The sequence below is a fragment of the Nipponia nippon genome, unplaced genomic scaffold (genome assembly GCF_047370975.1).
Source record: "Nipponia nippon isolate SJK-2023a ecotype South Korea unplaced genomic scaffold, ASM4737097v1 scaffold_8, whole genome shotgun sequence".
In the NCBI taxonomy this organism is placed as follows: Eukaryota; Metazoa; Chordata; class Aves; order Pelecaniformes; family Threskiornithidae; genus Nipponia; species Nipponia nippon.
In genome coordinates, this window is record NW_028262402.1 from 37305092 (window position 1) to 37377180 (window position 72089).

Below are 72089 nucleotides of genomic sequence, written 5' to 3' on the forward strand. Positions count from 1 at the left end.
ATGAAAAAAGGCATCCAGAGAAGAATCATAGGGTGAAAGCCTGATCTGGGTTTTGTTTTAACCATCTTGTTAAAAAAAAAAAAAAAAAAAAATTGACAAGCATATATGAATGAACAAAATCTCTTTCCTTTCAATACTGTGCAAATTATCCATACTTGCTGCTTAAAAATTTATGGTGTGCTATGTTCTTACTAACGGGCAGAGCTTGTACGTAAGGTTGTATGTAAGGCTGGCCTTCTGTAACAAGAGACGAATTGCAGCTCTGGGTTCAGTCCAGAGAAAATATGACCCTGTCAGTAGCAGGCTATGTAATTGCTGTACTTGCTGTCTGTAGACCGCTGTCCCAGAGCTTATCCAGTGGCTGCTGATGGTGAGTGGCCGTCAGAGGGTGCTGATAGCTGTGCTGGCAGAGAACTGTGAAACACCAAAGCTGCACAGACTGAGAGACCTTAGAGGTTATGATCAGCTTGGGACACATATGACTGCAGAGGGTCTTTATGAGAATAAACAGCTATATGAAAAAGAGAGGTCATACTTTCATGTGCTACATAGTGCCCAGTGGTAAAGCAGTGTAATAGAAAAGACTAATGAAAGGAACAATATTAGGTTTTGAAGGTGGATTTTAATATTGTTTAATATTATCCAGATTACATTTGTGTAGTATGATGAACAAATTCAGTAGTCTAAGAAATATATCTAGAAGTCTATTATTTTTGAAAGACACAGAAAAGTATCTATATGCAAATTACTTATAAGTGCTTTTGTTAAGGCCACAAAGAAAAGAAAATGCAAAGACACCTTGCCATCTAATATTTAGAAGACCACATAAATTCAAACTGTACCTGTAGAACACATTGAAAAAGGAACATTTTCATAGCACTACAGAGACCTTCCACTGAAAATAAAAAATAGTTCTTTCTTAACATGAATTTCAAAATTAGTTATCTATGTACCATTAAAGTTTCCTTTTCTCAGTTAATCACATTAAAATTTTCTACAGTATTCTTTATATTGTTAATGTAAGCAAGTATCTCTTATACAATCAGAAAGCAAAAAGGTTAGTGAATAATTTGGGATATAAAACTTTTCAGAATTCAAATAGCCCTTTCAGGCTATGTTTCATTTGAAGATGCTAAATTCTGCACCTCAAGCAGCATTATGAGTTCTTCTGTGGGATTTTGATTGTGACTGTCTTAACTTCTGTGTATTCATGAAGGCCATATTCTCCCCTAGATAAAAGAGAATGAAGAGCAATATTTATGCTAATGCTTTTTATATGAGTTATGTCCTGGATGGGATTTTTGGTGGTGCTGTACAATTGGCCAAATGTACAACAAGTATACCGAACATATTCTGTCTGTGCAGCTAGACTGCTGCTGGAAGCCTCTTGAAAAGCTACAGCAACTGCCTCCTGAGCAAATTTGGAGAGAGAGCAGTTTCGTTTCTGTGCAAAAGAATGGTGTTTAATCAATTTACTGCATTTCTAAACTGGGTGCAGCAAATCAGGCACATGTTAGGTCTTCCCAAGCATGGTCAACAAGTTATTTGCAAAGGCCTTCCTCTGATGTCAAGAGTTTTCTCCAGAGTCAATGAATAGATGCTTCTTCTCGAGTAAATGGGGGACATAATTAATCCACTATGAAGTCTCCCAGACAGTGAAAAACACTGAAATCTTACTGACATGTTATTAGCAGGATTCCACCTTTAGGTTTTACATGATGAGATGAAGCTTGCTTGTGTGCCTAGATGTTTGACATCTGACACAGTCAAACTATTTAGACATAATTGATTGTTTTATAGAACAACGGTTTGCTATAGTATAATGTTATCTAGGTATCACTGCCGTCTTACTAGATACATACAAATGCAAAACAGAAATCTCTGCTCAGGACTCTTATGCTGTAGGAAAATATTTACTGACTGTCTTAATTTCTAAAGTGGCATTCTGTTAGGACATGGCATTCCATAGTTTAATTCATAATGGTATTATCATTCCAAGACTTATAAAAGGAATTTTATTTTGGGATTCAAGGAAGTCGATGGCTTGACACACTGACTTCCTGATTATTTCAGTGCAGTTGTTTCACACATATTTCGCCTCTCCTAAAATGGATTGCCACATGTTTATAAAACTTTTTTCTATGGCAGACATCTGTGTGGTGCTAATTCCTTCCTTGCTCTTCAGCAGGAATATTTTTATTGGTCCACTAATTGTGATTTTGAACTAAGCATTAGGAAAAGCTTTATTTGCACAAAAGCTTAACTCCTTCAAAATGAACTGTTATAGAGAATATTAATCTTTATGATAGGCTATTATTGTCTTCCTGTTGTTTCCAGCAAATAAATCCCCAAAATATTTCTGCAAAAGGCTGTAATTAAGAATTGATGATCTCCCAATTTTTGGCACCCAGCAAATGCAAAACAGTCCTTGATAGTAATGGCCTAAATTATTGTGACATTTTCTAAAGCTCTCGACTTTGGCATAACTCTGTTTCCTTTGAAGGCAGTGGGAGCTTTGCCATCAGGAGCAGACTGAGTCCAGCGATGAGCAAGCACAAAACCCTAGCCTTTATCTCTTAAAAAAAATAGAAAAAAGAGAAAAAGAAGCTCTGAAGCACTTCACCTGCACACATGTTTTTTAATTACTTCTATTATTCATTAAAAGTACTATACATTTGGCTTAATAAAAGGGAAAAATTAGATGTTTTGATTTTTATTCATTGCTTTGAAAATAATTTGTTGTTCCCAGATATATGGCATTTTTAACAAAGGACTGCTTGCGATTTACGTTCCAAAAATACCCAGAAGATGTAATTCTACATAATGTAATGAACATGTATGATATCAAATGTTTCATGATGTAAGACATTACATGATTCTCTTGCTAATATGAAGATCGGGATGAATACAGATAAGACAGGACATGATTCAAATTGAAACTGGACTAAACCTTAGAAGTTTGAAAGAATTTGATTAGCTTATCATTTCTGTATAATCCTCCACTTCTCGTTTGGGAAAAGATCAAAGGTCCAAAGACTACAGAGGACTATTTTTGTTATAACTTTTGCCCAAGCTGGAATGTACTGTAAAAACATGGTTGTCACAAGACTTTTAAACTGAAAAATCTTGTTTAATTCAAGGATTATGAAACATCTTGTGTTTTCAAAAACCTAGCATTTAAAGGGGATTCAGAAACTACACACATATATATCTTCATGCAAATGACACTTTCTATATATATGCAAAAACTGTAAACTATAAACAATGATCAGTTTTGTATATTAGTAGACCGCAAGCTAATAAAAATGGTAATTTTGAACAAGTGTGTATCTAAGTAATTTTCTTATTTGTTTTATAGAGGAATTCTTTTCTTGATGTTGTCTCTGACAACATGAAGCTTCTAATCACTATATAGACTAATTTGACAGAATCTCAAATGGGGCATCCTAGTTATGAATGTTTAAAGTTGGGTTTTGGAATTTCATTTTGCAGTTCCTGTGAATCTACATTTTTAAAAGTATTTACTTACATTTCTCGTCCATTTCCTGACATCTTAAATCCTCCAAAAGGACACTGAGCAGACATTGCACTGTAACAATTAACCCTAGAACAAGAGGAAAATTACTTTTGACAGTGTGAAACAACTTTTTTCACTTCTGAAAAATCAGTGGGTTTTTGTTGACTGTAAAAAACCTATGGTGATATTCACACACTATATCTGAGTACTATATTTGCAAAAATATGTGCAATTCAAGGTTCAGAGAAACAAAGCATTACCAGAAACTACACTTATGATCAGGGTTCTAACACTCATCAAAGGTCTTCAAGCAGAGTGACAGTCATATCTTTCTCTGATAGTTATGATAAAATTCCTTACTAACTAGTGCATAAGCTCTCAAACCAAAGACTAGTCACAGTTAAATCTTCTGCAGGTACACTTCCAATAGATAATTCAAGATCGCTTTGGTAAGTATTTAGGAAGGTTTTTTTGGTTCTACTCAATGTTAAACCATATTCTGTATTGTGATTGAGAACAAAAATACAATAATGAGTAAGGAATTTCACAGGGGAATATGCAGTATGAAGTGTTTCGGCAGAAAGTGCATCCTGCTACCTACCTGAGAAGCTCTTTTTGTCTTGCAACATTGTCAAATCAGATATTCTCTATTTTCATATCTCCTGCTGCCAGTCTACTGGTTTCAACAAAAGAGATTTTGCTCATAGTTAAGTATTCCTAGACAGATCCACAATGATGTAAAACACAGTCGTTCCACATTTAATTTAAAATTTCTTCCATTTAAAGAACACCAACTCCTAAGTCAAAACTGTTAACTTATTTTTAGAAAGCGTATGTTTTTAGGTCACAGGACCTTGGCAGGAATTTGTGCTGGTTGCAAGTTCTTTCAGATACAATGTAAATTGGACACAGGTTTTGCATTCAAGTAAAATTGGTTGTTCTCTTTCTGACGCATTAAGATAACTCTAGGGAAATGCAGGTCTCTTATCAGTGATAGTCATTAGACTCAGTCTGCCGTTCGTCCAAGTTTTCACTCTTACATCTCTCAGCCTTTGCCTTTCCAGCTCCACGTAAGTTGCCTCTTTCTTTTCCATCACTGAAAATAGTTGTCCTTGTATTTAGAATCATAGAATCATAGAATCACAGAATCATAGAATTATTAAGGTTGGAAAAGACCCTTAAGACCATCGAGTCCAACCGTTAGCCTATCACTGCCAAGTCCACCACTAAACCATGCCCCTAAGCACCACGTCTACACGTCTTTTAAATACCTCCAGGGATGGAGACTCAACCACTTCCCTGGGCAGCTTGTTCCAGTGCCTGACTACACTCTATGTGAAGAAGTTTTTCCTAATATCCAGCCTAAAGTTCCCCTGGGGCAACTTGAGGCCGTTTCCTCTTGTCCTATCACTTGTTACTTGGGAGAAGAGACCAACACCCACCTCGCTACAACCTCCTTTCAGGTAGTTGTAGAGAGCAATAAGGTCTCCCCTCAGCCTCCTCTTCTCCAGACTAAACAAACCCAGCTCCCTCAGCCGCTCCTCATAAGACTTGTGCTCTAGACCCTTCACCAGCTTCATTGCCCTTCTTTGGATGCACTCTAGCACCTCAATGTCCTTCTTGTAGTGAGGGGCCCAAAACTGAACACAGTATTCAAGGTGCAGCCTCACCAGTGCCGAGTACAGGGGCACTATCACCTCCCTGGTCCTGCTGGCCACACTATTCCTGGTACAAGCCAGGAGGCCATTGGCTCTCTTGGCCACCTGAGCACACTGCTGGCTCATGTTCAGGCGGCTGTCAACCAACACCCCCAGGTCCTTTTCTGCCAGACAGCTCTCCAGCCACTCCTCCCCCAGTCTGTAGCGTTGCATGGGGTTGTTGTGAGCCCAGTGCAGGAGCTGGCACTGAGTCTTGTTGAACCTCATACAGTTGGCCCTGGCCCAACAGTCCAGCCTGTCCAGATCCCTCTGTAGGGCCTTCCTACCCTCCAGCAGATCAACACTTCCACCCAACTTGGTGTCATCTGCAAACTTACTGAGGGTGTACTCAATCCCCTCATCCAGATCATCGATAAAGATATTAAACAGGACTGGCCCCAATACTGAGCCCTGGGGAATACCACTCGTGACCAGTCGCCAACTGGATTTGACTCTATTCACCACCACTCTCTGGGCTTGGCCGTCCAGCCAGTTTTTAACTCAGCACAGAGTGCACTTGTCCAAGCTGTGAGCAGCCAGTTTCTCCAGGAGAATGCTGTGGGAGACAGTGTCAAAGGTCTTCCTAAAGTGCAGGTAGACAACATCCACAGCCTTCCCCTCATCCACTAAGCGGGTCACCTTGTCATAGAAGGAGATCAGGTTGGTCAAGCAGGATTTTCCTTTCATGAACCCATGCTGGCTCAGCCTGATCCCCCAGTTATCCCGCACGTGCTGCGTAATGGCACTCAAGATGATCTGCTCCATGACCTTCCCTGGCACCGAGGTCAGGCTGACAGGCCTGTAGTTCCCTCCTTCTGATCCTTCTTGTAGATGGGTGTCACATTTGCTAAGTTCCAGTCATCTGGAACCTCTCCAGTTGACCAAGACTGTTGGTAAATGATGGAAAGTGGCTTGGCAAGCTCCTCTGCCAGCTCCCTCAGAACGCTTGGGTGGATCCCGTCTGGCCCCATAGACCTGTGGGCATCCAGGTGGAGAACTGGGTCACTGACTGTTACCTCTTCGATTATTGGGGCTTCATTCTGTTTCCTATTTCCATCTCCCAGCTCAGCGGCCTGACTATTAAAGACTGCAGCAAAGAAGGCATTAAGTACCTCAGCCTTCTCCTCGTCCTTTGTGGCGATGTTTCCCTCTGCATCCAGCAAAGGACAGAGATTCTCCTTGGCCCTCCTTTTGTCATTGATATATTTGTAAAAACATTTTTTGTTATCCTTCACTGCAGTGGCCAGTTTAAGTTCTAGCTGGGCCTTTGCCTTTCTAATTTTCTTCCTGCATAACCTAACGATATCCTTGTAGTCTTCCTGAGCCACCTGCCCCTTCTTCCAAAGGTGGTAAGCTCTCCTTTTTTGCTGAATTCCAGCCAAAGCTCTCTGTTCAGCCAGGCCAGTCTTCTCCCCCGCCTGCTTGACTTATGGCACATGGGGACGGCCTGTTCCTGTGCCTTTAAGACTTCCTTCTTGAATACCATCCAGCCTTCCTGGACTCCTTTGCCCTTCAGGATTGCCTCCCAAGGGACTCTCCCAACCAGACTCCTAAACAGGCCAAAGTCTGCCCTTCTGAAGTTCAGGGCAGAGGGTTTGCTGACCCCCTTCCTTACTTCTCCAACAATTGAAAACTCTATCATTTCATGGTCACTGAACCCAAGACAGCCTCTGACCACCACATCGCCCACCAGGCCTTCTCTGTTCATAAACAGCAGGTCCAGCAGGCACCTCCCCTGGTTGGCTCGCTTACCAGCTGCGTCAGTAAGTTATCTTCCACACACTCCACGAACCTCTGAGACTGTTTCTTCTCTGCTGTGTTGCATTTCCAGCAGATATCTGGTAAGTTGAAGTCTCCCACGAGAACAAGGGCTAGAGATTGTGAGACTTCAGCCAGCCACTTGTAGAATACTTCATCTGTTTCTGCATCTTGGTTGAGTGGTCTATAACAGACTCCCACCAGGATATCTGCCTTGTTGGCCTTCCCCCTGATCTTTACTCATAAGCACTCAACCTTATCATTACCTTTGTTGAGCTCTAGACAGTCAAAACACTCTCTAATGTACAAGGCTACCCCACCACCTCTGCTTCCTTGCCTCTCCCTTCTGAAAAGCTTGTAGCCATCCATTGCAGCACTCCAGTTGTGCGAGTCATCCCACCATGTTTCTGTGATGATAGTGACTACGTCATAGTTTTCCTGCCCCATAATGGCTTCCAACTCCTGTTTATTGCCCGTGCTGCGTGCATTGGTGTAAATGCACTTCAGTTGGGCTATTGATCTCTTCTCCAATACAGGCATGCCACCGCTAGGCTCATCCCTAGCAAGCCTGGTTTTATCCCCTTCCCCCTTCAAATCTAGTTTAAAGCTCTTTCAATGAGGCCTTTTAACTCCTGAGCTAGACTTGTAGCAGTTCTGCCCCACTTGTGTTTCCTTCCTTTTCTCAATAACATTTTATCAATTTTTTCCATCACAGGTGGACGTTCTGCCCAAGTTAATGGCTACAGAACTTCAGATAATTAATTTCTTTACACAGTACAGAAAACGATCCCTGCAAATTAAGTATGTATAGGGCTATCCCCAGATCCTGAATGGAAAGGAGAGTGGCACTCTCACTGTATTCCCTTTTGTCTCCTTTCCTTTTTAGCAAGTCAATTCCCTTTTTCAGCCTAAGTTTACAGGTCAATTGTGTGAAGACTTACAAGAAATATTTACTTAATAGCATGTTAAGTATAGAAAGGTGAGGGGAAGAGAGACGCAGGATGATGGCATTAATCTGCCTCTCTAAAGATGACAAGGAATTGAAATATAAAAATATAGCACCCAAAGAAGTGCTAAAATGTCCTACAATTACTGCCATTGGCACCTGCAGTTCTGAAGGAAGAATTAAAAAAGCCATTACTTACCATACTGTTCCAGCTTGAAGAGCAGCTGCAAACGTCAGTGCTTTATCAATGTCTTTGGTAAAAACTGCTGCTGCTAAGCCATAGGTAGTATTATTTGCCCTCTTGATAACTTCATCTATAGTTTTAAACTTCATGATTTGTTGAACAGGTCCAAATATCTGTTTCAGACACATGTAAACATATGAAGCGGACTAGGATAGCTTACTATTTTAAATAATTTATATTTTTAAAATTTCTTTCTGTCAGATAGCCTTATTCCTGAATTCATTCAGTCAAGAGTGTACATCTCAGAACAGAGTTCTAAAAAGGATTATAAATGCACATAAAGGTAAGATTTTTGTAGTATGGAGCAAATCAAGATAGCTTATTGTGAAATGAGTAATAAATAAATAAATAAAACAATAAATTATGAAAGCAAATAAATAAAGATGAAACGATACCCACCATAAAAGTAGTTAGCATGGAGTCACAGTGTGTTACATATCTATATTGGTTACCAATGAAGTGGTATTTTCTTGATAAGCTCCAGTTTTAGAGTTGAGAAAGACATTCAACCTTTCCTTCGACTAAACTTTTTATTAGACTTTTATCTCTGTAGGTAGTTGCACAACTGGGCATGTATGCCAAGTGAAACAACTAATACTGCTTTCCATATGGGTGTTACACGAGATAATAGTCTCTCAGGCTCAGCTTTCCCACTACTGCTGCTTTGTGTTCTCAGCCAGAGGTGCCCATACCCACCACACAGTGCCAAGTCTGTGTAGGGCAAGGGGGCATTACCACATCTAATTACTTCTGTTCCCATAGATCATGAGCTTTCTAATTTAATTACCTGGAAAGTGTTTAGTGCTAGTTTCTAACTAGAGTTGGAGGGATTGATTTACACAGATCAGAAAACCACTGAATGTTCCCCCACTGTTCAAACTGTGAGTTTCAGAACCTGGATATTCTTTAAATTGCCTTGGCTGTCTGGGGTTTCATGATTCAATACACTCAAAATAGTGTGAGAGAAGCACTTTTTGTACTGGTGATGCAAAGGACACTAATAGATCTGTGAAGAAACATACCTCTCTGCAGTTTCCTACCTGCCTCCCAGACCAGCACAAACAATCTAAATTATTTCTCATACAGCTCTCTCCTCTTGTGCAGCTCTCTGCCCATCACAATTAACTCTAGATGCTCTGGTGTTCATTTTAATTCAGCCTGTTGACTCTTGCTGAATGTACTAGGTATGTTCAGCAGACTGCATCAGCAGTATCGCTGGCTATATAAAGCAACAACTAGATTTGTAACAGTTTTGAAGGAGCTTTCTAGTATGAAGAAGTATAATGGACACCAATTGCAGCACAATTGCAGCAGTTATTAATCAAGATGAATGTAAAAAAGCACAGAGAAAAGGTCATGACTGGACTTACAGGCTGTGTTTACAGAACTGTTTTTCTTAATGGCATAGGAGCTCTGCACTCCTAACTCTCTCCTGTTCCTGGCAGATGAACACTGCTGCCCTGGCACTGCCACCTTAGTTGGGTCAGTAAAAGCTCCTTCAATGCTGTGTAGACACATTTGCAAACTGATCTAGGTTAAATAACCCTGCAAAGGCAAAACTCTGCTTTGTTGTAATTGTCACCAACAAAATGCCTGTGGAAGAACAATCTAACTATTTTCTTTTACTGCAAAATAGCTGCTTGGTGCGCATTGTGTCCAAACCCCAACTCAAGTGGCTCCTTAGGCAGTGCAAAGGGTTCACAAGCTGTGCCTTCAAGGTTTGCTTCTCTGTTACAGGTTCCTGTGACTCTGATATGTGAGACATTGGCAGTATGGGGTGATGTAAACGATCCAAAATTCAATGTTTCCTATCTACTGCCATCTTAAGCTAGAGCCTTTGAGGGCAGGCCAGCCTCATACTCCTCTCCCTCACCTCCACTGAGTTGGTGAAATGGGCATCAGAAACCAAGAAAAGCATTTTAAACACCAGCAGGATGGAACGACAGATTTACTGAGTGTTTTTGTGTAGCCACTTGACCTACTAAATGGATATTTTGTACAGACATTTAAACAGAAAATCTTCAGTGAGAATACAGACTGCCAAGGATTTATTTACCTCTTCTTTGGCAATGCGCATATCATCTGTAACATTAGAAAAAACTGTGGGCTGGATGAAGTAACCTTTGTCTCCCCATGGACCTCCTCCACATTCCAGTTTGGCTCCTTCTTTTTTCCCACTCTCAATTAGCTCCAGGATTTTTTGAAACTGCTCCTTATCAATCTAAATGAAAAGATATTACAGGGATGAAAACAGCACACACTGATAACATTTGTTCTTCTAACTCATTAACCAAAACCTAACAATGTTCCAGGTTTGTTCAACTGCATGTGTTGAAGTGCAACAGCTGGAGAGAGCTGCAAATATTCTTGTCACTAACTTCTCAAAACTTTGCAGACTTTTCTCAAATAGACCAGTAATCAGAAATTTGACATATGAGAATCAGCTGTAGAGGGACTGATATCCTGGTTTTCTTTAGCGAAAGAAAGAAAAGAAATCTATAAAATGAATGTGTTTTATACTTCTCCCAGTACTCTTCCCAACTGCAAATGGTTCATCAAAATAAAAATTGCTGAGCTTGTTTCTGCAAAAATAACAGAGGGCTTGGTCTAGCCAGCAAAACTCTTCTCTGCTTCACTAGGTCTGGTAGATTGGCCGTACTCTTTTTCTAAGCTATTACAGGAAGCTAAAAAGCAACAATAAAATACAACTGAAATTCAATGCTGTTTTCAGTTCATTCTGATTTATTAGTGGAATAAAGACACTTACATTTGTGGTTTGAGAAACACAGATGGCAGATTGTTTATGGTATGAAGCCAATCTCTGCCCCTCCACTCACCCAAGCCTACCAACAAATTTAACATATGCCAAGCATGTTGTAGTTTGGCTCTATAGTATAGAAAAATGCATGGTCTTTGGCTGGAAAAGGAGTTTATGGTGACAGTACAATAGGGGCTTATATTTCTCTAACCCTTTCTGGTTTTTAGTGACAAAGTGGATAAAAGGAAATAGTGTAAATGGGGACTAGAAACAGATCACACATCATTTCCTCTCTTCCCCTCTCCAAATCAACCAATCACCACTTCAGGCCTGAAGGGAAATTGTGCACAAGATAACATTTATGTCAAGAAAAACTCAATAGTAAAGCTTGTTTGGTAGAGGCCCCTAACACCCTCTTTTTTTTTTTTTTTTTTTTTTTATTTGTTCTATTTTCAGAGTTCAGCCCTTCAAGCACTGGGTCATTAAAGATACTGACATTACTTCTAGGGGAACTCTTCACAGAAGCTTCTTCTCTGTGATCAGACTCATCAGTCGGCAGAGTAGGTGTGTATCTTATTCTCTTATTTGTGCAATAAAAAGGTTGCATTTCTGTTTAAGCAACAAGTTTTACCATGGTCATAGAACACAATAATATTTTCAAAGGTTCTGGGGAATCCTGGATGTGTATTAGACTAAACAGCTATTTATCTAAAGCTGTGACAAAAGCTTATATTCACAAGGATATGAATTTATAAGGATATTTATAAGGAGGTGATTTTTAGTTTGCTGTGCTCTCTTTGTAATTTTGCTTTCAAACAATTGTCTTACTGCGTGCTGAAGACATAAAATTTATGCCACCCTCGTGGCCAAATATCTTTTGTGGATTAACATCTTGAAGAGAAGACGATGTTTAGATGATACAGCTCACATTGCTGTCAGTCATTCCTTTGATATTATTATCATCATTATTTTCCTTAATAGTGTGTGAATTAGCATATATATGATCCTTTGAATTCCAGTAGGGCCTTTGGCTCTTCTTTGGTACTCACTGTGCAAAGCATTACCCAAACTTGCTGCCTGAGGCAGGTGCTGCCCCAGAGGACCTGTGAACTGGAGGACAAATATGGCTTTCAAGAAGGCTCTATGACAAGAGAGCACAGTGACTATGCCTGATACAGCCTAATGTTTTTTGTTTCTAGAAAGAATTAGTCAATGCACAACAAGAAATTTGAAGACAAAGAGAGATATTTAACATAAATACCACAAAAGAAATGCACCTAAACTGCATGGTTACAATTTTCCATTAAATGGGATCATAACTGTTCTAAAAGGAGAAACTTTGCTAACCAGTGAAAAAGTTAAGATTTCTGTTAAAGCTTGCTAAGAAGAAAAAGAGGCCAAGAAGGGCAAATGATGAGACTGGAGGAGAAAAGAGTCTTCATGTGCTTTCAAATGTTTTCAGTAATGCTTTTTTCCAAATGTTTAACCTTCCTTTTTTTTTTTAGTAAAAGTTTACTTTCATCTCTTATTTAAATTGTTAGCATGAATTTCAAACTTAGTAAAGCCACAATAACATGAGAGGGGATTCCTGTTAATTTTGTATTAGCTGTACAGCAGACACCTGGAGTTTACTTGTTTCAGTCTTCCTGCCCTCTGGCATTTAAATTTATTCAGCTGAACATGTTAGCTTGTTAGCAAGACACATTGCAGGATATCAAAACAGCATCCTTACTATTGTTAAATTCTCCAAAGCTTTTTTGGCTTGGAATGCAGTTTTACAGTTTACTTGGTGTCTTTGATTACATAAAATGACTGTGATAACCAATGAAGAACACATTACTTTATCAAATGTGTGGGAGTTGCTTTGTCTCTAGCTTTTGCTTTGTCTCTAATACAGTTCCTTTATTCTGTGACAACCAAATATGTGCATAATAGCTCTGCCAAGAAAGCGTATATCCTGTAGTACAAGCTGATATGGGAATAAGACTCTAGATGAAAACTAATTTAACAATGCTCTAATGTGATCCACTGAATCCACAGCATTGTGATAGCTATGCTTTTTAATGTTGCATTTTAGCATTCATTTAATGGGGAAGCTGTTGGCATAACTTTTTACCATAAGCAGGAAAAAGTACAAAATGATGCATTTTAATTGTGTAATATTCTAAAACTGAGAATAGCATAATGAAACACTAACACCATAAAAAAGGGGAAAAGACACTATTAAATTTTATTTCCTTAAGCTACTCACTTACAGTGGCACTATTTGAATGTAATGTTAGCAATCTCTGACATTGGAGATTGTATTTGTGCTTTTACAGCTGTTGCGTTGGAGCTTTCTCAAAGCATTTCAGTTCTATATAATTGTTCCCATTCCATAATAAAAGGAACTAGAAAAGAGAAAGAAACCTCACCCTTAGGCCTATGATAGTTGCACAACCAACCATCACTCCAGTTTCTTCCTCCTGGTTCTCCAGAGTAACCACTAGACAACTGTACCTAGCCTTGAAACTAATACAACAATAGGTTTTGAAGTACATTAAACTGTGATATTGTGTCACAATTATATTGAAAACATGTAACATTACTTACTTGAGGGCCTTGCTGCACACCAGGCGACAAAGGATTCCCAAGAGTATACTTCTTTGCTCGTTCAATGCTCCGGCGAACAAACTCATCATAAATAGGCTCTTCAACAAAAATCCTAGATCCTGCTATACAACACTGTCCCTGGTGGTAGAACAGACCAATATGTGCAAATTCCACAGCAGTGTCCACTGCAAAGAAATGCAGAGTTTATCAGACCATAAACTTGAATGGTCATGTCATAAATTCTTTACAAACCTTTTTTCACTCCATCTCTTTCCCTTTTTAGCAATTTTTATTTTTATGGCCCTTTAAAACACAGATATTCATCCATTTACTTATGTCCAAAACTACTCTTATCAAGAGTAGCACGGTACACCTAGACACACATTCAGTTGTTCTATGTGAAATGTAGATTCAACATTATTTGCCCTATCAGCAGTACCAAGAGGAATATTCAGCTAGAAAGGTAATAAACCTGTATAAGAATCATCTAGCTACTTTTGGTTCTGCATTCATGTTGTATTAGGACGATCCTTAATTACAGTAAGGGTGGACAGATTTTCAGAGGTTCATATACATTCAGGAGCCACCAATTTTTGGTGGCAACCTAATTTAAAACTATTGCATGACCAGAAAACATTAAAAAGTACTTTTATTCAAATATTATATTACAAATTAAATTTATATAAAATCAATATATCTTATTAAAATTAAACAGATAGAAATAATTTACTGACAAAGAAAAGAACATGGGACTTGCAAAAGTAGTAGGGTTATATAGTAAATACGCTACTAACAGTCTGCATCTGCAAATATAATGTTAGGACTTTTTCCTCCAAGTTCCAATGTAACTCTCTTCAGATTGCTCTTTCCTGCTGCTTCTTTAATCAGTTTGCCAACCTAAAAGGTAGGGAGAGAACAACTTAATCTCAAAATGTTTATTATGACCTCAGTAACATTTCTTTGAGTTCCTCAAAAGTGAAAATCAGCTCACAGTTGTCTGCTATCCCAGTAATTGTAGAAATAAAAAATAAATTAAAAACAAAACAAAACAAAACATATGAAAAGAGGAGTCAGGGTGCAAACCAGGAATGCTTTCTAGAAGAGTTTCCCCTGGACACACTGATGTTAACTGCCAAAGATGTCTGGTCCTTTTTTGGTTACCACCATTCTACATGCTTGTATCTGTAATCTAAAGTAGGCACTGATTTCTGCTCTACCAGTTACTCCCACGAGGTTGAAATTCCTCTGTTTTATACATGGGAAAGCCCTTTGATACACAAAGTGTATGAGAGAAAAAGTAGGTATCTACACAGCCTGCATGGCCAACTCTTCCTTATTCCATTTTCTCCCTTAGAAGAAAGAAGAAAAGGAAATAGACACTGTGAGGCAGAATGCCTACCCTACTTCTTTCCATTGATGGCATAATTAAAGGAACTACTTAATATGAATTGTCCTGGAAAAACTGTGAAGGGAAAACATGCTTGTAGTCCTTGCGGCTTTGGCCTGTAACTGCTCATGTGTAGCAACCATTCGATAGCTTCCTCCCTCTGCCAGCCTTCCTGCCTTCATTTCTTGCTGCTAAATTACACTGTCAGAAGAAGAGAACTGTCACCAAAGTCTATGAATACACCCTCTGGTCCACCTGCCTTTGAAGGGACATGGGGTACTAGGAATTGTAGTTGTTACTGTCCATTGGGAACATCTGTGGGATATTTCTCAGATGTTGGGGTTTTGGGTTGTTTTCTTTTCCTGTTACTTTAGAGCTAAAGGTTTCTAAGAATAAACATAGCTCTTGCACTCAGTGTGTACTGATCCTTGACAAGAGACAATGATATTTAGCTTTGCAGTGTACATCCAAGAAGTTAAGAGACCAGTTGGCAGCTCTTCCATGTAGCATGTGTACGGACAGATAATATAATGAACTGTGTTAAGGATATAGTTATATAAAGCCTGCACTGACAAATCTTTGATCATATCACTCCCAGTTCTTCAGAGTGACGGCTAGGGAAAATTAACAGTGACCTTCCTTTCAATTACTAAACTGATACATATTCAGATACACTTCCTAAGACCACCCAATGTTCATCAGTATCATTCAAATAATAAAAAGCCATCATCTCACCTAAGTGTGTGCAGAACCAGGAATGAGTTTTCTGAAGTACCTTCCTACCATCCTGTTGTTATTAAAATTAAGGAGAAAGGAGCACAGCCTGTTTAACTTTTTTGCATTTTTTAAAATAGTTATTCTTAAAAAAAGAAGCAAACAAAAAGTTATGAAAATATTTTCATTTTAAAGGACAAGACTTAAAATAGCCTTGGTATACTAGAATCTATTGTATCTCATGGAGTGCCTTTGTTTGAAGGGCTTTCCTGCCATACAAACATTGTTTAAATATGTTTAAAGTTAATAATAACCAACAAATCATTAAACAGACTTTGTTTAACAAACCAGCAGCCAAAAGAAAGAAAAAAGTTAAAATAGTTACATAGAACAAGTTAGACATTAAATCATTACTGGGAATCAGAGGGGCACATTTCCTGCTTATATTTTCTTTCATTCGTTATAGTACCTCTGTGGAGCCTGTGAAAGCTACTTTATCTACATCCATGTGGTGAGAAATTGCTGCTCCAGCGGTGGGTCCAAAGCCTGGCACAATGTTCACAACTCCAGGTGGAAATCCTGCCTGAATTGAAAGAGACAACCCTGTAAATTTGGGGAAGTGTAATGACTAGAAGAACATGTCTCATATAGTCTTACTTCCCTTTTCAGTTCTCCAGCTACCTTTTCTCAGTCATACAGTTATTCTCAGCCCTAGAGCCCCAAATGTGTTCATTCTCATGATTTATGCCCTTTTTCCCTCATCTGTCTTTTAGGCTATTGAACTGGCCCTTTTTAAAAAAAAAAAAATTAGTTCTTTTTCAGTGCCATTGCCAAGGAATAAATTTATTTTTTTCCTTTCTCCCCCAGTCAGATGTGTAAATAAAAAGATTGCTTAATTTCATGTCTGCTTCATTAAAGCTATTTGAATCATCCTGTGTGCTTGCTGACTTCTGCTCATTATCACTCACACTAGATGGAATTTAATTAATGATCTGCTGACTTACTTACACTGAAATTCTATTAGGAAAAATGATGGAAATAGTACTTCAAACTCAATGTCTTTGCTTCTTCCTCTGGAAGTGGGTTGAAAGTAAAGAGTAGGCAACATAAGAATTTACAGCACAGCAGATGCAGATCAGCTACCAAGCATGAAAAAGCTGGCTGAGATATGCACAGTTCCAGTATCTTGCAAATTTTCTATTTAAAGAGGCTTTTCCTGTGGGCCAAATCAAACCTATTGTTTCCCACCAATTCTATATCAGTTATGTTCCATTTATAGGCAAAATCAGTTATTTTCTTCCAACAGCTTGTCAGGCAAACTCCCATGGATGTGTGAAGTGTAGCTGGATTTTCTGCTGGCTTATGAAGAAGCTATGGCATCTCAAAGGCACTTGCAGAGCAAGCATAGGATTAGAAGACCAAAAAGATGCATCTGCTCTACTATCACTTAAATGAGCCTCTTTTTAGCATTAAACAGGACTTTGGAATTACATGCAAAGGTTCCATTTTCATTTGGAAAATGGTGAATTTCAGCTGGTGAGTTACAGCTCCTAAAGCTCATGTTCTGCATTATGGATACCAGACAATTACTTTTGTTCGAGCAACTTTGGTCCCTTATAGGTTCATGCTCAGATACATTCTGTCAATGCTTTTTATGCTCATTTAATATTCCAGATGAATATTTACCCTGGAAATGATGATACAATGGGGTTCCTTCCATTTGCTTAGCATTGCGTTTCATACTTAATTTGTAGAGTAAAGTAAGAAGAATATTTTTTATGGGACTAATTCACAGTCTCACTTTGGGCATTTAACTTCCATATCTATAGTAGAAGCTATTGTCTACATATTAGCAAAGGAGCCTTGTGAGGACTATTAAGAAGGATAGTGAGGATTACCAAAAGTGACTATATTTTTTTTTTAATGTGGACACTTGACAAGTAGAAAGTTAAATTAGATATTCAGATAGTTTCACAACAAGTTTAAAGCAGCTACTGAAGTGATCGCTGAGGTTTTGATCACTATCAGGGATTTGGGCTCCAACTTTATTCTGGTAATCTGAGTGTAAATTAAAACTCAACTAGATCTGGGTGCATAAATCTTGAAGGACTTTATAATATAAATATTTGCCTATCAGAATAGATATTTCATTAGCCTCGGAGCAGAACTGAGTTACTTTCCCTGTAAAGTTGCTTTTTCAGAGAAATATATTTTCTCATACTTATTGTTAAAAATGAATAGAGAAGGTATCTCTGATATTATTTTAAAGCAATTCCTCCTCCCCAATATTACCTAATAGCATTTACTATGTGATGCAATAACAGCAGGACTTGGGTCCTTCCTGATAGTCATTTAGTTTCTGTGAAATATTTATGCATAACCAGCCAGTACGCTATGCTGAATCATTGTTTTGAAGTAAGATAATAAAACGTGCCAAGTCATTTCCATTAACACTCTGCAAGGTTACTGCACTGGTGATTATTGACGTCTGTGCCAACTCTTCATACATGTTAGATTACATTTATTGATTTTATTGGGAAGCAAGATAGCTAAACTATTTAACTGTTCTTTGGATGTTTGCTGGGCTGGGCACCATAGTCAATGTAAGTTTGGAGACACTGGAGAAACTACCACACTCCTTGTGTTCATGAGCACAAAGTGTGTTCTCCCAGTTTCTGTGTGAAGAGAGTTCACAAGTTTGGCAGCAGTCACCAGTTCAATTTTACAGCTCCCTGTTAATAATAAACCCAGGTGGATGAAAAGTTTGTTCCATTAATAAAGCAATAATAATTAGCTATACAAACTGGTCCTTTTCTGTGATAACTATGCTAATAAAGTCATTGCCACCCACCGCTAAGTACTCTGCTCTTGACTCCTTGTTTGCTTTTGACTTTGAAATGTACTGTGCTTTTGTAATACAAATATATTTGCCAAGGAATGGAGTTTACTAAATTGCTATTGTGGGGTTTTTTTGTGTGTGTGGACTAGGCTGAAAGACATGCATGCTTTTGCCCTGGATTTGCTTCACTGGTTTACAGTAAGGTAAGTTCCATAGTACAAGGCTAGACATGCAATGAGAAGTACTTGCAGAGGACAGCCTGGCTTATATTACCTCTGTGGCATTTCAGCTGCTGTATACTCTTACACTTCTGAGAAGGGCAAAAAACTCTGTTGTTGACAACTTACCTCTTTAATTAAGGATCCCATGTAAAGGGCAGTCAGTGGAGTTTGTTCTGCTGGTTTGACAACCACTGTGTTTCCACAACAAAGGGCAGGGGCGATCTTCCAGATGAACATAACCAATGGGAAGTTCCACTGAAAGACAGATGAGAAGGTGTATCCTATTTCTAATACATCACCAAAATGCCTTTGCTTTTTCTATAATAATAGCGCAAATTGTCAACTGGGTGGTTGAACTCTTTGTTGAACTCTCTTCAGAATGAAGATATTTTGAAAAAACCACTGGCAAGCCATGTTATACAAACACCAGTGATTTTGGTATATGTGAGTCCAGGGAATCCAAGGTTTTAGTTAAAAGCTCAAGAGACAATAAGTGTACTCCTCTAACAAAGCCTTACAGAAAGTTGCTGGATTAGTGGTGAAATTGGGATTTTTGCTATCTTAAATGACCACATCCATCATTAATTCAGTTTTCTAAGGGAGACAAGGTAAAAACATGTAATGCTGCCCCTGTCCTCTTCCCTGGAGGTTTCACAGGCAGCTGTCTATTGTAGTTGGTCCAGTCAGACTGCAGAGCAGCTGACTCCTTTGGACCCCATATTCAGCAGTATGAGGGACAATGTGGCTGGGGAAAAAATGAGTTGCCCCTTTGAGAATACTTCTAATAGTTTTGGAAGCATTGAGCTCATGAGCCTCAACACGAGAGACGCACTGTGCCTTACCTTTGTGAAAGTGGGGAAAAAGGCAGTTAAACAGTTACCTATTATGTCAGAAAGGCTTGGAGGAGTATACATGCAACTGTTCTTTATCTCTCTCCTTATTTCATTTCAGTCTCACCCCACCCCCAAAATTAACAGAAGCACACATAACACAAAGGGATTACAGAGTTTTCTGGATCTTCATTGTTAAAGTGGAACTGTGTGAGTGGAAGGGAAATGGAAATGATGATCTAGCAGAAGTGTTTTGCAATGTTCACATAGTTCTCAAAGTTGTTGGTTTACATAAAAACCTCCAACTTGGTGGGTTCACATTTCAATGGAGAGAAAATAAAGATATACTCAGTAGTCCTTCAAAATTTTATAAGGGAAGCCAGTGTTTGTACTAACTGCTTATACTTCCAGGAAGGAATTTTATTTAGAAGTGGCTTCATCTCATGTTTCTATTTCTTTAGCATATCTTGACTCTGAGTGCTTTACTTGAAATATCTTGTGCCTGAGCTACAAGGGAATCTAAATCAGCAGGTTCCCAAGCTCTCCTAGAGGCTGGATCCAAACATATTCCAGTGATATTCTCTAAATCAGTGTGGTGGTCTGAAGAGATAGCAAATCTGCAAGCTCAACTGAAAGACATCAGGAACATGTGTGGGACCCACATACCTGAGCAAACCTGATAGACAAACTGACTATTTCAGAATCTGGTAAGCTGTAGAGCAGGTCAGGTCAGGCTGCTCACACCTACCATGTGCAAAGAGGTGGGTGGATTAGGAGTGTCTAGTGCATATAACCATTTTCACAGCAGCCCATTGAAGCTGTGTAGACCTCACAAATAAGTTTAAAGGTTGAGTTCCTCAGTGTTTTGGGTATTCAGACTCAGGCAGGCCTTTTGAATCTTCACTTAAAATAAGCTACTTCAAAACTGAGAATTTAGACACTCTGAACAGGAGCTTGGGAACATATGGCTCAGTATCACTGTGCTTATTGGACACATTCTTTGTGTTATTACTTGTATTATCAACATGGTGAATGAGTCTTAGTCATAAATAAAGATCCAGCAGTCCAGATGCTGTACAGAGTAGAACAGATATTCCAGGTCCTAGAAAGCTTATTGCTTATAGACTGTAAATATTACCCTCTCCTACTTGTTTATTTCTAATTCTTTCAGTTCCAATGAAACACAATTCTGTCTTTCAAAGTAACCCATCAGTCAATCTTTTGAAATTTATTTGTCCTCCATATACAGTGAGGAGAGAGACAAGGCTGAACTGGACCAACTCATCAAAAACTCCATGTTGCAGAATTTGATGAGTACTCAGGATAGTCTTTATCTTTCAGGACCTGAAAGTTTCCAATCGGTAATGTTTCACAAATGCACTCTCACAGACAAAATTTCAAAAACATTTCCATTTGTAACAGGAACATTTGTGTTTTACATGAGTGTCTCCAACTTACAGGAATAATTTGGCCACACACACCAATAGGCTCATGTCTTGTAAATGTAAAAAAGTTTCCATCTAGGGGCGGAAGAAATAAATTAGACATTCAAACAAAACATTTGTGAGAAACAGTTAAATCAGAAAGAAGATAAAGTTGGATACCAAACTTAGCTGGATACAATTTTACTTATAAATGACATTTTCAAAATCTTAACTATGCAAAAAAACAACTATAAAGTACATCTGGATTCAATATCCACTTTCTTCATAGCTCCAAGGTTTGATTCTGTCAGTCTGACTGACTTTTTGCAGTGATAACCCTGCTTCTTAATATGGTATGCACAGCACACCAATGAGCACTCCTGATTTCTTTTTTCTTTTATCACCTTTTTTTTTGGAAAGTGCTCTTTTAAAAGCTACTTGAAGTCCTAGGTACATATCAGACATTTTTTAATATTAGATCTTAGCTTAAATCAAATCCATTAAGTATAAAATTCTCTTTGATTCAAACAAATATGTGTTCCATTAAGCCCAGCATAGAGGTCTGTGTGATGCAAAAAAGTTGGAAGTATTTATCACTCTAGTTTTCCTTAATTCCTTCTTTATTACCATTCTTTTCTTTGTGCTTCTAAGAGAAGGCAGCTAGGAACAACATTTTCATAGAGCTGCTTAATGGAAGAGGGAACAGAATGATATTTCAGCAAAATAAAGGAATGTTTCCTCATTCCTGTCTCTTAGTACTCTCCTAATATATTATCCAATAACTGAAACAGCTATTACTGGTTTTGCTAATCTTAGCTTTAATAAGCAAATACCTGGTTTTCATTATTGTACTGTTGCATAAACTATGCATTGCTATGCAAAAGTAACCTACCAGACTTCTCAGATGTACATACAGGCTAAAATCTTTTGGTCAATAAACAGTACTTATTAGTGGTGTATAGAAGAAGAAATAAATGTGAATAACTGTACTAAACATTTAAAACAAACATTATGATACATTCTAAATAACCTATATTAAGAACTATCTAAAATTTGAGATTTTTTTTGTGTTGCACAACTTTTAGAAAAAGGTAGCTTTTTACAGATCACATTGGCTCAAAACTACTCACCCATTGGAACAGTACGCCCATGTATTTTGTCAGCCCAACCTGCACAGTAGCGTAACGTTTTGATACAGGCACCTAAATCCATTAGGTAGGCAGTGGAAAAGAGTTTTCCACCATCAATGGCTTCCATTGTCTGCAGACAACAGCAATACAAAGTTAATATCAAATATTGATAACGGTTCTCATGCTTTTACTTTGTCATTTAGCATTTGGGTGTTCAGTTCAGAGGTTTTCAGCTTTAGTACAAACATTTAGATTAATTCCTCTTTGAAGGATACTTAGCATTTGAAAAACCCAAGGTAGCAATTTACAAATGGGAAATTTTCATGGTGGTTTATTCACAGTAAATTATGCAGATAACATGATCATGGCACATTTGTAATGGCAAGAAATTCTGAAAAAACAATAACATTTCTTCCATCTGAATCAGTTACGTTGTTCTAGTTTATGTTAAATATTCTACAAATGTAGATGAAAAGATCAGCTAGGAGTCTGTGCAAATAACTGATGCAAATAAAATGAGTGGCCTCCCTCAGCCTATTCGCACTGACACCCAAGCTTGGCAGTAGGTTCTTGGAAATAACTGACACATTAACTTAGGATCCTGTGCTGTTTAATTATTAAGGAACATCTTCATAGGTGTTTAATAAATGCATGATTGGTGACTTATATGAGCAAGAAGACTCAAAGCATGGAATAAAATAACCCAAATATACCTTGAGTGTTTGATGTGCAAAGAAAAGATCTGAGGCACCAAGAAGTCTTAACTGAGAAAAATTCACTGTGAAAAATAAATACTTACACAGAAGAGATTCTTTTATTGGCTAACTACTAACTGAGTGAACTGACTGGTCTTATTTGAAGCCAGGCCTGACTCTCCATACCATATATCTCCATGCCAAGCAGATACAAACCTTTAGAATAATAATCAGCAAATATTCATTCAACATCTATAACTTTTCAGCTGACCAATTCTTTTCCACCCACAGTACTTTAATGATCCCACAGAGACACCAGCACTAAATAGGATTGATTTCCAGCCAAATCTAGGGAGTATGGTTTGGATTAATGTCATTTCAATACCCCTAATTGTTTTGACATCTACTTGAAAAGCATGTGCAGTTCTTAAATAGTGTCAACATCTTCTTGACACTGCTAGAATTTTTTTTCTCAAGTGTTCCAGCACAGAGACACTAGGGACCTTCAGCTTTGTGAACAATCCTGTTAGGATACTTAGTAGGAAAACACCAAACTATAGTTTCAAGATCTAGTCAGATCTTAGAAATATTATTTTCTTTTCTGAATTTGTTATTTTGTATGTCCAAGGTTCTTTAGCATTTCAGGCTGAGTGTACACACTGCAAGTACAATGTTTCACGAACAACTCCCCTTTGAAGTCCACATTTTTAGTTAACTGGACACATTGCAGATATCGTACTTGGGCAGAGAACAGAACAAACGGAGAAGCCAGCAATGCTTGATGGCTTTCAGCAACAAGGAACTGATTAAATGAGTTATGCCCTTGCCATTCCAGGCAATATATCCGGCACTGTGTTGTTCTGTTTGGACATGGGAGAAAATTCTTCCCTGGCCTCAAACTTATGAATTCCATAGCTTTCAACATCACAACAGACTGAAACCTAAGAAACAAAATTCTCAGTGGCTCTTTCAGTACCCTGCTTTGACTTATTCTTCCAATAGCCTACCTAAAGGGCTGTAGAGCCTCTGGAGCTTCAGGAGAGGCATCTTATCATTATATGAAATGGAATAATTTTGATCCTGGCCAGATGCATGAACACCGGAAAATGCCTTTGCAATGAGCTTTAGGGGTGTATTTTGACCTCTAGTGTTCAGAAGGCTATTTGCTGTTCTACAGTACTAGTTGTGCAGTTAGGATAAGCTGTGAGTGGAGAAAATCTCTCTTCATTTTGATGAAGGCTGAAAAGCACTTCATTCAAACACCCTTTATCTAAAAGGAAAAAGTAGTCAATAACATGAGTAAGGTCTACGAAATAAAAACAAAGCCAGTAAAACAGAAACTTGAGAGAGGTCTCAGAGAAAAGCAATACTTCCATTTTATGAAAACGGCAAATGGGAACAAAAAGTAACTTAATGTTTCAGCCTTCCTGTGGAAAAAAGATTATTTCTCCATCCTCTTTGCATGTGTAGTGCCTCAGGCTGTGCAATAAAGAAGCAAATGCCAGCTTATCCAGTATTTAACTGACAAGAGGGCATACTTTTCCTATTAAAAATGTAACTTTCTTAAAATTTCATCTCTCAGCCCCAATAAATCTAGCATTGTTAAGGACACAAGTTCTAGCCACCCAAAATTTCTCCTGAGAAACTAGGTGAGTATCAGTCCTTATGAAGGTGACAAGGTTAATTTAGACAAATAACTTGACTGAAGAAAAGTGTAAATTTGACAATTGCAGACTTTGGAGTTCAAAGAATTAACCTCAGTTCCTTTGAATTTTCATTTTTCTTTTAAAAACCTCTTTGGGACACAATCAAGTGTCTTCCTATACTACAGCCATAAGGACAATAGAATGGGCAATAAATTCTTTGCAGGTTTTACATATTTTGAAGATTCATATTCAGAAGGGGCTTGAAATAGCAAAAAGATCATCTTAATGGTAGCATCATATGTGGGGTTTAAAACAAGATAGGGGGGTACTGCACTTTATCAAATCGGTGGTGCATTTCTATTTTAAATGTTCTTTCTTGCTGTAGTGCATGATCAGTAGGTGGTGGTGCTACAACTTCTGTGTCTGCTGTTAAGACTGGTAAAATGGTCAATACACAGTAGTGGGTAAAGACAGAAAATCATTCCCCACCTGCCATGTTCTTCCTACTAATAAGTAATTAATTGTTGCCTTTGGTTCTGGTTAAGGTTTTTCACTCATTGCCAGTCACAAGCTGGAGTTAGTGAAGGATCAATGATAAAATATACAGCCATAAATTTCAAAATTTCTCCCTGTTCTGACTTGTATCATCTGTAAGCTCTAAGCCAGAGTTTGAGTTTAGGCCTTGATTAAGGCCTTGGTTTAGACAAGTGTTAGTGTGTCCTTAAGAATCAACAACTGAAATTGCATTGACTGTAGGCAGCTTAAGTATCATCTCAAAGCTAATCAAATACTCAAGTACTTTGTGGATGTAGGGTGTTAATAGACCAGAGTGCAAGCCAGTTTAATGAGGTCCATTTGCAATACAGATGCAAAATAAGTATTAAGACAGCCTGACTTTCCAAGGATTTAGCATGTTATGCTTACTTATATCTTTCTTTAAAAATCAGGACACAGCTTTTTTTCCCATTCTTTTTGTTCATATATCATACTCACAGCTAAAATCAGCCGATCTCTTTCAACTAAGTCAGCTAGTTTATTCAAGAGCCTTCCTCGCTCTGAAGCATCCATTGTACGCCAGGGTGACCCAAGCTCAAAAGCTTTTCTAGCTGCTTTAACAGCCTTGTCTACATCTGCCTGTGGGGAAAACAGAGAAACTGTTATAATCAATAATTGATTCTGTCATCAGTCATGTTGGTTGTTAAACGTGCAAGGTGTTTTGCAAGATAAATAAGAGACAGAAACACCAATCTAATCAGAATTAATAGAGTAATTTTACATACATGCGTTATTTTCTTTCAAACACTTCTGCTATCATTTCAGCAATGTGAAGTTGTATGAGAAGCAGATGGGTTCTCAAAGCTTCTAAAATAAAAACATATTAAGGAACTCTATTTTTAAAATTTAGATTTTCAAACCTTCTGCCTTCTAGTATCTGTAATTGGGGATACATCCTTCAATTACACTGCTGATGCAATTTAATCTATTTTATGTACAAAGAGATGCCCAAATTTGTAAGTTAAATATTTAATTACTCAACATTATCTAAAAGTATCTGGTGGTGTGATGAAGATCGGGTTAGAAAAATCTGTTCCTTAGAATGTTTCATAAAATGAGCAGAAATTTTTTATTGAGGCAAACAAATCAATGCATTTGTTTTCAAAAGCTGCAAGGAATATTTCTATTTAAAATAATTTTAACAATTGACTAATTGACCAGGTTTAAAATACTAAGCCTAAATATTCTAAAGTCTAAGCATTGTCTTTGCATTAAGCTAGCTAATTTGTTAGTCCATTAATGTTTTTTGTAACATAATTTATTATTTATCATTTGGCTTTTGCTATAGCAGGAAAATCTACAATGAATTATATGAAACTCTTTTCTCTGCAAGGGTGTTCCAGGATATAAAAAACCCAATTAAAAATCTCTTGAGAAAAGGCTTTTAGTGCTTGGAATTCTTCTATATTTCACAATTGTAAAAGTTTTCCCAGGAAAACAATGACATAAAAATGAGGTTTTTTCTAGCTTTATGTTAGAAATTAAAAAAAAATTTCAAGAAAAAAAAGGACGAATCTATACATGGCACATTTCCCTGAGCAATTTGCATGAATTGTTTAAAAGATTCTATCAAACCTTTTTTTTGTAGAGTGTCCTCCGGGGAAATCACTATCAAGGTTGACTAAGTCAGCAAAATAAATTGTTCTAAGCGTGAACCAGATCTTGACTCTTTAATTGATGTTGGTAGCCGACAACTAATTTTTAAAAGCCAGGAGCGGGGTGGATAAGTGGATTGGAAAGCCCAGTACAGACTTGCTAGGCAGGAGGCCCACAGAACTTCCCAAAGTTCTTTCCAGGAAGTTTGGGGAAAGATAGGAAGGATCTCTACAAGTAGTACAGTCCTTACTATAGGGTAATACTGACCAGTCACCTACGTCAGGTGGGTGAAATCTACCAGATTAAAAAGAATTTCTTTTCTCAGAATCTGTCAGAATGTCATCAAATACCTCATCATTTATCTGTGACCCAGAAAACTGCATTCAATGAATGTTTAATTCATTCTATTTTTTTCTCATCTCTTTCTATTATAAATATTCTACAGCTTTGCAGTATGACTTGGGGGGTATGCCTTGACCTTTACTGGAAAAGAACAAGGGGAAACCATAAGTCGTACTTGTGTGAATGACGTAAATTAAAACTAAATACAGTGCCATGTGTTCTTTCTACTACAAGTGCAGAAAATTAAAACCAAGAAAAAGTATATGAAGCTAATATAGAGCTGTGAATGAAAAGTAAGAAAAAAAAGATGTTCTTCAACTGTATGAAATTTAGTTTGGGTACATAAATCTACACCCTGAGTATAAAGACTGATACCTCCTTTCAGAGCTAGTTTAGACTTTTTACAGAAGTACCTTTACTTTACATCCCACTGACCATTTGTTGAGCTGCTTTATTATTACTAGGGGCCTTTAGGATTAGCAAATGTAGCTTAAAAGAGCCATCAAACTGAAAGGAAAACAGTTCCCACCCACATATGTGTCTGTGCTTTGTAATCTCCACTTGTTTTTTTTTAAATACCACTGCAAGGCAGTGTACAGCCCTTTGTCAACCCTATTGTGCACGCAAATTAAATTCCTAAAATCTCTTGGCTCATTATCTAAAGACTAGGCTCTAGAATATTAGGTTCACAATGACTGCGTAATTTACTAGATTTGTACATTTCACTTGGCAATTTAGTTAATAGCAGTTGTCATTGCAAAATTATTGGAGAGAGAGCAAACCTGTGTGTCGAACAGTATTATCCTTTTATTTAATGAGTTGTTAGATTGTTTGTAAAGAATGAAAGCTACAGAAATTCTGAATGGTAAGTGAACAGTTGCAGGTCATAAGTAATTTAATTTGAGCATGATCAAATATCAGGCCAACCTGATTTGCAATATAATTTCATTTTTAAACACTGAACAGAGAAGAGGTAGAAGAAGTAGCATTTTATATCAAAAGCATATATGGTTCTAGTGGGATACAATTCAGAAGTTAAAGGCATGCTTATGAAATTCTTTGGCTGAGGACAAAAAGCCTGAAATAATCTCAGTGACTTTGAGCACTGTATACAGGTTACTGGGACTAAAGAAAAGCAAGAGCAAGCAGTTTGAAAAACACATAATTAGATATGTTAAATTATCAAAAGACAGATTCATGCATATTTTCTCAGCCATCTTTGTCTAACAAAATGTTTAAAATGTGTCTTCACTATGACCTTATTAATAACGTGTAGTCACTGTTGCTCATGTGCTATACAGATAGCATTTGAGCTGAAGTTTATTAGGAGATTCATGATGAAATTACAGGACAGAGTACCTAAGATTCAATGAGCACAGGATGTTGAATGAATTGGATTTCTATGTATTTCTCAAAAGAGCATTTCATTTCAGAGTGATCTTTGTACAGTAAATTAAAATATTCTGAAAGATATTGTGCTTAAATTGGCAGTAAATTTTTTGTGAACTTACAACATAGATAAAAGGCTTATAAGTTTTATAGTAGTTCTCATGGATAAAAAGGTGTTTACTGGACATTTTGCTGCTAAGTTTAAAACACGCTTGTTATACAAATCATTCTAGATGTGTGTATTTCTTGACTAAAATGAATATCAGATGTCATTTTGTGAGAAATGTGAGAAAATTTTCTCACTTTTAGATGTAAAAATTTGACTTTGAAAAGTGTAGAAAATGAATAAAAATATCTATAATGAAACGCCTTGTATAAAAGTGTAATGAATGGATTACATCAGTGTGTAAGGAAGAGCCAGGAAAAAAAAAACAAAAAACCCGATTAAATTATTAGATGTCACTGATCAAAGATGGCAAAAAGAATCAATATTATTAACAAAAAAATTAACAAAAAATATTTCCTCAGAACTTTCCTCATATGAGCCAGATCCTAAGAGTAAAGCAGTTTTTCAGTGTCTGTTTACAAACAATATTAAGGCTTAGGAAAAAAGCTAAGAATTATGTTTGCAGAAGAAGTTATACGGGATGAAGTAGGTACATCTCTGAGGTAGTGTTTTACATTACCACAGATGGACGCTTGCCTTCCTGATTTTAAGATGCAGAATTGAATTTAAAGCTAGGGTTAAGAGCAAGAAAGAAAACTCTACCTTGTCGCCTTCTTCAACCTCACAGATTTTCTCTTCATTAGCAGGGTTAAAGACTTCAAATTTTTTACCACTGACCGAATCATGCCACTCATTGTTTATAAATATCTGCAGAGGAAGAAATAGTGCAACAATATTAGTAACATATGTATAGCTGTTGTCTGTTATCTCTTTTAATGAATAAATCTATCTTTCATAGCTGAGAGCTGCCTGATTGCTAGGTACCTGAATTAAAAATGGAATAGCTGTTTCTACATTATTCTGAACAGATGAATAATCATGTATACCCTTAACTAGGAACAGCTTTTTAAAATTAACTTCCTTTTGAGAGGCAAACTTTTTCTCTCCCATGATATTTTCACTTTGTTTTGTATCATGAAAAGATACTGTTATGAAGGGGTCCTTCCTTTCTCAAACTGAAGTCTGTGACGTACAAGCAAGGTACAGCCCCAAATGACCTATGTAAAACTACCTGGGTTTCCTATGCTCACAGGGTTGGTAAAGATGGAAGGTCTGTTACATGCCCTGACAGAAGTAAACCCATTCCTTGGGTTTAGTATATATAGTACCTGTAGTATCTTGGAGAACACTATTTTATTTAGCTTCGCTTTGATTTCTCTTCACTCTCTCCTGCCAAAAAAGAAAATCCCAACAAAAAATAACCAATAGCATGTTTTTCTGAAATGAAAGTCAAGACTAAAGAAAACCCACCACAGTCAATTGAATGAAACAAAGAATGAACCACTTAAGCAGAGTAAAAAGCAAGCAAGTATACTTCACTATTTTCATGTTACAGCAAAAAAATAATGAGAGATTGGGGAGGGGCTCTTTTATTTTTCACTAAAATCCTTTGGCTTTGTGGATTGCTGCTTCATTGAATGTGATCCTAATCAAGATTTTAAAACAGAAACACAATGCTCTTAATCTTTTACATAAAAAGCAGAATTTACTCCATTAAATAAGGGCAGGAATCACAAATCAAGAGGAAATGACTGATGTATTCACCAGAAGTAGACTGTTAGCAACCTTTGAGAAAGCCTAGACTGTCCTTGCTGTTGGTAGTTGGTGCATTTCACAGAGACATTCTCTTAAAAACATACTTAGCAGCACATACTGGGATAAAAACCCTCTCTTATATGTAATCGTTGGCTTGAAAAAAAGTCTAATTACTTTATTGTAGTTTTTCGTGATGAAATCACAAACAACTATTTCTTTAACTGCTCTTTTTCTGTCTGTCCTAATCTTACAAGGAAAGGAGGACTAGCCTTCCAGGCTGAACCAGCACATACCAAGATGTTTACAGTGGCCAAATTAAAATGCCTAAGAGCTAACAGTAAGGGGAATTTCAAAGGTGGCTTATGGGCAGAAGATGACTGTGGCCCTCAGCTACACGTATAACGCTATACAACTCAGTATGTCCTAGAGGAAAATATATGGGAAAGAGTGGCACTTCAGATCATAGTTTTCATAGCTAGTTTCTACTCCTCCTTTGGAAAGACTATTTGCAGGATCTCGATCTGAACATTTTCATATCACAATGCTGTTATTGCCCAGGGGTTACGCTATTGGTGCCAGAAGTGGGGTTGTGCCATAATACTGTAATCCTGCACTCGGCATGTGAATATAATCACACAAATATACTGCAAATGCGTGTGCTGACAGAGTATATGCCCTTATCGTTCAGCAGGATTACAGCTGATGGCCCTGTATATGGGGGGCTCTTTTCTCTCCCCTCCCTACCTGAAAGTTTCTCTGCAAAACACCAGGAATTCAAACCTTTCTGGTTTTGGTCTTCAGCACATGCTGCAATTTTTGCTTTTGAAGGGTGAAGCTACTTGCCTTGTATGACTTCAGGTTTTGACAAGATGATCCTTGGGTAACCGTTTTGGCTGTCATTGCTTTATAACCAGTATGACTGTCTTCTCTTTAAGGTAATCCTAACCATTTGATATTATTCATTATTTATTCAGTAATTTCTATCAATACCCTGATTACCTCCAATTTAATGGTCACAGCTATTGAATCTTTTGTCACCCTGACATTGGTAACATTTCCCTGCCTCCCATTCAGCCCAAAAATAAAATGGTATAAAATGCAAACACTCTCCTGTTATTCTATTACTGTCAATGTCTGACTATTATTGCTTGAACTGCAAGGGCTATTCGAGCACATTAATATTACTTGTGTCCATTTTGATATTTTTTCATACTTCATCCAACTCTGAAGACCTCTGTTATGTCTCTACACTCCATCCTCCCAGACATCATTTAACTCTTTTTACTAATCTGTTGCCTTCATGTGGAACATCCATACGCCAGGAAATCCAGGCCAGCATGCATTGCTCATTTAACTCTTTTTTCCTGACTTTTACCTGACAGGGACTGGAAAAAGTCTAACATTAAAAGCAAGAAAATAAGCTAAAACTGTCCTTTCCTCAATCTTGCTAGCATATCTTGTCTTTTTATTTAATATCTTTCTATTTCAATCTTTTCATAGAGTGCCAAACATATAGCTATCAATTAAGAAGCACAAAAGAACAAAAATTGCAGAGCAGCTGGCCTACACCAAAATTAATCATAACAGCTTATCCAACAGCAATGAAATTGATACCCAAAATTCATTTAATAAATGTTAGGAACTGTGTCCTTGCTCAAGGATTAAACTGTTATACTGGCTGAAAGCACATTGTGTACTGAACTAACTTTGTGTAGCTGGAACAAATACCACCAACTCTTGATCGCAACATTGCTGGTGCACTTAGAACAAGACCTAAACAAAGCAAGGTGGGCGTTGTTGTTTCCCATATTGAACTTTTATGATCCATAACTTTTTGTAGTAATAATAACGCCAGAAATTCAAACCTAATCCCTTTTGAAAGGGAATAAGTAATTGACAAAGGTACTGTTACAGCTGAAGGAATAATTAAATGTTTGAAATCCTTATAAAGTCTAAATGACATCAGTGTTATACAAGAGTACTTTCTCCAAAGACAGCACAAAATTCCCACCGTGTCTGTTTTACTCATACTACTAATTTTGTTGTCTGTTTGGTATGGCACTTCCCTTCTCTTTCAAGCTCTGGTGTCCTAATTTCGGTTGTGCTATACATCCCTTAAAACTATGTCGCAAGAGAGTTTCAGGATTGAGCAGTCCTGCATCTCTCTAGGTTTTTGTTTATTGAATATTAATGAGACTGTGGATGACATCTGTAGAAATTAGTCTGCTTTTCCATTAAAACAAGGAAACAAAGAAACAAACAAGGAAATAAACCACTGCAATTGTTCCTGAAAAATCAATATTTTTCAGTTGTGTAGGGAAAATATGGTGCCATACACACTACTCTAAAAAGGTAAATGTTGTCTTTTAAAAGATGTACTTTATACTATTGTTAAAATAACTATAATATATCTGAATTTTCTCTGTCATATTAAAGATGATACAAAATGAATTGATTCAGCAATTGCTAAGTGACAGAGAATAAAACAATCTACTAAAATATGCTCTACTTTAGTTGTAATTACTGAGAATTTATATGATATTACATAGCTGTGAAAATTTAGAGGACAAGCAGAGTGAAGGCTAAGGACCTCTGGGTAAAATTTGACGTGCTTATCTCTGTTCACAAATGCAAAATAGAACCTGGACCTTACCCATAGGTGCACAAGATCTGTGCTGCCCTAGAGCCTGCCATCTCTGAGCCACTGCTGGTAAAATTGTCAAAGTGGGTTAACTTTTTATTTCTGACTCTGTAGGTCAGCCTTGAAACAGAAAGGAAAACCTCATTGGAAAGTTCTGATACATGGCACAGATGTTGAAAAGAGGAGGCTACGTTGCAACCAAGTGTTGTGCAGGTTGTTCTTTAAAGTGGACATAATCATGTATACAGTCCAATGTTAACAGTACCTGTCATCTTCTGCCTAAGCATCTCTGTGGTCTCTGGGTTCGGGTCAGTGCGGAAACCAGGTTGCCACCCAAAGCCACCCTCCCAGTGCCTGAGCCCACCTTCCTGCTGCTGATGGGTTGGTGTCTCCCCTTGTCTCTCTTTCCCAGTGCTGACTATGTTGCTGGCACACATGTGAGATCTTGATCATGCTCGTCATTGAGAGCATGACAGGCCCTGACTGACTGCACCAAGTATTTTGTGCTCAAACCGTGCCTATCTTTAGGTTCATGGCATCTTGCCCCACCTTTAGTCACTGGAGCTTAGCTGTGAGATCAACTAGCAGACAAGATGGGATTCCTGTTTCCTCTCATTAGGATAAAGGACTTACTATTGCTGCTTAGACTAGCAAAAACATTTAAATAGAACACCAGAAAATACTTTGGGGCAGGCAAATCAAAGCAAATGATGGTTGACTCAGGGCAGCACAAAGTCAAAACTACAGGATAAATGATTTTTGTCACACGGACCTGGGATTTAAACCCTACCACCACAATCACATATGTTATGAAAATGTGACAGCTTTCAGGGAAGAGATTTTTTTGCATAGTATTGAGACTGCTTACACTGACTGTCTGAGTGGCAATTAATAATTGGTGAATAGTTTGGTAATAACTGTAAAGATCTATAAAAATATTATCTCTAAGTGGTATGGTAACTATTTGCTATTAATATACTCCTGTATGTTTCAGCTTGTTTCTGAGTGGGCACGATATATAGAGTGTCATTGTTGCCTCCAACCATCAGGACTGACCAGCAAACTCCTGATTTAACAAAGCTGTCAGAGAAATAAATATGTAAGACCCTGGAAATCTCAGATATGTAATGAAGTTGATTATGGGAATATCCACACAAAATTCTGACTCTTGTGAAAGGCAAAGACAGCAGTTAAATGGTTAATATGAAAAAAGCCATCTTTAGTAACTAGCTACATTGCCAAGAAAAGAGACAAAGTAAAAGGTAAATATTAACATAACACTGCTATGATGTTACTGTATGCCAAATTCATATCTGTCTGTGAAAGAAATAATAGCAAAACATACCATTTTTGGAAGTTTTTTAAGTATTTGTTTAAATACTACATTTATTGCACCAACCAATATCATCCATAATATTAGTTTGGAATATCTTTCTTATTAATGTTTTTAATACCATTCCCATTTAAAACATAACTTCAGTATATTAAATATATACACAACATTGTATCAGGGCTGTATAAATCAAACCATCCAGATGTCTTTCATAAGCTAGATAGCAGTGTTGCATATGCAGGTATGAAAGACAGAAAAGAGAAGAAAAAAGTCAGAACTCTCCACATAAGCAGTGTTACATACATTGCAGGCAGCTGCACTCATAAATGTGCATGCAGCCATGCTCATTTAATGCTGTGGAGTATATTCTGCAAACAAACAGGATGTGGATCTCTAAATCCAGGCAAGATTGAAGTACCAGCCAACAGCAGCCTCTGGCAACTCTCTTGTCCTGCTGAAAAAAGACATTTGAGATCATCTTGCAATAGGTTACAGCATTTTGTCTGTCAGTCAAAACTCCACTGGCAGCTTAGATTTTTTTGTGCTGGTTTGTCAGACATAAATGCAAAAGACCTACCCTTCTGTGGCACATGCTGTGCAGGGGGTTGTCTGTGATTACTGACTATGGCCCATGAGGTTTAGGGTTGCAAACTTATTTTGCAAGGATTTAGAAATGTTGTTCCAGGCATTTTGTAATTGTTATTTCACTCATATTTTTAGGAGAGAAGATATTTTTATTTCAACAACCCAAAGAATTAATGACTTTCAGACTTCTTTGCACTAGACCTGCAAATACACATTTCTTGTAGATAAGACTGTACACTACTAAAGTTTAGTATTTAAAATAAAGCCCAGGTAACAGGCTACTGCAGTCAAAAACCCTCTGACTGGCTTTATTGCCCAATGTCAGAGGGGTTGAGCAATCAAATCTTGATACTCTGAAATGATTGATTTCAGTTCAGATAATCTGATGCCATTCACTATTTGGGGCTAAAGTTACCTGCAAGACTACAGTATTTCTACCATTGTTTAGGCAGTTGATTTGGTCACTCAAATGACCTGAGCAGAGAACAGGGAGACAAGACCTGCTCTTTGCCTTTCTTTGTCATCCCAGTGGTTTTTTTCCCTTGAGTATTTTAAGAGGACCATGAGTTAATTTTATAAAGTATCTGCTAGATGGGAAGTGCCATATTTGTGTCTGTGCTGCATGAGGAAAGAAAGTACTTGACTCTGGACAGCTTTGTCTCAGATGGATCACACCATAGCTCTGCTGAAATAGATTTTAGGCCCTCTACATTACGTGTCATCACCTTATGAAACATAAGTTCTTGCTGCATCTTCCTTAGAATAAGGATCCCCTTTTTGTGGGTTCAATGTTTTGCAAAGTCTGTACAGGGTTTCAGGCCTCAGTGCTTCTGTAGAAATGACTTAAAAGTGTGGTTTAGAGAAGAAAATACTTCATTTCTGATGTTGCAAAGGTCCTATACACGATCCCATATTCAGCACCTGTCTATAAACTTATTCTTCATCAGGGAAGAATTTTTATGTAATTCACTATTATTGTTATAAACTATAATCCATACTCCAGAGGTGTATTCAAGAAAAGCAATAGAATTATCTCAAATGTGGATTATCCCAAACTTAGGTGTTAAGGGTAGCTTTATAAATATGGAATGAAACATCTAAGCTATCTTCCCTTTAGATACCAGAAACTCTTCCAAACTTATGGTACAAGAAAAAGCATAACCTCCTCCCACCATAAATCTGCCTCCAGATAGCCTACAACTCTTGCTATGATAAAGCTTTTATTGACAATCCTCTTCAAATGAGCCCAGCTTCCTGTTTCACAGAGCTAAAAGTGATCACCAAATTTCAACAGCTTCTCAGCTGACTGCTCACAAGCTTTCTAGTGCAGACAGTAAACGAGCGAATGACACCACCACCATTTTTTTAGAGGCCAGGAACAGTGAAGAGTCACCAGGGCTGTGGCTGGGCTCCTGCATGCTGGAGGCAATTCAGCATCATTCAAGTGACGTGATGCCCAGTGCTGAAAAATTGTTGGCTGCTATTCACACCTGCTCTTACAGATTATGAGTCATCTGAGGTATTCTTGAGTTTGATGATGGCAGTAAATCTTACAGTTACATATAAACCTGAAAGAGATTTGTGGCCCAAGAGGAGGCTCATTTCAAGTGCTGTAAGTTCTGATTTACTAGTCCCAAAATATGTCATGGAATCTCACTGTATTCTTTAAGCAGTACAGTTAAAATATGTGAAATTATTTAAGGAACTACTAAAGATTGAAATCATAAGCTTTAAACAAATATATTGATATAGAATATCTTCTGTGAAATCTCTTTTTCCCCCCAGGTTTTTCCTTACAAGAAGTTGATATTTGGCTAATATTTCATGTACCTTTTTTTCCCCTTGGAACTGTATGTTATTATTGATGCATGAATTACATTTTACTGCTGCAATGAACAAATAATTAGAGAACATACTCTTTCTATTCATTATTTATTTAAAGTTTTTTATTTGTCAGTTGGTAACTTTGTAGCTACAGTCAGCTGATCTTAAAAAGAGTACCACTATAGCTGATTACCTTTCCCCAGATATTCTAATTAAATTTTTGTGGTTTTACACCTCATCTTTGTTTGTGAAGCTAGTGATTGCAATGTATGTAATACTCAGCTATGATTTTTCTTCACTAAGAGTGGCTTACCCTTCCACACTTTCTGATATTCCACATATGGCTTGGTGAGAGAATGTGCTGCTGTTTTCTCCCCCTCATGTAATTTGACAACCTAATAATTAACTGCTCTGAGTTTCTCTGATTAAAGGAGCACCACAGGGCTTAGTGTATGTGAAAGCATCATAACACAAATAATTTGTCAAACAATCATTGCCTAATTCCTCAGTGTTGACTAAGTAAAATATTTACTAGTACATTTTTAGCCAGCTATCAACACTCATTCAAGATCACTTTGTGGTTCAACATCCAAGCCAATTTAACTGCTTAAAATGCATTCAATTTAATTCCTGAAATTCAAATTCCCTGAAGAGTGCTTAGTTTTATGCTGAAATGTAGCTATACCATCCTATAGATCCATAGGCATATGGAAATACTTAGTTAAATGATCTCTGTAAAAGGCCCAGTATGATCCTTCTCATAGAAAATAAAACAGAGAGAGTGTTAAGTAAAGAGGAAAGTCCTTGGAACATCTCCTGCAGATATTCCTTCAGATCCTTGTGAGATGGCTGTTGTATTATGCCATGGTAGAAAAAAAGAAAATTGAGTTTCCAGAGCTGAGGGATCTGCTGAAGTCTAAGGTGGTTCAGACAGAAAGGTTAACACATCAGCAGTAATTAATGCTTCCCTCATCTTGATCCCTCCAACGTAACTAGGCAAAACAATCCCACACCCCACATTCTAACTTGTATGGGACAGGAGAGGAACAGGATGAGTAAGAAGACAAGGGTGGAAAGGCTTTATTAAATCGTGGGATGACTGCTGAGTATGGAATGACATTTCTATTATCCCATCTCTCTGTCCCTCAGTACACTGTTATTGCTTTCAGACAATCCTGTGTGATATTTGAAGAGAGGAGGCAAGCATTGCGAAAAATCAAGCCTCCGCAAAGGTGTGTTGGATTTGATTACTTGTAGGTACACACTTTTGCAAACAAGTGCATTGCATTTCTGCACAGTTACGCATTGCATGCAGTTTTTAAGGAAATGGTATCATCCAGGAAAAAAAAGATCCATTTACTATGTGACGCTCTCCTTAATTTTTAACTATAGAGACTTTGGCCATGCTGGCTGTTTTGTCATTGGTTTTTGTATTAATGGAATAGTTTTTTGCTAACTAAATATTTTAGAAGGATAGAAATGTTTACAGGAATTTATGTCTTGCACATTCAGTTACATCAGATTTCTGAGCTGGCATTTTGCTCATATTAGTTTATTTCCTTTGGAAATATAAAAAACCCAAGCAAATAGCACTGTAGTTTCTGGAACACCACTGTGACCTAGGTACTAAAGTATCTCTCTCAATTAAGGGGTTTTTTTTTGGTTTGGTTTTTTTTTTTTTTTGAGACAGGAAGACCAGTAGATAGCTATCACATGGCAGAACCACATAGCTTTCGTAGCCTGTTAAATATTTACAAAGTAAGGTCCTGTGTGATTTATTCAAGAAAGACATGCATTGAAATCTCATTAGGCTTTTTCCATTAAAAAAATAGGATAGAATGGAATTCAAAAGGACTAGTCTAGATAATTGCTGAACACCTTGCTTTTGGAAAAGAAAATAAGCATTGGTTCTAGAAAATAAAATTTATTTCCATTGCAATGGTAATGAGAAAAAAATGAACAGTAACCGACAAGTCTTCAAAGAGAAGAAGTCCTTTCTGATCAGTTGTTCTGCCTGAATGTTTCAGAGGGCAGAGTTTCAATATTTTCTGCCAATAGTTTGTTCAAAGTTCTTGCAGATATCTGCGCACTATGATATAAAACAGGCGAAAGGTCTTTTCAAGCTAGGAATACAAGTCTGGATTCAGACCTTTTATCTGTGTATTTGTAACTGCATATGGAAAGAATTTGCTACTACAAAAAGTTTATCATAATATTGAGTAATTAGTGATGGTAGACTTTATCTGTTTTATTGATAGCTACTTGTTTAAGCTGAAAACCATATTCATTATCTCTAAGAAAAATACATGAGTGGAATGAATTTTGTTTTAGTTTCATTTCCACACATTGATTTCCACATAAGCTTATTTGGTATAATTATTTAAATCTGATTGTACTGCAATGCAATATGCTAACACTTTAATTTGTTCTTGCTGTTCTGAAAAATAATATAATAATAGAAACTTTTCCTTCTTTGCTCCATTTATACTTTCTGAGAAACTTATCACTGCAGAAAGTTTGTTTCAAGAGAAAAACAACACCCACCCCAAGTGAAACAAGAAATGATTCTATCATACTTGCACACTTCCTGAAATACTTAGGTTAAGCGGATCACTGAACATTAATTACTAATATGTATAATATCAGAAACAGGTCAGAATAAACATTTTAAGCACTGATTTACAGTTGCTTCCATGGTTCATATAAGATTAAAATGAGCATATCCTACTGTCTGAGCTGAATGCATGAGAAAAATTAAAAAACATAAATGCTACTAACCTTGGTGTACTTAATTTTCAGATCTATGAGTGGTTCTGGCAGTGCTGGCAAAACTGGAGCAGGATTGCTGTCTGAACCTTGCTTCTTCATATTTTCGGTTGAGGAGTTTGGGGATGTTCCTGAAACACAGGTGAAATGAGGCACAAGGGAAGCACAGTGATTTTTGTCCTGACTGAGCTCTTAGCTTTATTTGTGCTTTTTTATCTGTACCAGCTATGGTATATTTGCATACAGGAATATGATTGGATGAAAGAATTCATTGCAAAGAGAAAATGACACTACTTATTTTTAAGACCAAAAGCAACAGCCTTTTCACCAAGCTGAGACCTCGATGAAGCAAATGCTGCTGAAACAATCTTCTTATCCAGATATTACAAACTTCTTACTGGGGAACACAGTTTAAGGCCCCCTCGTCTTACCTGCAAAATTGCTTTCTCTCAGCAGGCTGATCCCCAGATTTTAAGTGAAGTTTTTAACGTACTTGAAGGCAGCTCTGAAGATAAAGAAAGGCTTCTTAGCTCTGGAAGCAAACTAAGCCCTTCTCACTGGAGAGTTGGTGAGAATAATTCCCAGAGCTGGAAAGTGTGCTCTAAAAAACAAACCACCTTAGGTTACATTTTAATATGTTCAGAGTACATTATAATTCCTGTAATTAATAACTGCTTTGTGGATCACAGAGATAAGGGATGACTGTGGTGATACAAAATCCTTCATATGTTTTTCAATAAATGTGAAGGTAGGACAAAATTGATCGATCCAGAAAAAATACTCTGTGGGTAGAACCAAGAAAAAGTTTGTTGTTTTTTTCCAGATAGCACCACAATTTTAAGGACAAAATTTTTACTACAGTGCCCTTTGGAAAATCTGAGTCTGTACCTTTCAAAACAAATTATTTAATAGACAGGACTTTTCTACCAAGGGTGGAACCCACTGATGCATGTATGTCCAATTCTGATTATTCAATGAGTGTGAATGGTATCACAGAACAAACTGGGACTGAAACAGCACTTGTTTTTATATGCTAAGCTTCTGATATAAGTGAAACAGATTAGAAATAGAAATAAAGAGAAATGATCTTATTGCTTTCATTGACACTACACAGATGTTTGAAAAACTCTTTGAGCTTAGTAAATTCATATATCAGGCATCATCTAAACCACCTGGCAATGGAGGCTTTATTTTAGCTGATTGATGATATAGGACATATCATGAGATTAATCTTATGATGCATTAATTATATGTAACATACTTTCTGAATTAAAGAGTATGCCATAATTATCATTGATGTTTTTTGTATTTGGAGATATGGTTGGAGCAAGAGTTTCTGGCCTTTAGAAAAGTCCAAGTAATTTCTGGATAAAAGAGAATTCTGTTCTCACAATAGTTATCTCTCAGTGAGATGTAAAGAGCAGGGTGGACTTTAACAAGTTTCAGCCATTTGCCCTGTCATGTGAATGAAGGGCACCCATTCTCATTGCTATAATGCCATGATATCCAAGGTCACCAGCTCAGTTACTTGCTTCTGGGTGCATTCTTCAGCTCTTCTGCCTCAACTGGCTGGCTCAAGACATCCCAATGTAGAATGGTATATTTGAAAGTTTTGTGAACAGCACTTTCAGTCCTTAGTGTTTTGGGTTACAATGGTTGCCTGCCTTAGAGAATGTCTCTGAGTCTCATGAAAAAAGGCAATGTCTAAATAGGGTTTGTTCACTTTTATTTGGGATATAACTTTTCAGTGCTATCTTCATGTAGCAAATTTTTGTGGTTTTCCTTTTTTTTTTTTTTTTTTAAATTTCCATGTAATTTTCTGGTTTAGACACTAAAGTCTACACTAATAATCTTCCTGCCACTCATTTCTCCCACAAAGAGTTTGTCTCTAGTTAATTCACCTGCTAACTGCTCAGATTTGCCTCACTTAAACAGAATTTAACTGGAGCTGTAAGACAGAGACCAGTGGAATGGTCTAGTTTAAAGCAAAGCAAAAAATCTTTCTCCCAAGCGCGAGTGTTCTAAATACATTCTCCTATTTAGGTACCATTGCATTCCTGATTTTTTTTCTGTAATCATTAAACTAGAAATGAATTATGATAACTTCTTTGGAAAATGGTAGCATTTACACTCTTCCCATGTCTATAAGGACAGCCTGAAATCTGCTTAGACAGGCTTTAGAGATACTACCCTGGGTGAAAAGTTTAAACTTTTCCAAACATATTGGTAATCATTGCTTTGTTTTCCAAACCATTCATTAATTTAATACACACTTTACCCTCTTTTTTCCTTTTTGTTTCCCTCTTTGGCTCTTGGATTGCATGAATCGCCTTCACTGCCATGCTTCCTGTGAATCCTTTCTTTTCTCTCTAAATCTTGTGTATTGTTAAAAAGGTCTAATCTCTTAAAAAGATTACTTGTTATCTTGAGCAATTTGATTGTTCATTCGTTGGGCCTTATCTGCTGAGACTTGCTCCAAGCATTACCATTAATGTCAATAATTCCTTTACCTTCTCTGTGTTCTCATATCTATGAATACCTGACTTCCCTCCCTTTTTCTAGGAAATTCTACCTATTGATGAGACTAGCTGTTTATGACCATCCCAATCGTCTCCCATCCAATAACTTACCTATTCATTTATAGCCTAGGATTCCTTTTAGCATAGTGTAGTAATTTTTTCCTGTTCCTCACATCCCATGTTCCTGTTTATTACAGCTTCCTGCTATTTTCATTCTGTGACTTTTTTTCCTCATCCTGCATCACTACTGTTACACATTTCACTTAAATAAAGATGTGCACTTCAAGCACTATAACTTTAGTGGACTGTACTACTCCTTCAAATCGTGGATTACACAACACTCGGATATTACAGTTATTGTACATGGAAATTTACATAGTTTTGTTGTTAATATTTTCTTGGAGAAAATGTTAGATTCTATCTAGTTTTTTCCTTTCTTTTGGTCAATGGTTTTCTTGTTACTTGTTATCTTTTCACCACTAAGGAATGAACCTTAGCCACTCTACATCTTGGCTAACTACATGATATATTATGTGACTATGTGATAGTGCTTTCTACAGTTTAATGCATACTATTTCTCCCAGTTTAAACCTAGTGAGTTGCCCTATTCAATACAAGATCAAAGAGGAACAAACAAAAGGTAGTGGTTCACCATGCAAATTGTAATCAAACTATGAGACACCTTGCTGCATGACATTTGGCCGTGCTAAAATGCAAGATTGAGGGCTGCATGAAATTTAGGTCTGACTTATGTCATTCTATGTCAGTAAGTTAAATGAAAGTTTTATGCTGGAAGAAGCTGTAAATCATTTGTCCATGTGTTTCTTCACAAAGATTAAAAAACCCCACAGCATTCCAGAGAACAAGTAGCCTTTCTCCTCAGATGTGATCATACAGTGGGATATTGCCAATGTTGTTAGCAGTTACTTTTTGATTGGGCTCATTGTAGTTGAGGTAGGCAAACTATCTGGCCTATATTCTTGCAATTCGTTGCAGCACCATAATCGTTATATGAGATACAATTTACTAGCCAGCAGCACACAGAAGAAAGCAGAGCTTTTTGTGGCACTAGTTGGCAACCCAACTGATGAAATCAGTGTGTCACAAGAATCAGCCAGAGGTAACCTGTGACTGGATTCTCTTCCCTAAACACAATGCTAGCACTATCAAAAGCCCTGGCCTTTCCTAGCTGCTCTGAGAGGTCAGTCCAGGAGAGTCCTGTAGATCCTATGTCAAAGTCATATCAAGTGTCTTCAAAACCCTTTTGGAACTCAAATCGCACTTGATGCCTATGTCAAAGGAAATGACTTGACCAGAAGGTTTATGGTTCTACTTGGCATTTTTATGTTAGTGTATGCTGGGCTAATACAGTTTGAAAGCCATATATTTGTTACAGAAATTCCCCTTCCAGCATTTAATAGATAAATATTTACTTTACATCATAGCAGAAGATTATTCTGAGAATAGAATTATCTCTTACCCAGAAATTACTTTGACTTTTCTAAAGGCCAGAAACTGTTGGGTTTTTTTCCCCAGAAGTAGACACAAGCTTGTCTTTTTTCAAAGCAGTCTTTTTTTTTTTTTTTGTCTTTTTTTTTTTTTTTTTCTTTTTGAATGATTGCCAACTATCTTCCAGTTCCCACAGTCTGGGTGACTCCATTCTCCAGAAATAGGGGACAGGTGACTTACTCTTTGTATAATGCTGAGATTGTAATCACAGCAGTAAGAAATTCTGGTCCATGGGTTTCCACAGAAAGCAGACTTTGCCCTTCAAAATACATACATTTGATCATTAAAGAAATCTAACTATTATCTTGTACTAGACATGCTCAAAGCTACACAGATCAGATAAGACTGCATATATTTAGCTTGGACCTCCTCTGATGTAGGACAGTGCAAGGATTTTATTGTAGGTAAACAGACAGTAGCTGTTCTCTACTTTCAGTTTTTGTCATTTACAGCTCTGGGAATATTCCAAATTGCATATCTTTGGCATCTGATGATCTATCAAAATTCCACCTTGAACTCCATAACAATTATGCCTTCTAAAAGGTGGCATAACAACTTATGTAACCTCCAAAAATTTACAATTACTATAATTCAAAACACTTAAGGTGAATAATCTTCCATGGTGACTTAGAGCACTGTTGTCAAATGTTCCCTGGAATAGGAGATGAATAGAATAGGCTGCTGTGCTCCGCAGTTTGGTAGCTGTACTGTATCATCTGTGCTGAATTTAGAGAGAGTCTTTAATGCTTAAGTACATGTTTACACTTTATAAAACCTTATCATAAAAAAATCACTTGAAAAAATCTCTATGGAGACAATATCACTGTTAGTGAAAATCCTGATTAATTGAACCACTTCTTCCAAACTCAGATTATATAGGGACTTAAGAAAGGGAATTATTCAGTGATTCATGCAGATCCCCTGCTGGTACTCACAGAAACTGGCATTAAGTTAGGGATGGAAGATGTAAGTGTCAAAAGCACCAAAATATTTTTTAAAAGTAGAAATCATTGAGATTCATTAAATCACTGGCCTCTCACTCTGCAATGCGTTATTCGCTTTGTTAATCTTCCTTATGACATCCCATTAATGGCAATAGAATAGAAACAGTGGTCACTGTTCAGTGTGATGTGGAAAGGCAGAGACGTCAGTAACTAGGCAGAACTGGTGTGAAATTTGTACCATCTTTGCCTGTCTAAACTGAGAGTCCAAAGGTGGGTGGGATGTATGAGCTCTGATAACTCTAATTGTGAAGCACTGAAGTCAAAATGACAAGATTTTCAAGGCTACTGAGCAAATTCATTTAGCTTTGCGGCACACTGAGTATCCTGCATTTCTCAAAATCTAAGTGTTCCTTTTATATAAATACAGGTATCTCTGAGCACAATTAGCAGTTCTTTAGTCATTATAAAATTTCTGTGAGGTATAAACTCGTGGAGTGCAGGCAGCTAGCAGGTGCATAACTATTTATTTGAGTTTGAAATTTGAACTCTCTTAGAGGAAAATCTTTCCCTTTTGCTGCATGGATGATAACAGTGTATGAAGAAAAGTCCCAGAAGATATTTCTCCATAATGTCTCCACAAACAAGTCTGAACACACATCATAATACTAGCTACTGTTTGGCTGATTCACGCAAACACCTTTGCTCCAGTAACGGCCAGATTTAACTTGTATTGGTTCACTACAACAAGGGCAGAGGCAGAGCAAGAAGTAGAAAAACTAGTGCTACTAATTTTGTAATGTTGGTATCAAATGATATTGAATAACTTCTTGATATCAGTGCTTGGGCTGACAGCGGATGCTGTCATGAGGTCTATTCTCTGCTGAATCCATAATGACACTTTCATCCCAAGACACTTTCTGCAGGGAGAGACAAATAAGCATTTCCTCTGCTGCTACACAGAAGCCTGTGCAACCACTGCTGGATGGTTTTTTTCATTCACATAGAGCCCCATGGAGCGAGATAATTTCTTCTGATTTCATAGACAGATCAGACACTGTCTGCTCTATTGAATGCTGAACACAGACCTTTGCAACAAATTTCAGGATAATTTCACCTTTTCACCATAAATCCTTTCACAAGAGACAAAAAAGTATGACAACAGAGCAAGAGAGAACAGAGCACCTAGAAAGCAAGCTTGGGGCTCAGAGTGGAAAGTCCACAACCCCTACTCACTGTTCCGTGGGCAGCAGTGCAATAACGCATAATCTCTGAGCACAGGGGTACCAAAGTTAACTTGTGGACCGGTGGATCTGGCTCAAGTTTGCTGAATAAAACCCGCCAAAAACCGCCTTTAGAAAACCAGCAATATTTCCACTCTCTCATTCTGATGGGGTGAGACAACATGAGATATCATAATTAGCCCAATGGAATGGAGCACACTTCAACAACTTTATGTCACACCCATACAGCTATCTATGTCTGTGTCTGTTGTATAGCAACTCTCCATAATCAGTAGTGAGAAGCAGGATATTTTAAAGCACAAATCCTCTCACTGCAAAGGAGGTATCTAAAGTAGCTCAGTATCCTAGTAAACCGAACAGTATCCTATAGGTGAATAATTATTGTTGGTGGCTATAAAGGAAGTCTACTCATCTACCTCTCATACAAGTACTTTACTGGAGATAAGTACTAGTAGGTGAGATGCCTTTCACTTTATTTTTTTCTGCCACCACAGGGAGAGGGCTTGCTCTCTATCATTTTTGAACTATTATATTGCTTCTGGAGGGTAAATAAAGCTTAACAATATCCTTCTGTGGATAGCAGGCCCTCAGGAGAAGATAAACACATCCTCTCTGCCAAAGAGTCTTTGCTCTTTACAAGATTGACTGGGAACCCAGGAATATTTATTTAAAATCTATCTGGGTTTATCTAGAGCAAAATGCTTTATTAGAAGCATGTATATCAGTCTAAATACTTTTTTGGAACACTCATCTCTCTTTTTGCTACCTGGACATCTACTCTTTGTTGTCTATATTTTCTGTAGCCTGTTTTGGACTGTGTATTGATTTCAGGGACAGATGTTTTATTTTTGTATATAGGGCAATTTGCATATAAAATAATGACTAAAATGCAATCATAAAAACCACATCAAAGAAAAAATAAATGGAAATGTTAAAGTAACTGGACATGTTGTGGGACAATGAGAGAGAGAGAGCAGTGTTTCAGGAATTATTAACACCATTTTTAAAAACAGTTAGCTATAGAACCTATTTCAGCCACAGGAAGCAATTTTCTTTGTAATACAAATTAGAAGACTAAGTACTAGTTATTTCACCATTATAACATTTGCTAAAAGTTGCAAGAATATTTGGTAAGACGTGATATGTTTAATTTCCTTATATTGAAATGACTTGTAATTGTTTTTCTCTCTTGAATTTATCATCAAAAAATTCAGACAAAAGTAAAAAAGATGATAGTTCCTGTGAAGAAGGCAATCAAACAAATAAAGCCAAATAAAAAGCATTCATTGCAGTCTCATGCATCAAAAATGTGTCTGTATTTCTGGAGAAGTAAATTCTCACAAAACTGGGATAAACCATACCAAAAAACGTAACTGTGACTCATAAAGGTCTGTGTCCACATGTGCCCTAAAATATAGAACATAAGCAATTGTTACTTATATCAATAGATTTTTTCCTACTCTACTAATTCCTTCTTATTATTCAATCATGACATCAAACATTTGCAAAATTAATGTCACAGAAACAGTCCATTCATAAATTAGCAACTGGCAAAAGTATGCATTTTTCACTCAGGCTAAACTAGTTTTCATGTCAACAGGATATTATTTAATTAAAGCATTAATAATGGTCTATTGCTTTTCTAACAATTTGCTGAACATTAACGGACATTTATATCTCTTTTGCAATACTGCTTTGAGAAAACTGGAAAGAATAACTGGGTAGTAAAAATGAGAACTGATAAAAGAACAGTATTATCACAACAACGTCTTAGTAAATAAATGAGTACAGTTTTATTGACTATAGCTTCAGTCATGGCAGTCTTGGAAGCATAGAATGACTTTTATATTCAGAATATCTTTTTGTGATACTGTTATTTTTGTCTCTATTCCATGCTTAAAAAGTGTGACATTAAATAAAGTCCATTTTGCATGACTCAGAACAACAAATTTATTCCTGCTTTTCCTGTTAAAAATTAAATTTTTTAAATTTTTTTTTTTCAATACAGAGGTCTAATAAGAGTAAGTAATAAGTAATTAAATAGTTTGAAGTTTCCTCAAATAATTGATAATGAATGAGGAGGTAGATTTTATGCCCACAGATCACAGATAAAAGCTCTTATCAGTGAACATCATGAATAATTTAACACAAATCAATAGAGGTCATGCAAGTGCAAAACTAGTCAGAGTTAGATCAGAATCAGCAGAATCAGACCCAACACTAGTTATTAACCTGCATGGTTAGCAACAATTACTGCCAAGTAATTTCCAGCATTTCCTCCATGAACCTTTGTTTCAAAGCCAAGATTTAGACAGCCTCAATTGATTTTACATAATTGCTATGTGTGCTTTATAAGCCTGTGTGTAGTGATTGTGTTCTTCAGTTATGAAAGCCTCACATGTGAAAATAACCTGCCTTCTACTTTTAAAGTTCTAAAGAGCATCTAAAAAATGTAAAAAAAAAGAAAAAAAAAATGACAGGAGTATATTTGATCTACCTCCTCTTTGAGATTTAAAAATAATTTTCTAAATGTATATTCCTTAATTTCCTTCTATACTTTATATGATTCCTAATGTTAGTATTTGATGTTCATAGTCAGCATGATTATAACTACAGTGTTTTTGAAAGATTTATTTTTGTATCTTTTGGTATAGGATGTATTGTGCCCTGATAACTCTGCCATGTAAATAAGAAAAACTCTTACTCAGGAGTCACTCTTACTCAGGAGTCAATTTGCCTTTTCCATACATCATGGTAGTAAACTGCTAGGACATGATCTGAAACTTGCTATTAGTAGAAGAAATCGAAAGGATCTCTACTGAAGTTACAGTTAAACTGGTGTCAAACTAATATGAAATCAATAACAGTTCATTTGTGTCATCCTGTTCCCCCCTGCCCCAACTTGCTTTTACCATGATTATTCCCAGAAAGTTCCTACAGGGTTGGCTAGAAACCACCCATAAGGGTAAGCAACCTTGGGGCCAAAACTCACCTTTAAAACATTTGAAGTGGAATGAGAAATGCTAGTAAAGAGCCATATTTGCAGCAGGAATATGGGTTATTAGAAATAAAAAATAACTTGGCACAGTGATTCATTGTACAGCATTTCCAAATTAACTGCGACACTCAAGTATTTTCCTTGTATTGCAATAGCAATGGAGGATTTTGATGGATTTCCAACTCCTCTGTTTCCCAACTGCTTAGTTTAACTTAAACAAACAAACAACTAACACAAAGGAAGACTTGTCTTTATTTGCAAATTTCAGGGAGGTTTCTGTGGCTGCTGTCAGAGGTTGGTGTTTCTAATGAAAAGTGAACTTTAACCAGATTGTAGATCTGTGCATACATGTGCTCTGGGGGACTAGGACACAGAATTGAAATCCCAATATAGAATAAAACTTTTGCAGCACATTATGAAGAGTTTCTGTTTTCCTGTTGGTAGAATCTATTCTTATTTTAAGAATTTTATTAGTAAGATTGACATTATCCCTTGTCCTGTATCTTATATCTTAATTTCAAGTTTAGATGTAGTTAGTTGACCACATTAGCTTGTCATTTGTAATTGCCATTTTTTTCTACTTTGTAATGGTTATAATCCAATTCTCATGTGTTTGTTGACAGAAGTATTGTACTAGTGTACATATGTTACTCATTAGCATCACTGGTAAGTGAGAATTAACAGCTAAAACACTTGACTATGATTTTTAAAAAGAAGATGTGATTAGTCTAGCTTCCACTGAATGCTGTCAAGAGCTTTCCCATTGTCTTTCAAAGACGTAGTTTTAAGTCCTGTGTACCATTTAATTAAATAATTGCATTTAAAAAGGAGTATGTGTTGTGATAAATTTGAAGTATATTGGTCATTTCTGTAAGATCACTTGAACTCAGGATTGAAAAAAGCTTATAACACCCTAGTACAAGAAATCAGATAAATAACATACACTCTGGGAACTAATTTCCTGCCTTGTTACAGAAACACGTTAGCCAGCAGATTTACAAATGCAAACCAAGTAACAGTAAATCTTGGAAGGAGCCAAGCTTACAGTGAAAACCACATCCCTGCATGTGGTGTGTGACATTATTCACTTTTCATCTAAAATTAGAAATACATTTTGTGGAATGTGGTTACATGTGTGTGCATTTGTATATGTACGTAGATTATCGCAGATATTGACAGAACTAGATCCACTTTTTGGGACTGATTCAATAAGTATGTTTCACACCCCTTCTAAGAAGAAAACTAGAAAAAAAAATCCTTTCTCTAAGGAATGAGGATGTTTGACCTGGAACAGTGTAGTACAATAAAATGTACCAGTACTTAACTAATTTATTGTAATTCTGAGAAAAAAATGGCTGCAAATATTTTCAGATTGTTATACAATTTCTAAGAAAACAGGAGCAACAAAACCATTTCTCTTTTTTTTTTTTTTTTTTTTTTCCGCCAAAGAGGTGTGGGGTTTGTTCTGCTTTTCTTTCCATAAACATGTTTAACAGTGAAAATTATCTTTCAGTCTCACACTGTTTTTAATCTTGTTTGATTTCATGTAACTTTAGGCTAATGCGCCAAAGCTTGCTGTGATCATCAGTGGATCCAGGCCACTGGTAATCTACATAATTAAGAATGTAAATAAAACCCTTTTTACACCATTTTTATGTAACATCATCTGGCTGCTGCTGCCAAAGTGTCCCAAGAAAAGAAACAAATTCAGACCTTTAATACAAATCTCTGAGGAGTTTAATATCTTTTTAAAGTTTTTAAATAAAATGAGGTCTATCTTGATTTGACTGCTCCATTTACTAGATAGCACAATAATTCAAAAAATTCTTGGTTCTGTCATTTTGTGTAAGGAAGAATATGAGAGCTGAGAACATCAAGGATTCTTATTCACAAGAAAAATCAGTACATGTTTATAAAATTCTAGTGTATTTTTCAACATCCTGCTGAGGCTTGTCAAATAGATATACTCTGACATATTGCTTTGGTAGTGAGAATGTTAAGTTTTATGCACAATAATTAAGCACTAAGCACTCAAAAAATTCTACAAATTACACATTACCTGGATGATAACCCAAAGTTGTATTCTGGGGTGGTAATAAATTGAAATTTACCTGAACAACCAGCAAATTCTGGAGAAAGCAGAGAGGCAAAAATGAATCAAAAGCAGGAGACGGTGGTCAAAGGTAGAGTTACTATTTGTTCCTTAAAATTTTTCCCTGAAAAACAACTTGCATATAGCTAAAGTTATAAATTCAGCTTGAAAAATTAAAATACTGCTACTCTTTCTTGTTTAGTTAGGTTGCCAAACTGCACTGACACAGAAGTTTTGCAGGCCGTGGGAGACAGTATTTAGTCTTTCACAACCAACATAAATTCACAGTTGTTTTGCTCAGAAGGTTTGCATAAAACTACTCTCCAATCATTGCCAAGAAAGATCTACAATTTCATCGCAAAACTAAGTATAATTCTGATGTTATCTTGAAGTTTCACCTTGAATTTTGTATTAACTCAGCATAGGCAAGTATGAAAACTTACTAAACCAGAAGGTAAAAAAGGAGATAAATTGAAGGGAGAAGCAGGGGAGAAAGGAGAGATTATCAAACTACATACAAGCTAAAACTTATAACACTAATGAAGATAAAGAAAGGTTTGATAAGATGAAGACTTAGCTACCGTGGGCAAAGATATGCATTAGGATCAAAGAGAATTGTATACATCAAACTATTTAAACAAGCTGTGAAAATGTAAGTAAAATTGTTAGAAAAGACCTCAATAGGAAGTTTTGGTTTCTTAGTTTGCCCTTTGAGTATTTTCCCATTATAGGTTAAGGATGGTCAAATCCTCCTTTCACCACCTCAGTGAGAGCAGAAGCAGACAATTCATGTTCTCTTTCAGTGCATAAGCTTTCATACCTCTGTGATGTGCCTTTTGAAGAGAAATATTCCCAAAGCCACTGTAAAATCTGTCAGTTGCTGAGAGCTGGGGCTTGAACTGCAGTAAATGCATTTTTAAAACCAGTTTTCTTCCATTTTACTCCAATCAGTTGATCACCATGGTTGGGGCCATACAGAGTTTCTCGATCTTCTTTCTAACACTGAAACTTCTCACTTTCTATTTCATGGCCCTTTACTAAATCTGCTTTTCCTCTGCCTTCTTTTAAATCACTCCACTCCACTACAAGTTTAAGTGGTAAAGCTGGCAGCTAGAATACACTGTACACTAGAATATGTTCCATTTTATTATTCTCTCACAAGTAACTCTATGCACTCATGCAACTGCAGTATCAGGATGGATTCTACTGTCTGTGAATCCTTATACTTTGTGGTCTGTTTTTTACAAGACCTGCTTCCCTTTTTCAGTCTTTCATGAATACCATCTCTTTCAGCCTTCAGTTTGTCAACAAAATCCATGTAGCTGATTTCTCATCAGAAATCAAATGAAAAAAAAATTAAAAAGATATTTGTAATTGTGTAATACCTGTGCAATACCTGTCTAACATATTCCCAGCATTGTGAGTTCTTAGAAACAGAAATCTATCTGCTCATTCATTTTTTTGTAAAGTGTGCCACACTGACGTGGACACTTAATTAATAGTGGAAGAAAATCCTGTCATATTTCTGCAAAAAGCAGAGAAAAATCTGTTTCTACTCAGGATCATTCTCAGAAAAACTACAGAATATCTGTTCTCTGAAAAGAAATTACATGAGATTCAAGTGCTGTAATTTGCAATGAAGAGGAAGAACAATTGTAAGATGAGAGCAGGTTCATCTATCTAGAAAAGTCATGCAAGTTCATATTAAGTCAAAAGTGACTATTAAGATGTCAGTATGTAAGTAAGTTTATCAATACATTTAGTACTCACAGTTCAGAAATGTTCAGTGGAGAACTGCATTTTCAGTTCACCTAATACAATTAAAAATATTTAATCGTAGACAGTAGTTTTTAGACGGAAGGATAATCAATGTAAGAAGCTCTGAAGCACAAAGTGCATGAGTTGTTTTACAATATTAGTCTCATGATTTATTTTCCCATTTTTTCTTTTTGTGACAGCATGTAAAACAATATGAACATTTTATTAGATTGGACTACAGTGTCTTGTCTGGTTTTAGTGTAGCTACAGCTGTACAAATAATGCATTTAGATGTAAGTCTACTTACAAATCTACTAATTTTTGTGGGGGTTTTGGTTTTTTTTTTTATGAGGGTAGAGGAATAGCTATGTGGCCATGGTACCTCTGTGGAAACTGCAAGAATGAACTTAAAAGTAATGAAGTTTTGATAAGACATTTTAAATCCATTCCCTTTGTGTGTTATCCAATCCCTAATTTTGTCATGAACTGAAGTTTAGAGTTAGTTAAATAATATACACTGACAACATAGTCTCAAGGCTATGTATTTTTGTATAACATTTTGTTGTTAAGTTTATACACAGACCACAGAGATGATTTCTTAAAAAAAGTCATGGCAATTTTTTTTTTTTAAAAGTTTTAAAATTCCAAACCCATGAGAATGTCATAACTTCACAAATATCTCCAAATAAACGTTCTCTGAGTTCTTTTTCAGTTTCCCCCAGACCTGACCACAAAATCAGAAAAGCCACTTGCTTTGATCTAAAAAGACAGTACTTCTTAGTGCTCTAAACGTTCTTTACTAGTTTTGGAATAATTATTAATGCTAACAGAAGTTAGAAAACGAGACAAATTAAATTAATTTACTCAAATTCAGGCTTAAGCAATATGCTAACAATCAAGAAAAGATACTAACCTGAGTATTATGTAAAGACATTTTGTCAAATAGGTTTGTGTCTGTAGCTGGACAGCCAATATGGAAAATTCAGCATGGATATTCGTGGTAGAATAGGCTTTGCCTGATGGTGAGCATTTGCAGAAGAAGGGACTCTATGTAATGCCATGCAGTGGATTAAAAAGGGAGTGTTTGTGAAAAGGGATGGTCAGGGTTCAAAAAAGCAAAGGATATTTTCTGTGGGTGACTCCATTACAGTAAGAATCTGTCTGCTTTTTGCCCTAATAATTTCAGATCTCTCTCTCCATGAATAAAATATAAAAGCACTCGAATATCTCTGGATAAAAGATGAAAATATTTTCTTTATAGATTTTTTTGCTGCTGTCTGAAGATTAGAAAAGAAAATACTGTCACTTGAGACACAGACACCATCAAAAATCTTAACGAGAATTTTTACATAGATACCTCTCTTTTTTCAGTCAAAAGGTAGAAGAAGAAAAAAAAAAACAGACAAAACCCAAACCCCCCACACCCCAATAGCAAGCAAACTCCATTTAACAGTTGGAATGATCACATTGTATTGCATCAGGTTTAAAACTAGAGATGTGCCAGCCACATTATTCCTTGAAATAAGGGTTTGTTTTACGGAAACAAAACATCTTTCAGAAGACAGGACCATGCCATGTGTCAGTGAGAGTAAATTATTTACAGTGGCAGGGACTGTGCATGATGTTGTCGTCAAGTGCAGTTTCCTCACCTAAAGGTGTGGTTGGTTCCTGTGTCTGCTGGGACCTTTCAGTGCTTTCTCAATGTTTTCCATTTCATTTGAGAAGTTAAAGGAGGACATGCATATTCCCATGTCTGCTATTCTCACCCAGATACCAAAAACAATGTGTTCAAATCTAAATCCCAGGAAGACTTTTCCTTATTTAAAAGTGTGGAGTTAATGTTTTATGAGAAAATGTTACATTTATATGAGGCTTTATTGTGCAATATATCATACTTTTTTAGCATCACTCCAACAACGCAAATGCATTTAAAGGTACAGATCTAATTAATCTCTGAATTTCTTGCCAAAGGCAATAGAAAGCAGGATGGAATATACTGTAGGAGCACACCCCAAAATTGTAGCATATTTCTGTATAAAGGAAACCGTCCTGACTATCTAAATACTTTTTCAGTGTCCCTATTAACACATTAAAGCTCATTAACCATAACAATTTTCTGCCGAACCTCTGGTCTCTGAGGAAATTAGCAATCTGATTAATATTCTGCATGTTCCTGAGACAGCACATAAGATGACTCTGTTTGATAGTAGTTAATATTCTTCTATATTTAGCCTAAACAAATTCTTTGAGATCATGAATTATACCAATACAGCTTGAACATTGTGAGTTTTATTGCCTTTATGTTTTCAGTACCTCTTTTCTGGTTTCCTGGATTTCTTTATCTAGGTAGCAGTATTAATTTTTATGTATTTTTTAACAACCTGTCTAAACATATAAGAAATGAAATTTAAAATATTTCTTAGTCTGAGTTTCAGTTCTGAGGTGAATTTTAGTATTATCTAAAATCCAAAACTACCATTGTTTCATCCTATACATATATTAATCTTTCTAAATCTATCTCTGTATGTCTCAAGAATAAGGCAAAATCAATTGCAACACAAACATAACCATTGATAATACATGATAAACTGTCATCAAAATGATTTACAGCAATTTTTAGTACCAAACTTATTAATCCACTTGAAGCAGTGTTTATTAAAGGATAATTTCTAAAACTATTGGCTTTACGCTTTTGTAATATTTCGGGTTACATAACCATGTGTAACAACAGCTAACTCCCACAGGACACAGCTACCCCTGCATTACCTGTGCATTTTAAAAGTTACTTTGCTCTTAGTTCTGTCGCTGTTTATTATCTGATCCTGCATTCTGCAGCTTTGACAAAGTCTCGTACTCACTATGGTTGAAACCGAGCTTGCTGTGGAAACTCTGTCCAGACTAAATATCATAGACAGCTGTGAACTGAAAACACTCAAGACTGTGGATTCCTCTTTGCATTACATAACCATCTTCTACAGTCATTCCGCCCAGCTCTTTACAAGTACTTGCCCTAGTTTATTACATACTAAAGTGGTTCTTCTCAGACCACAGCACTATCTTTCTCCTCCTCTTGCCATGCCAGTATAGATGTTAATGGAAGACAGGGGTTTTGTGTGCATTGCACTGAACAGTGTGCTGTTATAGGCATGGACCATTTTCAGGGGCTTGCACATCAATTTTACATGGGGAAAGCAAGGAGGAATGACAGAAACTATGGTTCTAATATGCTGCATGTGGGGGAGATAAATATGTTTACTCTTGTAAAATCACAAGTATGTTTCATATATATGTGACAGAATGGCAATTGTTTTCTGCCTTTCCAAAGGTATGCACTTTCTAGATATCTGTTGGATAGACGCTAGGTTAATTTAATTTTACTATTTTTTCCTACTATTTTACTTTCTGACTAAACAATGGTTTTATGTATGAGTTCATATGTATTTTATGGCTTCCTGAAGATGCTTCAGCATCCATGTTGAACTGGAATTGATATAATCTCAGATGTCAAAACTGCATAAAATTATTAACGTCATCTAGTGTATAGATTTATAATGCCCCAGATTTTTATTAAATCACACATTTATACCTTTTTCTTATGCAACTCTGACATTGTGACCTATAATGCTTATAAAAAGAAAAAGATCGTGTAAATTAAACAGTCTTAATTATCAATATTGAAACAGAGGTATTACTGTAAGTTCTTTTAATTCCATGGAAAAAAAAAAGTCATTTCATTTGTGGTGTAAGTAGACCAACACCCATCACTGCATTTTTGCACTACTATATAAAGCAAAGATCAGAGGATCGTTATAAGGGTCAAATCTGTCTCTCCTCACTGGATCTAATATAGTTTGCAGATAATTGTACTAATGTTTGGGGAAATAAATGATCAAAATGAAAAAACCCCCCTAAACTTAGTGCAGCTTCTCCTTATTTGGTCTCATGTTGATTCTGTCCAGCTAGAAATTCCCTCACACACCCCCAAAAGATACTGCCAAGGATAACTTTTTGAGGGGATATTATCTTCTCTAATGCTTTAACATTCTTGTGTGTTCTCATAATCAGGCTTATACTTTGTCTTTCATTACACATTCCTTTTGTGCCCCATTAGTTTGATGTTTTCTCTGTCATAAAGAGATGTTTTTGGCACAAAGGAAAATAATTTCTCTTAACATATATAATGACATTTTGATTGCAGTACTTTCAATGTATCTCTTTCTTCCCTTTTTTCAAAGAGATGATTTTTCATTTTGTTTCCTGGATATCAGATTTCAAAAAGACCACTGGAATTCTTTTACTTTCAAAGCATATTTGCATGAGCATTGATAATTAATGGATAAATTATTAACATTAATTAATGCCGCACATCTTCAAGTGAATGCAGGAACATACATACAAAATTAACGATTTAATGTAACCATTGCCATAAATTTGGCTGTCCATGAATCTCACACAACTCTCTTTGAAGGCTTAAACTTTATGTATTTATGTATTTACATATGCATATATAAACATACAAGCACACACAGAGACATATATATGTTTTATACAGGCATGCATTTTTGTATTAGTTGCACAGATATACCTGTCTTTCATGAGCATGCATTTCATCCAAACAGTACCATATGTAGTCAATCAAAAATGCAAGGCCTTACCTTTACAATCAAGGCTTGATTTCTTAGATCTGTTATATTTCAGTTCCACAGCACACTCTGCCCTAAGGTCTGTGATCAGCACTACAGTCAGAGTACCAGGCATGACCTCTATATATACACAATTCAGTAATAGCAACAAGTGAATACTTAGATTCTTACTTCAGTTCCACATTTATCAAGTGATATTACTCATAGATCCTTCAAGCAAACACTTAATCTGCATTGAATTGGGAGTGATCTTGATGATACACTTGGGAAAAAAAAGGAGCTTATTGTACAATACAGCAGATGAAAATACCCACAGCCATTGCACGTACCACTCATTCTGTTAACCATGTAATATACATTGTCATTTTGACGTGTAGACTATTTCTTTTCCTCTGTCACCTCCATGTCAATCCAATTCACTCATTCTTGCCAATGATGAAATGAAAAAAAAAAAAAAAAGAAAAAAAAAAGAAAAGGAAACACGGAAAGATTGTTATCCCAGATCTGCATTTGCGGAACATTTTAAAGCCAGTTAGATTAACCATTGGGAAGATGTTAGTCTAGATAAGAGAATCCCCACTGGTTTTCTGTCTCCCTTAGACAATGAAATCACATAGTTGTGTCTGTGCCTCTCTGTTTTGGATTGTTCTATTTTAACACATAACAGATTGAGGGCTGCCTACTATTCCTAATTAACTCAAGTTAAACTAATGAGAGAGAGAGGGTGGAGGGAGTGCCAAAAAAAGAAAAGAGATCATGAGTTGGAAGAGATTGAATTACAACTTAAAGTGGATGGAGAAAGGAAAAGAAAAAGGAGGGAGGGGGAGGAGGTGCAGATACAGTTAGGCTGAAAAGTAGGGGACAAGAAGGGCCTGATAACAGATTTGCCCTTCATTTCCAAGAAAAGGCAAAGATGCCTTGCAAAAACACCAAAGAAATACAAGCAATCCAACATTGTACTGAAGTCAGATTCTTGCTTCTTGTTAGGAAATACTTCAGCACCCACTGGAGAACAGCTCAGATTCCAAAATCCAGCTATTGCTCTGCTATCAACAGCTTTCTCCAGTATGGACCCACAATTTATTGATGTAGTTATTTTTGCCAAGAAACTACCATGTAAACTCCTCATGGAAGAAAGTGGTCTGTTCTTTCTAAGCCTCACAAAAAATGCCAGGGAAAGGTCAGGTTTTGTTGTACTGTACCAAACAAATTTAAATGTAGTTTTCCTTATGCTAGGAGTTAGAAATAGGCATACATGCACAAAGAGGAAGGTAGAACTGAATGATCCTGGCATAAAAATAATGTGTTATTTTCTCAGCTATGAATAAAGTAATTTCTAGATTTTATGTTCACACACAAGAGGTTTTCACTCTTCACTTTTATAAATTATTTTGTGTGTAGACATCTTCATATAGAATATATTACAACACATTTTTTGATAGACCTTCTTTCGAAGATTTCCTATGTAAAAACACAAATCTGAATCTCTAGTGATCTTAAATACATTCAGTACTGTCCTGATTCTGCTCTCACACTCCTGTTACCAGTAGGTTAGTTGTTGAGCTTGACAGTGCAACCTATAATGAAATGGCAGTGACCAACTTTAATATAGAGCAAGTATGAATTAAGAGTTGAGTTTCAAGTGTGCACATACTGTGCGTAATGTCATGTTTAGAGTGGTACCTTTTTGCTCCAGCCCCAGGAGAATACTCTGGCAAACAATCTCACATTTCTGTGCCTGGGGTTTCCTCTCTTCATGTGCAGAGATGGAGGTGGAGGGGATGATGGGAGTGTGTTTGCTGTGGTTGCAGCTGAGGTCTTGCCAGAAGTGAGCTCTCACCTCTTCAACACATGTCCCCTCCCAAAACCAGAAGCTCTTGTTGGACTCCATGCCTGTGTGTGCCTGCACATTGCTGCACTTGCTTCTCTGCCATGGCCTGGATTGGGGTTAATAAAAGTGCTGGCTGGTTTAACAAAAGCCAAGGGGATGTGACAGGTAAGCGGGAAGCAAATAGCTGGCTCATTTTGGCCAGCTATGGTTATTTGCGTCTAACGAGGCCAGCTCGTCGCCAGGCTCTGTGCAGATGAAATGAAGCGATGGGCTGAAGCAGGGCAAAGGAGGCGCCGCTTCCTGACAGGCCGAGGTGTGACCTGATGAATCCTAACCACCCCGGACATCTTCGGGAGAGTGAGGGAAGGGATGGCGGGAGTGCAGGGTGCCGGGACACAGCCCGGGCTTGGGCCCAGGGGAGAAGAATCTGGGGAGGGAGGATGGGAAAGGGGGGCCCTACAACACCTTGTTTCAGAATGAGCACAAAAGCGAGTTTAATTACAAACTTGGCCAAGAGGACACAGAACTTTGTAACAAGGTTTTCTTTGATCTTTTTTTTTTTCTTTTTCCAAGGCATTTTTTGACACATCCACTTCACATCTGGAAAAATAACTTTAAAAATTCTCACGCCTTCATCTCATTAATGACAGAGGTTGGTTTTTTTTTTTTGCAGGGAGGAGGGTATATGCTGTATGAGAGGAACGCAAACATTAGCTTTCTAAATGCATTCAGTAACACTGCTAAATGATAAACAGCCTGACTTCTGGGCCCTAAGTATATGAGCACCTGTATCTTTGCAATCACTAAGTGACTTGGGGCACCCAAAGACATTAACATACAGCATTGGCAAACAGGTATGGCTGTGATAGATCATAAGATGATCATGCTGTTGACCATGTGTTTCTGCAATTACAGGAATATTCTTTCTGTGGACATGTGTTTATATCTGGGTCCACATGGGCCAGAGAATTTACTTACATACAAATGTACCTTGCTTGAAAACTTTTAGGAGAATCTGTTGTAGTACACTTAAGGATGTTCTCTTTTAACTTGTGCCTAAGTCTAGCTGTTTGACAAAGCAAATTAAAAAGCAGAATGTGAATAGTAATTTAAAAATTAAAAGTAATGGAAGAATATTCTGGTTACCATTAAATGGTTCTCCCTGTGGGAACTACAAAAAAACTGATACTAGAGTTCAGAAGCAAGCAAAGACAGTGTGTTGAAAAACACACACGTTAGAAGTCCCTAGTTCCAAATAATTATTATGAACACACAGAGATTTTTAAAGACAAAAAAAAGAACAGTTGGTCTCTGTTTTTGCCAGTTTTAACTGGCAGACTCTTCTGTATTGCACCTGTGTGCACACATAAGTAAATGAGAAAGATCGAATTTACAAAGTTGTAAATTAACTTATCTTTCTGAAATGAGTCTTCTACGGTGTGTAATAACTTTTTTCCCTTATCAAAGAGACTTTTACATGCATTCATAAATCCAGACAATTATTGTATGCCACCTGAAAAATTGTATTCATGAGAAAACAGAAGAAAAAGGGAAAAGTGATGACAATTTGGCTGAAGTCCCAGCCCAAATAGGCAAAACTCTGTAGAGAACTGATATTAAACCTGTTACATACACACATTATGCTATATATTTACACAAAGCTAATGCAGACAGTCCTGTCTCACTAGACTAGACTAGTGTATCACTCTTCTTTGCCTAAGTGAAGCTGTAACACACCACTCTTACCATTGGTATCCTGGCACAAAAGGCTGCCAGAAATGTAGGTTTCCAAATTCTGTGAGACTTTGGAAACTAGAGTGTCATAGAATTAGGCACTGAATGTTTATATAAGGATATAAGGAAAGGATACAGCCCTAACTTGCACCTTCTGCCAGTCTGCTTGCTGGAATAGCTTGCTAAAATGAGGGTTAGATTAGTCTGTCCTTTTCCAAACCAACACAGTAATGGGAATTATTGCAGAAAAATAAAAATCAGAAAAAAGTTTTTCCAAAATGTGTAGAAGCAATACTGAAATATCAACTTACACAAAGTAATTTCATGTCAAAAAGAGAAAAAAAAAAAGAAAAATATGCACTCCTTGTGTAATCCTGATGTAGGAAAAAAGGAAAGGCTTATATCACACAATGTAAATAACGAGAAACTACATTCAGATTACTGGTATGTGTTGGAATCAATGAAGTTACACCAGCTAAAAACTTTATATCACACTTACTGTAGCAGTCCTTCATTACAGCTTGAATTCCACTGAATAATATAGAATTACTCATTCCTCCTCTTTATATCAAAGTATTTTTTTAAAAATTTCTGTAGTTGTCTTCAAGTTACTCAAACAAAATTTGTGTTTTGAGAAGAAAGGTGCAAGGTCAAGCCATTAATAATGCTTTCTGCATAATACTTGTCATAGACTTCCTGGGCAAATCACTTCTGAATTAGAGTTTGCTTTCAAAAGGCAATACATATTCTAACTATATTAAAAATTTCTCTGGAAATCTATTATCAAAAAACCCAATCATTACAAAAAGCCGCTTTCAACATGTACCCTGCTGCAGGGTAACCAAAGTCCCGTAGATATTGTGATTACTCTGCAACAGCATTTACATTGGATTTTACATTTTACTAAAAAAAAACATTATTCTGAAAACTCTGCATGTGGGAGTCCAGTGAGTCTCTGTGAGTAGGCACCTGCCAGAGACTTCAGAGTGCATGAAAAACGTCACTGTAAGAAGTGTGCACTATTCAATTTAGTGTTTTATAACTGCTCAGGCTATGCAGATAACAAGTCTAAACTTTCGTTTTAAAATTAAGATGGCATGGAAATCAGTATCCTCAATTTTGGATTAATTATTGGAACACAAGGGATTCCATTTTGCTGCCACAGGCCACATTTTGGTTTCTACCACTGTGTGCCAGCAGGGATTTCCTAAAGCTGTTGCTTTAGGAAACTTAGGAGTTTCCTACTGCTCTTCATGTGAGAGGGAATGAATTGCTATACTCATGGGATGGCGACTTTTGAGCCAGTCATCCAGGCAGCTCTGTAGCAGCCAACGCGCTAGGAGAAACCCAAGGGAACAGGTAGATATAAGACACTTGCCTGAGCTTGAAAACAATCCCTCCTGAGCATCTTGATGAACTTTTGTCACAGAGGTTGTCAAGCACAGGCATTAGTTCCCAGAGAGATATGAACACACCAGAGCGGTCAGCCATCTTAGCAGCCACTTCTAGCAGTTCTGTATGTCCTGCATAAGTTATGCCAGCACTTGCCTGTACTGTGACTACCCTTACCCACTGGTACATGTGTTGGTTACCTGAATGATGCAGCATTTGGCAACCCATTCCCGCGTTTTAGATCTGTTCATTGCATGTAAGCCCCTTCTACATCTTTTTGTAGCCTTGGAGCATGGAAAGCTCTAAAATACTTATCAGCACTCAACATAGACTTATGCCTGAAGCTAATGTCATACAAGCTTTACATCAGCACAACTCAATGAGTTTAGTTACATTACTGTTAAACTACTCCAGCAGTGGAACAAGGCCAGGCCTTTATAATGAGAGGTGATTTACATTTTAGGTGTGCTTTTTTGCTATTTGGATTGCATGTGTTTTCATAGTTTGCAAATATTTTAACACCCTTTGTGTCTCCATTAGTTCTAGTGTGGATTCCTGACAAACATAAATGTGGTGTAATATTATGCTCACAAAAGCTGAATATCTCCCGGTAGATGGTAATGCACTCTGCAGAGGGGAAGCAGTATGTTAACATATGGAGAAATAGTCATATTACTCAGCACCTTTTGACTCAATCATTTGCAGATCAGTGGAGGATGAAGGACTGTTTGGCACTTGTCCATCAATTTTTGGTCTTCATTCTGCTGTAAAAAGCCAAGCAGTTGGCAAGCCAAGCTAACATCCTCTAAATGATGTCTGCCATGACTGAATCTACAAGTGTGTCGTTTATTATGGGTTTATTTCAGGCATATCTATGTCCATGGCAGTGAAACAATGTAAGTAATTTTGGAGGAGATGCAACAATTGTGTAATACAGTATACTATTGTTATTAAACTTTTTTCGGGACAAAACAGTCTCTTGAAGTGAACTGCATGTCTGTTGCACCTCAGTGATAAAATACACATTTTATCACACATATGCAGCGTAAAAAGTACAGTTTAGTTTAACTTGATATATATTGGAAATTAAGGTAAGGAGCAAATACATGCCACCCTAAAGGAGGTATTTAGCATGCTTGCTTAGCTGATAAATAGTCCAAACATTTAGCACATGCTCCATGTTAACTGTAAGTCAGATTTTCATTAAGAGAGAGAAAAATGTTTAAATGTTCCATTTTCTATAAAACACTTGTATATCTGAATCCGGGAAAAAGTTGTCTAGGAAAATTCTAGGCACAACACTGCTAAATTTGTTGCTAAGCAACAAATCTCTAGCTTCAAAACTCACAGTCACGTTCCTGTAAAAGAACTCCACTAGAAAAGTTTCCCCAAAACCAAAAGTAATGGATGAGTCTTTGCCAGTTGTTGGAAAATTAGTACAGCAGACAATATTACAGGAAATGATTTAGTCATTGTGCTACTTTTTACAACATGTGCCCTTGCAGCTGAAAAGAACAGCACCAGAGCAGTCAGGAAAATGCCTGAGTTTTATGAAGTGTCAGATATTGAAGGAATAGAGGACAAAGCCCCTGGAGTGCAGTACTGTTCAGATTGCAGCAGTATGTGAGCGGACAGGTTGGCTTTGAAGCGGGTGATTCACTGGGACGCCCAGAATGGGACGATCAGAATTGCTCGGAGCAGGTGGGACCTGTCTGTCCTTCTACCTGCAAATGTTTGTGTTAATTACTGTGTTAAAGTACAATCTTGGAGTTTGTTGTTTCTGACTTTCTTGTTATTAAGGAAAGAACAGTTAACTGTGAGGGGATCTATTTGCCCCTTGTCGTGATGAGCTTAGTTGAATTGGAGCTGACTGAGCTGTGTAAAGAGCCTGTCACATGAAGATTTATCTTCTATTTCTTCATACAAATGGACCCTGTTTTTTTACAATGGCTGCCTTTTTAATTCTTGTTGTCTTTGAAAGGAGCAGTGTGTCTGAATAAAAAAACCTCTTCTGCTGCTGTTTTCTTCTGTGGATAACTACCTGTAATAAACCTGAAGAAGAGCTTTTACTGGGCAAAGAGATTTAATTCAGCTGACTGTTTAGTCATTCTTTTGGGTGGGTTTTTATTACCTTTATGAACTCTCATGTTTCAGCAGGTTTTAATCTTTTCTGAAGGCAGCTGCTTTATCAGAGAAGTGTTGCTTAAGTATGACTGATCAAATTAGCTATTTTCTGTATTAAAAGAACTTCTGCATTGAAAGAAGTTTTGCTGCTCCTAGGGGACATGCGGACTGAATTAATATTGACTGAGTCCCAAAGATTTTTTAAGACTATGTACTCACCTGACACACATTGATCTCTGATTGGCATTTTAACATGTTGTTCTTCATAATTAAATGTCATTCTCAAAAGTACTATAGAGATTCCACGATATTGCTTCATTAATGACTGAGGTATCAACAGCAGATTTTCAGTATATACATGATGAATCCTCAGTACTTCTTGTATTCTGTTGTTTTTTAAACAGCATTAATAAACTTCAAAACTAGATTAATGAATTGTTAAAATGAATTATCCTGCAGCCTATCTTTAATATAAATGCATTTATTCCTGAAAACCTGATAAAAGAATACAGTGTCAACTATAAATATTACATAACAGACTATTATAAAATGTTTAGTAAAAGTTTAAGTCTTTTGCTTCTTACCCATTCACTATTCCCATTGCTAAAAATCTGTTGAATTTAAGATCTAACTTTCACATCTGAATTCCCTCAAATCTACTCAAGTTACTTGAAAGATTGCAATAGTAAATAGTCTTATATTGCCAATTCATTACTGTTCATAGTGTACTTTGACCATTTTGAATGCTATGCCCATGGTTAGGATTTGTCAGGGCAGTATTGGTAAACAGTCTCTCTTGGAATAAAGGAAAACAAAGTACTTTAGGACTCAGTTCTCATTTAATTCACATCCATGCTTAGCAAATCCAGACTAACAGTGGAATCATTTCAATTTATAGCATGTGCAATCAGGATTAAGCCCTTAGGCTTTGTAGTAATGAAAGCAGATGTGGTTGGATTTTTATGCTACATTATCAAAAGTGTTCTGGTCAGATTCCCAAGCATTAATAATCAGTTAAATTTTTTTACCATTATCTGAGAAAGTTCTTGCAGTTTAGTTTTCTGTTAATAGTTATTGGTAGCACTTTTCAGATGGTATCTGAAGTGACATCTCAATCCAATGGATAGAAGCACTATTTTACAAAGGGCTATGCTGAATAGTTGCAACTGTTTTTCTTCTGAGGTTACATCTGTCTTTCCTAAAATCCTTCTATTTTCCTACTTCAGGTATTGTTACCTTCATTAACACTCCAGATATTCTAATGGTAGGTCAAGCAAAGAAGGTTTAGCAATTATTCCTGGTTATCTTTTGCTGTCTCCAACAGAAAAAAAAAAAAGACAGTGGGAACTGTAGGAGCAAGAGAAGTGTATAGTGCTTTTATTCCTTTTACTGTCTATCATTCCATTTTAGTGCTGTAAACTGGGTCTTAATCAGCTGTAAATAACTGGTGCAAGTGAGAAAAGTGCCAGTATCAAAATGGGGAGACTTAAAGGTGTTAAGTTCTGAGCTAACACACATTTACCAAAGAAAAGGCCGGACTTCAATTGCAGTTGTGCTGTTGGTGCTGTTACAAACACAGCAAGGACCGGTTAGCCTGTGTGCACCTCTAATATTGGTGGCTGACTAAGGAATTTTCAAATTGTCACTAGGCATTAAAAAAAGAAAATCAAAATAGCAAAGGAAGCAAATCCTATAGTTGATTTAAAATTGTTAATATGAAATAGAAATAAAAACACATGGCAAAGTAGAAATTAACTATATTTTAACAAATCAATCAGCATTTACACAACTTGACCAGGGACAAGTTCCTTTTTTTTTACATCCAACAGCAGGACTGAGAGGTCAGTTTGCAGTTGTGTAGATTAGAATTTAGAATGAAAACTTATTGCAGAAAAATTAAGAATGCTTGACTTGCTATGGGGCTTAATACTGTACTTAAAAATTGAACACTTCTAAAATTTCTACACAGTAAATATTGCTTACGTAAAGCTTGCACGTATCTTCTTTAACTAGTAAGAGATTACGGAAGGTTTGATAGGAGTTGGCCAGTGTTTAATTAGGAATATTGATTTTATATCAAAATGTAGTAAAAACATTAACAAAACCACCTATTTTAACTGACTTGCCTTGCTCAGTTTCTGCTCAAGCTGTTCAACAGAAGCAGGGGTTAGTTCCTAGAAACAATATTTTTCTCCAAGTTTAAATATAAGGTAAAATTATTTATCACTTTAATGGGGAGCTTGCACCACCAGTGTTCTGTTCTTTTCTTTCTTCCCACTGTAACTCACATCTAACAAACAGTTCCAGAACGTAATGCTTCATCAAAAAGACTATCTTTATTCTCATATTTTGCTATTAGAAAGTCTCATGCCTTTCTTCATCATCATTTCTTATACACATTTGAGGTTATTTTTATATTCATAATAAAAAACTCTGTTTATTATAATTTTTATTTAATTCTGTGAAATTTGTATATCCAAATGAGGTTTTAAGGTACCTCAAATTCTGTTTCACCATGGGTGTTGAAATTAATGACTTTTGTGTATATTGATAATTTTTTTCTCTATTCAATTTTCATGAAATCTGTCTTAATAGGGAATTACATGTTGAAATATCTTTTTCCTCCTTCCTTCAAAAATTTTCTACTCTTTCTCACAGAAAAAAAATATTAGGTGGAAGATTTAGAATAAAAATGTATTCACTGGACTGTTAAATCTTCAAAAATTTCTGAACCAAGGAATTTGTTAAATGCTACTCGCTGTTCACTTCCTTCTCCTATCCAAACTATTTTGAGTTCTGTACAAGGGTGAATGAAAGTAATCTGCTTGTTCTTATCAAGGTAATCCTGAATAGCATTTAATTATTGCTGGTTAGTTGTGGAATACTGCAGACAGAATTTGATTTATTATGTACTGATTAACTTACTTGGACTCTTGTGCATTAAGTTTTATTAGCTAGGTTTTAATTTACAGGGTCTAATTCCTTATCTATTTAGATTTCATTGTCAGCATTTCTTTTCCATTCTTTTGCTAAAGTTTCTAAAGTTTCTTTTTTTTTTCAGTATCTAGTGATATAGAAGATAGGGCGCTGCTTCTTATTTCCCATTTCCACCTACCCAGCCATTGCTATAGCCAGTTTTTCTAACTCCATGATCCTGGAGTCCCAGGAGAGATACTGTTGTATGGGTGTCCCGTTCTGCTCCACCCTCAACCTATTGCTACTGAAGTCCTTCATTCTGGGGTACTAAAACCTCTCATCTCTGCTATGTACAGGTACCTCTTTTCACAGTTCCTTGCCTCAAACACAGAAACACATACTGCTTAAGAAAGATGCTTCATAAAGTCCTGAAGGTTGTTTGAACTCAGGCTACCATACTTTTTATTGCTGTTAATTTAGAAGCTTATTGTTTAACTTTTTAAACAACTATTCTCTACTCAACATGGAAGATTAAAGTTAAATGAGAAAACTAATATCTGTCATCAGGCATAATAAAAAAAAAGAGATAAATTAGGGATTACAAGTTATACTTGCTTGTGCTATTTACTATTTTTCCAGTCTAAAGTGCTCCTACCATGCCTTACTCTACTGCTTGCAGCAATGCTTCTGAATATTGTTGGCTGCTGGAATTCACTAACACAGAGAGGGAGGAAGGGGGACTGTTTCATCATTGACAAAAGTTCCTACACAACTTGTTCATCAGAGCAGCATAGTTCTTATATTTGTGCCTATGTTTTTAATTTTGTTTAAAACTGCCAGGTTTTCATCATGATGAGATCCTCACCTTTATAAGGAGTTGTGGCAGAAGAGACCATGAAGAAGGCAGTGAAGAGACACCATTTTCAAGGAAAGATTCAGTCTCGGTTCTGAATTCATGGACATCAGATCGAGCATGCTCTAGATAAACAAACCTGACTGTGGAATTTTCATCAGCTTCATTTTGCTCAACACTTTTAAGGACATTATTTTATTTCTGGCTGTTGGAACACTCTTCTAGAAATTCAGAATGGAGATGAATCAGGTGGGAGCTTTTGAAAATACATTCTATTCTTTCTGTAGAAATGTCAGTTTTACTATACATGCCTTGAGATTTCATCTGAATGTTTCTCTTGCTCATTCATAGTTGCTTACTGTGGTTATCTTTATTATACCTGTATGAGAAAGGTCTAGAATCCTATTCAAGACTATATAGACACAGCACAACTGTAAAGCTACCTCTGTGTGCTGATATGTAGCTTAAACACTGCCTACATTTAGGAGCAATATCTAGAAATCATGCTCTTAGCCAGCTCTTTACATAAACAATACATCAGTGAAGTGATACTGATGTAGCGGTGGTGTGATGATTTTAACTGCAGTTTAAGCTCAAGCGCTAATCTAAATAAGAATGAACTTTGTTCTTTATCTGCTAAGAGTAAAATTGTACTGGTGTTTTATTTGAACAATGTCTGGGAGTTCCTTAATCTTCTCATAAAGCAATTTCACGTTCACAGACTGTTAATGATTTACTCACCTTGCTGAACTGTCTTCTGCATCTGCTTTTTGTTATATCACTAGGAGCTATAAATTTTTGCACTGATTTCAGCTCACAGGGTGGTACATTTACAGACTCAAACTCAGTATAAGACTTGTCTGTGTGTTTTCATTTTATATGTGTTAAATGACTTGGTAATGATATTATTCAAACATTTTAAAATTAAAAATACATAAAAAATTGATAACACCACTGTGTTACTCCATTTTGCTAAGCATAGCAGTGGATTCACTATAAAAGTAGTGTAACACTGTGGTGAATCAGAAACAGTGGAGATCTGTGGCAAAGCAAAGTAAATAAGAAACTGAGATAATGAGATACATAGAAGTCAACAGAAACCAGGACTCCTGCAACACAGGCTTTCTGAAGACGTTGCCAGAGATTTAAAATAATCTGTGCTTAAATGCTGAAGTTAAATATCTACTACTGCTTAACTTGCAGCCATGCAACCTTGGGCTCTTGTCTGTGAACATCGCAAAAACTGAGTGACTTTGGCAACTTCGAATGGATGATTTCAAAGGGAAAGAAGTGGCTGCTGCAATATGTCTTCTCTGAGGACATGGACCTTCTCCAGGAATGATGCAAAGTAGGATATATGGAATCTTTTATACTTTCTCTCTTAGTGGCTAGGTGTGAGCAGAATGTAGGGGCAAGAAATACTTCAGTTCAGTGATCTATATTGCACTGAGATGAGGAATAATTACAGTATGACTATACATATTTGACCTAGTTAGAGGGTAAGAACATCTTGGAATGCATCCACTGTGGATGCATTACAGCAGACTTCAGTGAAGGCTGGGTGACACGATGCACTGTGACCCTTTTACCAATATGACTGCAGAACTAGGTAGAAATCATTTGCTTACATTTCCAGCAAGCATTTCCAGTACTATAATATTTAAAGATGCAGAACAGAGTTAGACAGTCACAATTGACAAGGGTCTGTTTGAATACAGAGGAAGAAGCATGCCATGCCTTTGGAAGCATTAGAGTTGCATTTCTAGTTTAGAGCTGGAACTTAGCCTGAGGCAAAATTCCTGATGGAGAGTTCTCCCGGTAGCACTGCACTGGCCAAATAAGGATTTTTTTGGCAAAAGAAAGAATGTCAATCAAAATGCCGTTTTACCAAGGCAAAAGAAGGAAGAAAATCCTGCCTGGAGTCCTGACTGCTGGCTTGCTGGAGTGCTTAGACTTCCATGGTCTGTATCTCTAAAACCTCTGTAAAAGCTGAGGCCATATATGAGGCTGTTTAAAAATCTGAAAACCCTGGTCTTTGGGACTTCAGTCCAAGATTTCAGGCAGGAGGCTTAGTATTTCTATTTAACTAATATGGTGTGTAAAGAATTTGGAGGATTCCCACTCCTTCCTCTATTTTTCTCAGGATCTACCATTTGTGTTCCACAGTTTCTTCTGACTGAAGACAGAATGGAGTAGGTCACACTATATTTCTGAATGATACAATCCTCAAAACCCCAAACCTCCTTTTCCTAACCATCATGCTATGTCATGACACCCTAAGTCATCTACTCCAGAGAAACCTTGGCCCCTGGGATTGAATGATACAAAGTAGGTTTTGACCACACTGCTTAAGACTAGCCTTTGAAGCATAGAGGGGTTTGAGCCACACTGTGGATGGCTTGCCCATGCCCTTAAGGTACCATTTTCTACGTATGCAGTTTCAGTCCAAACTTCTTGAAATAATGTGAAGCTGTTTTCCTCTTCTCCAAGTGTATCATCTGTGGCACAGATAGTGGCCAAGAAGGAATGAAGCCTGCTAGGGTTGTGCTGAAAGTGCAGTTTCTTCACAATTTTACAAGTTTTTTCCCTGAAGGATGTATTCCAGACCCCACATGGATTTTGTCAGAAGCAGCTCAGCTTGCTTTGGAAGATAAACTGAAAACAAACTTACAAGTGTGGTGGCCTGGGATCTCCCAGTAAATGAGAGAGCTCTTTGGCTGTGTAGTTGTACCCAAGGAGATTGTTTCTGGACCACTGATATTCCCAAACTGAATTTACTTTAATATGAACTTATGTCTCGTACTTCACCACGCGTTTTTCAACACAGTTTTTTTTTCATGTGACACAAAAGTACTTATTTCTGAATATTAAACACTTGCCTCAGAATTATTTAACCTTGAAGACTAGACTTTTCATGAAATGGTTAATCCATCTGGTTTCTCATCATCCATAATCTTTTAAAGAACTGATTGCCATTCACTCATGTAACTTTCCATGAGAAGCAAAATTTGGCATCTATTTGAAGAGGCTGAAAAATGATCACATTGCAACTGCAATGACTATTCAATAGCTAAAACTATCACTTACTTCCCCAGTCCTTTTCACTGAATATGCCTGCATAAACAATGACGAGAGCCGTGAGCAGCAGAAGGGGTACCTCCCCTCGCAACTGCAGCTCCAAGCTCTATGCGGGAAGGGTACTGCTGAAGTGGCATCCAGTGAGCGTCACCCCTCAGATAGGTTAGTGTGCTGGATGTGCTAAATGTCTCACTCAAAGTGATGCTTTTGGCGTTCATTTTTGAGCGGGAGAACTGCAAGCAGGTCCCTGAAAAAAAGTAGCAGAAGTTCTGGTTTGTCGCGGTGATCCAGTTGTTTTGAAGCTGAGACATGGAGTACAAGCACAAATTCAACTTTCTGAAAACATGTTGTTTTCATTTTGGGGTAGCAAACGAACGCACGCACAGAGCTGTTGAGGTGACCTTTCTCTGCAGGGCAAAGTGATCACTGCAATGATTACTAGTGGTTGTCACTGTTAGGGAGTAGTTAAGGTTTGCACTGAATTTTAAGACAGATAAATCAGTTCAACTTGTGGTACAACAAGTGCAGGTAATAAGGGTGGGTCCATTATTACCTACATATAGAATAAAAAATTTGTATCCATAATAGAAGTCTTTGGAGTGGCACTTATCATGGAGGGACAGGGAACAAAATGTTACATCAACAAGGGGTTAGGAGTTCAGTTGTTGTCCTATCTTACCAGAAAAATGATGAATTTTTTGTTATGTCTAGGATCATTACCTACTCCTTAAAAATACAAGTAAGAATTCACATTTCTTCTAAATACATTTTTGTCTTTTGAGCATAAGAAAATGAAAAATGCAACCAGCTTTTCTTAAGGGTTTTTTTTTTTTAAATCTACAAGACAAAATTTGAAAACAACAGAACACTATAAATTTATTTCCAACATGGGAGGACGAGTTAATAGAGTCTATTAACCTCTGGAAGGCTAGTAGTAAGCAAATTATGACAGATGCAAGGAACAAAAGGGAATATAGCTTTATTGTACAGAAAGGCTGAGTGAAAAGTCACAGGGCAGTGTAATCACGCCTTTTCACACACAGTAAATAGAGGAAACAATAAAGCTCAGTTGTGAGAACAGATAGCTGAAACAATGAAAGCTAGCACACTCCAAAAACGTGGAGAGGTGTGAGAGGAAATTGAATAATGTGGCCTAAACATTGATACAAAAATGCTGTAGCTAAGGCACTGTTTAAGGGAGCTTTGGGGCAAAAATATTAACATTTCAGTCAGATTAGTGTTGTTAGTGTGTCTTTCAAAGGACGA

The 72089-nt window shown here is 36.8% G+C and overlaps 1 protein-coding gene across 2 annotated transcripts; it reads right to left on the reverse strand.

Moving 5' to 3' along the window:
• Positions 1-602: 602 nt before the first annotated feature.
• On the reverse strand, positions 603-39749 carry ALDH1A1 (aldehyde dehydrogenase 1 family member A1). 2 transcript variants are annotated; one of them, XM_009474361.2, is made up of 14 exons: positions 39623-39749; positions 39204-39322; positions 29050-29154; positions 25392-25532; positions 22058-22187; positions 20962-21023; positions 18800-18928; positions 16083-16196; positions 14307-14409; positions 13513-13697; positions 10219-10383; positions 8118-8275; positions 3530-3604; positions 603-1229 (listed from the first exon to the last, which is right to left on the reverse strand). In XM_009474361.2, exons 2-14 carry the CDS (start codon positions 39291-39293, stop codon positions 1157-1159), a joined length of 1530 nt encoding a protein of 509 aa, XP_009472636.2. In that variant the 5' UTR covers positions 39294-39322; positions 39623-39749; the 3' UTR covers positions 603-1156. The 2 variants fall into 2 exon arrangements, with proteins under 2 accessions (XP_009472636.2, XP_087598489.1); XM_087742363.1 differs by lacking the exon at positions 39623-39749 and having other exon boundaries at positions 39204-39387.
• Positions 39750-72089: the final 32340 nt, after the last annotated feature.

Bases quoted from the DNA above. Each gene is read 5' to 3' on its own strand.
- ALDH1A1 (XM_009474361.2), bottom strand. From the start codon at position 39,293: ATGAAGAAGCAAGGTTCAGACAGCAATCCTGCTCCAGTTTTGCCAGCA. The intron at 10,384-13,512 runs GTAAGTAATGTT...CTTTTCATTTAG, and splicing joins GTGTGCAGCAAGGCCCTCAA to ATTGATAAGGAGCAGTTTCA. The intron at 1,230-3,529 runs GTAAGTAAATAC...TCTTTTATCTAG, and splicing joins TCAGGAAATGGACGAGAAAT to GGGAGAATATGGCCTTCATG.